This window comes from Durio zibethinus, chromosome 12 (assembly GCF_047325235.1).
Source record: "Durio zibethinus cultivar Kanyao isolate XHJ-2024 chromosome 12, ASM4732523v1, whole genome shotgun sequence".
In the NCBI taxonomy this organism is placed as follows: domain Eukaryota; kingdom Viridiplantae; phylum Streptophyta; class Magnoliopsida; order Malvales; family Malvaceae; genus Durio; species Durio zibethinus.
In genome coordinates this window covers 22,600,973-22,673,061 of record NC_143173.1, presented here as the reverse complement: position 1 = coordinate 22,673,061, position 72,089 = coordinate 22,600,973, and the positions used below count along the sequence as shown (strand labels likewise).

Here is a 72,089-nt window from a genome sequence, read left to right as displayed (position 1 = left end):
TTAAAAGTTTAAATTATTGTCAATGGCTTATTGTATTCCTATTTATTATGTTAGAAAAATGTCAGTGGGTTGAGTCAGATGATGATCTTGATTAACAAGCCTGGAATAATATTTTGAAGAATTGATTAAAAGACTTATTGTTTGACAAGAGAGACTTGGCAATGAAAGAACGTGAAGTTGATAACATCATAGAGTGTAGAGGTATGAAGCAGAGGTGAATCACAGCTCTGATTTGGGATGCTTTTATTGACAATTTATATAGCACTCCCTAATGGCAAAATATCTCCACCAAAGCCAAACAAAATCGTCTAACACAAAAAAAAAAAAAATTATGAAGCACATCGACGGCTCGGTTGCTTTTCCTATTTATAAAAAAAGAATAGTACTATTTTATTTCACGAGTTATTGTTATCATCAAATTTAGTAAATTATATAAATTGTATTGTTACATATTTCATTGAATATGTCTAAACAAATATAGTCACTTGAGTTGCTACAATAACTTATCTTTACAAAACTTTTCAATTGCACTCACAGACATTTAAGAGTTGACTTCGTTGACAACAAATTCAGAGTTGTCTAACGACTTTCAAATGACTGAATAATGATGCCTTACTTTATTAAAATGGATAATATCTTATGTGTTTTGTGTTGCAAAGACTCTGTGAAACTGTGAAAACTATTGCATAATTTGCTTTGTGCTTCTGGTTATATATTATGATGATAATGGTGTATTGTGATTGTTGATCAATTATTACGCTTTTTGCATTGTAATAATGGTTATGTATTGTGATTATTGATGAACTATATATGTTAATAGTATATTGCAATAACTACTTATTTGTGAAAAGTTTTTGCATATTATCTAGATGATATCACATTTGTGAAAGGTGAAAATTATTATGTATTTTTGTTTGTTGTGATATTTTATTGTTGATGAAGTATATAGTGAAATAATTGAAAGTAAAGACATTGTAAGAAATCATGTATTTAACTAGATAGTTTGGTGTATATTGAAATACAGTGAATTTGTAAAATATGAAAATTATGCTTGAACTTGTGAATTGTTTGAAGTTGTTAATTGTTTAAAGTTGTGATATTTTAGTGAACTATATAGATCCTATAGTGATGATTATTGTTTTAAACTTTTTGTAAGAAAACTATATTGCAGCATTATATTAGAAATACAATGAATATTGCTCCAATCATCCAAATTTTAATCTACAAACATGGATTTAAGCTATTGGAGAGGTTAAAGCTACATGTACTTATGTGTATGGCTTTGGATCATCAAATAGATCTAGGGGCCTCCTTCACTCAACTCAGTTTGTTGCTGTAGTAGCATTGTCTAACTCTGTTTGTGGTCCGTCATTTGTGCCTCCTCAATCTCATCAACCTCAGATAGAATAATGAATTGATGAGTTGAAAACTAAGCTGAGAACTGAGCTTAGGTCATTTATGGAGCAAATAATGCAGTTGATGGGGTCGAGATAGACTCCACCATTATAATATTCTAAACCTAATGATGGCACCAAAGATTATGGATCAGGAGGTACAGCAAAAGCATATTGACATTTTCTATTAGATTTGTATGAGGCATTGGATGGATGGATGCTATAAATGTTTTATAAATTGTTATTTTATGATGTTTTATAGATGTTATGAAAATTTGATGGATGTTTAATGATGTATTTGATAAATATTACTTGGATTTGATATTTTAATTAATAATAATAGCATATTTAAATAATTATACATGTTTAAATTGTAATTTACAGGATTTGAAAATAATTACAAGTTTTTTGAATAATTATAAATCTTTTTATTTAATTATTGATGAATTTGTATTTTTATTGATAGAATTTACCAATGAAATATTTATTGTTACCAATGGAAACAATTCTTTTGTGACCATTTTTATGGTTATTATTGATGCATTTAGCGACAGAATTTTACTATTATCGATGAAATTTTAATTAATATCGACAAATTTATTGATGAATTTTTTTTATTATCGACCAAAATTTAATTATTATTGGTAAATTTACCAACAAAAAAAATTCATTACCAAAGGATTTATCGACGAAAAAAAACCCATTACCAACGAATTTACATATGATTTTATCGATGGAAAAGTTTGTAAATAAAATCATAGCTAATAAATCCATCGGTAATTATTAATGGATTTTTCATCGGTAATTACTGATGGATTTTAAGTGTTACCTACGGAATGACATTATCAATATAGTTAACACTGATGAAATTTTTTATTGATAAATGTGTCGTTAAAAGTATTAATGACAAATTTTAAGCCTTTACCGACAAAAAATTTAATCGGTAAAGCCTATTTTTCTGGTAGTAAAGTGAGCCAAAATGCCTTTACCCTCGTACCTAAAATAGAATTACCTTTGTTTACAAAAGTGAACCTGAGGGGTTGGGTAAGGAAGTGTCAAAAAGTATTTTTCCCGATTTGCTGTAGCTAACGCTCGAAAACTAGAGATGGCAGCTATCTGCTTATCAGGAAAAGTAGAAGTTTCGATTGATGGGTATGTGTTACAAAAACCTAGGCTAACGTAGCAAGAGTTTGCTACTGATTTATGCCTAAGATTTTGTGATAGGAATTGTTCAGATATTATCAAAGAGTTTAATAAACTGTCCCAAAAGTCCATTGTAAAAGATTATCAAGAAAGATTTAAGGAGTTGAGATCCTTCATGCTACAAGATAATCTTTATCTGGATGGAACTTATTTTGTTTCTAGTTTTATTGGTAGGTTGAAGGATGACATCAAACCGAGGGTCAAGGCCAATGAGCTTTTGACCTTAGCTGCAGCATATAGACAAGCAAAACTTCATGAGCTGTTTTTGGAGATTGAACAGAAGAAGAATAAACCACCAGTCAAGCCTACCTTAGTCCCAAACAAAAATCCATCTACACCCTGGAATCCTATACAGAAAACCCCAATACCTATATCATCTCATACTTTACAAACAGCCTATCACAACACTAAAAAATGTACAGAATGCATGCTTCAAATGTGGAGATAAATATTTTCCTGGCAATATCAGTAAGAACAAATAGTTTAACTCATTTACAGTTGAGAAAATAATTGAAGACAATAAGGAAGAGCTGGAAGAGCATAATGAATTGGGATAGGATAGTACAAGTGAGCAGGATCCTGCTAGGGAAAACTTAGAGATTTTTATAAATGCTCCAACTGGGAATGCTGGAGATAGCACACTCAGAATTCTAGGGAGTGTCAAGAATAGACCTATTAGCATACTCATTGACAGTGGAAGTACACGCAGCTTTGTGATTTTCAGATGGGCTAAAGATGGAATTGAATTGCAACAAACTCATCCTCTGTTATAACAGTGGCAAATGGAAAAAAATTATATAGCACTGCTAAGTGCAAACAATTGGAATGGGTGATGCAAGGCCATCAATTTATCTATGATTTTAGAGTTCTTTCCATGTGGAGAAATGATATGGTGTTGCGGGTAGATTGGATGAGAAAATTCAACCCTTTAGTATTTAATTTTATTGAAATGAACGTATCTTTTCAGAAGGAAGCACAAAGGGTTATACTTAAAGGAGGTAGCCAATATGGTAGCTTAAGGCTTATTTTGGGGGAAAAGCTATAGAAATTAGCTTGTAAGGATTCTGATCTGTTGGGAGAATTTTGCATGATAAGCATGGACTGCAAGGAAACCGAGACACCACCAGAGCTGAAAACACTGCTTGAGTCATATCATAACATTTTTGAAGAACTCGAAGGGTTGCCACCTAAAAGGATTTATGATCATGGTATTCCTCTGAAGCCTAGAGCTTAACCTGTCAACTTGAGACCTTATAGGTTTACTCACCACCAGAAATCTGAAGTTGAAAAATAAATAGTAGAGATGCTGTCTTCTTCTGTTATTTGGACTAGTCAAAGCCATTTTGCTTCACCTTTTCTACTGGTAAAAGAATGATGGTAGTTTAAGACTGTGTTGACCATACACAATTGAATGCCATGACAGCTAAAAACAAATTTCCCATTCCTATAGTTGAAGATCTATTGGTTGAGTTGAAGGGGCCAACTACTTTTCCAAGATTGATCTGAGACGGGATATTGGAAGTTCAGAGTCTGAGAGGAGAACATATGAAAAATAGCCTTTAGAACTTATCATGGTCATTATTAGTTTAAGGTGATGCCATTTGGACTTACAAATGCTCATGCCACTTTCCAGTCTCTGAATGACTTTTGCTTCTTATTTAAGAAAATTTCTATTGGTTTTTTTTATGATATTCTTATATATAGTCCCAACCTAAAAGAACATGCTGTACATTTGCAAGTTGTCTTTGATATCTTAAGGCTTAATCAGCCAAAAGCAAAAAAGAGCAAGTCCGTTTTTAGACAAAAGCAAGTTGAATATCTCAGTCACATCATTTCCTCTAAAACGTGGCTACTAATCCATCTAAAACAGAGGTAATGCAAGAACGGTAGCAACCAAGGAACTTAAAGTCCTTAAGAGGATTCCTAGGCCTGACAGAATACTACAGGAAGTTTATTAGAGGCTATGGGGTTGTAAGTAAGCCTTTGACTGATATGTTAAAGAATGATGGATTTCAATGGACTCTAGAAGCAATTGCAGCTTTTCAGCTGCTTAAAGAGGCCATGAGTAAAGATCCTGTTCTATCCCTTCCAGATTTTGAAAAGTTATTTATTTGGAAACTGATGCAAGTAGTATAGGGATTGGGGCAATATTATCTGAAGATGGAAGGCTTATCGCATATTTAAATAAGGCTTTAAGTCCTAAACACCTTGGGTTATCCATTTCTGAAAAGGAGTACCTTGCCATCTTAATGGCAATCACTAAATGGCGGCATTACCTAGAAGAAAGACCTTTTATTATCTAAACATATCACAAGCCACTCAAGTATTTGTTGGAACAGAAACTCACTACTACCATACAAAAGAGGGGCTTAACTAAGTTCTGAGATTAGATTATTCCATTCAGTACAGAAAGGGGAGAATAAATGTTATAGCTGATGCACTATTTAGAAGGCATGAGGAAGAAGCATAGAACTATAGCTTGCACGCTACCACCATGATGCTTGAGTGGGTGAAAGAAGTTGAGAATAATTATATTAAGGATCCATTAGCTTAGGATCAGATGAAGGCTTTAGTTATTAAACCAATTGCTGATTCTTCATTCTCCTTCAGTAATGGTATACCTTTAAAGGTAGAGTTTATTGCATGATTCACCTCAAGGGGGACGCTCAGGTATTCAAGCAACATATTATGGATGTAAACTTCATTTTTATTGGCCAAAGATGAAAACTTAAGTTCAAGAACATGTGCAGCAGTTTGATACCTGTCAAAAAAACAAGGATGAACATATAGCATATCAAGGGTTGTTGCAGCCTATAACGATTCCATGACAGGCATGGGAAGTAATCTCGATGAATTTTGTTGAAGGCTTACCTCTATCCCATAAATTCAACTACATACACAAAATTGTAGACAAATTTACCAAGAATGCCCACTTTCTACCATTATCCCATCCTTACACGACTTTGGAAATTGCTAGACTACATTTGAGTCATGTCCACAAACTACATGGAATCCCTAAGACAACAATATTTGATAGGGACAACATTTTTACTAGTATGTTTTGGCAGGGGTTGATGAAGTTGCTGCGGACGAATGTTCAACTCAGCACAACTTATCACCCCGAGACAAATGGACAAACAGAAAGGGTCAACTAATGCCTAGAGCAGTATTTGAGGTGCTTGTGTTTTTTAAAACCAAAAAATTGGTCTTCTTAGTTACCCTTAGCTTAGTGGTGGTATAACACCAGTCACCATGCTTCTTTGGGAACGACACCATTTCAAGCCTTACATGCTTACAAACCTTCAAAGTTAGCTTGGGATGCTAGTACACATGTAAGGGTCTCAGTTGTGGAAAAACTTCTAAATAACAGAGAACAACTCAATAGGTTGATGATTGATCAATTGAAAAAGACTCAACAGAGGATGAAATACTATGCGGATAGAAAAAGGGCTGAGAGGGAGTTTCATGTGGGTTATAATGTTTATTTGAAGATTCAACCTTATAAACAGGCATCATTGGCTCTTAGGAAGAACCTAAAGCTCACTTCTAGGTATTATGGTCCATACCCTATAATGGCTAAAATAGGTTTTGTGGCTTACAAATTACTGTTGCCACCTAATTCCAAGATTCATCCTGTATTCCATGTGAGTTTACTGAAAAAGAAGGTTGGAACAAAAATGGTGCCCAGTATTGCTCTTCCAGAACTAAATGAGAATGGATAGCCTTTGGTTTATTTTGCTGTTGTTATTGACAAATGTATAGTCAAAAGGAATAACCAGGAAGTTACTTAACTTTTGATAGTATGGTCTAATTTAAGGCCCGAAAATGCAACATGGGAAGATTATACTGTACTAGTTTTTCAGTTTCCGGGCTTTGATCCTTCGGAACAAGGATCTTTTGGCGGAGAGAGTAATGTCATGATAGCAGCAAGCAAAGTTAATAGAAGGCCAATAAAAAAGTGAAACTATTACAAAAAAGCAAAAGTTGAGATGAAAGTGATGTTGGAAGTAGCTGTAATGGAGTCAAGTAAGAAAATAGATGATAAGGAGCTGTGAGCGGCCGATTAGAATGTGAATTTCAATATTATTATGGTTTGATTTCCAGCACATGTAAATTCTCCTTTCCCAATTTTCTTTAGCCTATGCTTCAAATAAGTGAAGGAAAAGGAAAGGAAAGAAATTGAAATAAGGAAACCTTCTATTATCTTTTCTTTGTTTAGATTTCACATAAATTAAAATAAAGGAAATGAAGGATGCTTAGCTCCTTTGCTTTTCCTCACATTTCCTATTTCTTAATTACACCAAATGAGAGGAAAAAGGAGAAAAAAAATAAAACTTTTAAAATTTAAAATAACTATTATACCCTTATTGTTTTTTTATATTCCAAATTAAATTTTTATTAATTTTCAAATTCAATTATTTCCAAATGTCCTAAAAAATATATATATTAAAAAAAAAGGATATTGCCTTGTTTTAAAGCAAGCTCTTAACAAAAAACAAAAACAAAAATGATTTAATTTTATATGATCATTTTAGTGCATAAATCAATATATATAACATAAAAAAATTAATGTGTCAATTAAAAAAGAATCAAATTGGTGTCTTAAGTCACATTATCAATATTGTTTGTCATTTGTCTAGTGAAGTAGTATATTCATAAAATTAATTTAAACATATGTATCATGTATATGAAGATATTTGATTTTTTACAATTAAAAAAATATTTATATTATTTTACATTTTAGTTTGACATTTTATTAAAAGATATATTAGTTTGATATTATATGTTATTTTATAAAAAAAAAGATTATAATTGAAAAAAAATTATAATTAATCGTTTTTTTTTCACTCTTTAATCAAATAATAGTTGTTAAGATTATTTTTCTTTCTTTTATTAATTTTAACTATTTAAATAAGAGATACTTACAACTTTTCTTTCCTCCAAAAACTTTCATTTCATTTCTTTTATTAATATTTATTTAAATATTGCGTTAAGCTTTAACCTCTTATATGCAAAAAAAGAATAAAAAATACTTTTCTTCTTTTATAAGATCGAGTTATATTAAATTAAACAACTCACTCATTAATCATCCATTCTTTTTTTTTTTATTCATCCTAATTTTTTCATAATTTTGATACACCAAATTAGACCTGTTTGTAACTTGGGCCAAGTTGGATTCGGATTGAGCCTAAACAATACTTGCTCAAACTCAATCAAATTTGAAATATAGCCTTATTTTGATGGCCAAGCTCAACCCATTTTTTAAAATAAACTGTTTAAGTTCGTTTAGGTCATCCCAAAATTTATTTTTTAATAAAAAATAAAAATAATTTTATAATAAATATTAATTATAATAAATTAAATAATCAACAAAATAAAACCTAAAAAATAATTTGTTAATTTAATTTGACATATGAATGGGATTGGTATATATAAACATAAGGTATTGATGTATACACATATTTTATAATTATTTATTTATTTTTATATAATATAATTATAAATATTAAAAATATATAATATTTATTTAGATCGGATCAAATCGAAATTAGAACTTAATTGTCATGTTCAAAGCATTTTTTAAACGAGCTTAAAAATTAAGTTAAAATCCCAACATATTTGATGCTTCAAACCTTCTTAAGTTTTGAGCAAGCTTTCGAATTCGTCAGCGTGCCCTTAAACAGTTCTACACCAAACACACCCCATCATTCTATAATCGTGATATTACATCGAAAAGTGAGTTATTATGTCTTTGTCCCGAGTGATTTAAATCATCACATTTGGTATGATTTTACTGATATTTTTTTAGCATTAAGATTTAGAGTTCATTATGTTTGGTATCATGTGAGAATCATGCATCATTGTCTATAAAATACGAAAAAAAATCACATTGTAGTAGTTGAAAAGAATTATTAATGAAGAAATTCTATCAATATCACAATTTGTAAAATAGTAATATTTTATTTGTTGGATAAGGTATAATTATTAAAATTTATTCAACCACCAGACATGAAAAGTATATTTGTCAATGATCAATCAACTAACTTTTCAGCATTCTACATTAAAATATATAATATTTAATTATAATTGTAACTTGTAATTTCAATTTAAAAAAAAAAAACTCAGATAGTGGGCTGTTGAAGAAAATTTGAAGAGAAAAGAAGAAAATATTTTAGACTTGAAACTTCACAAGCCTGAAAAAGTCCAAAGATTTGATCTTCTGGACTCTTGGGTTTTTTTTCATATGGATTTGGTTTGGTCAAGTGTTCTTACCCACCATCTCATATTATAATTAAACCAAACATTAATGTGGACAGGACCCAAAAACATTAAATTCCATCTCAATCTTTTTTTTTTTTTTTAATTTTCTATCAACTTCAATTTTTAATATAATTGGTCATCCAACTTAAAATAATATCGTAGATGTGTACAATTCCTTTTTAGAATAACGTTGAACTTCAGCCTTTCCTTCAATTCTACAATAGTTTCAAATGAACTTAAACTAAAACTCAAGGTATACATATTGCAGTCTCAGTCCAATGACTTCTTGTCTGGTCCGCTAATAATGACTGAGGCCACCATCTCGAATTTTGAATTGATTAAACAAGTTTTGGATTTAAAGTTTAAAAGTTTGGTTAATTAAATAATGATTAACTCTGTCACATTTTTTAATCGTTGGATTTTTGTGTCATCATTCTTATAAATTGATGCGAGTAATTATTTTTGGTCGATGATATAAGTGTAGTTAGGTTAATTTAATTGAATCCAAATGCTTAATTTGGACTTGAATCACTTATCGTAAGACTTCATTTGAGAACATGATTAGAATGCTCTCGTCGTATTAAAAATCGTGTTCTATGATTAGATCTTCGAATTTAAATAGATTAAGTGAACTTCAGCATTATTTTTTTGAATAAAAAAAATCTAAACCAAATTTTATACAATTATGTTATAATTGTGAAGAAGTATTTTTACTATGGCGGTTTATGTAAGCAAAAGCCACCTATTCTGAGAGGGGCAATGTGGGATTTAATGAAAACTAGAGCATGGGACGAAAAAGTTGGAATCCCTTGTCGTCAAGCTGAAACATTTATACAAGAATTAAAGCCTTTGATTTTAATGCGTTCGACGACCTAGAAAATTGATGTCATTCATTGGAGATCGGATCAATGTTTACGGTATTGGAATGGAATATTGGGACCAAGGCCGCCTCATTGCCGAAATCAGTTATTAATTTAATTTTGATCGGTAAAAAAAACGTATAACACTTAAATTAGTGTAAGTGAATCCTATTTTTATTTATAAGAATGGTGCTATACTGTTATGGGTAAAGTTAGTAATTTGTATATTCATTTCGTATAAAATAATAAAAATATTTGTATTAATTTTATATTTTATATGAAAATTATGTGTTGTTTTGTTAATATGTTTAAATAATATGTTTATATAATCATAAATAAAGATTAGTAAATATGTAAAATTATTCATGATTAATTAGCTTTCTATTTCAATTTTTATTTTTTGAATTAATGATCAAGTAATTATAACTAATTTATAAGAGGCAAGAATATTGGTATTTAAATATAATTAATTTAACCATAAAAAATTATTTTAAAATTAATTATATAATCAAATTCATTAATTATATAACACATGTGACATTCCACATGTCAAAAACATAACTTACCTACATGTGATTATTTCCTTTTATGCTAAAAATTTTGGCTTTTATATATTTATAGAAGAATTACAATAAATTCCATTTTAATTCTTTTTTAAGCTTAACAAAGCAAAATCCAATCTTCTTTTTGTCTAATTTTTTTCATGTAACCTCCTCTACAATGAAACGAGGATGCCAAGACATTAACAAGCAAAACTTTGTCCTTTTTTCTTTTATTTGGGAAAGCAAAACTTTGTTTATATATATATATGTATGTATATATATATATATGTGTATATATATATATACACATATATATACACATATATATACATACATATATACACATAAATATATATACATACATATATATACATATATATATATAATCCAATTCACATCTTATAGATATTGATAATATACTTGGGAAAATTTTCTCTAATAAAGTTCAAAAATTAATTTAGTTGATTTATATAATTATTTTTAAAATTGATATCTAAATATCCAACAAGGTTAGGTTCAAATCAAGACCATGAAACTTTAGAAGTCAAGTTTTGAGTGGTGTGATACTCAATTGAACTAAAGTATGAAATGGTAAGTGAAACAATTAAATATAATCTTTTTTTACAGTAATCAACAATTCTCTTAAAATTGTTTTCATAAAAGGTTTTTTTTTTTACAAAAAATATTTTTCAATCATAAAAAGAAATCATGTGAGCTTTTATTGTCAAACCATCTTAATTAAAAAAGATGAAGAAAATATATACAAAAACTTGTATTCAAAATATAATGGAAAACAAGAACTCATATTCCAAACTTATGTACCAAAACTGAAAAAAAAAAAAAAAAAAAAAAACCCAAACAAATGAAATAATACGTATACAAAAATGTTTACATGGATAAAATATATATATATATATATATATATATGCAAATACATATATTCAACACATAGTAAAAATAAGAATTTATATTCAAAATTATATACAAAACTAAAAAGGGCAAAGATTCTCCCAAACAAATAAAATAATTCACATAAAAAAATGTTTACATGGATAAAAATATATATGCAAATACATATTTACAATGTGTAATAAAATACGAATTAAATTCAAAACTATGTAAAAAACTAAAAAGGCAAAGATTGCCCCCAAACAAATGAAATACTATACATATAAAAATGTTTACATGGTTAAATATATATATATATATATATGTAAATACATGTATGCAATACATAGTAAATAACAAGAACTCATATTCACAACTATGTACAAAATTGAAATAAGTAAAGAAAATTACTCTTTAATTTACAATTAGGCATTTACATTTTTTTATATATGCAAAAATGAAATGAAATATTGCATGAATGAATGGATAACAAAAATATATGTACAAATATATGTATGTGATGGATATGATCCTAGATCATATAACAAGAAAATAATACATTCCAATTCAAAATCTCACATATTTTTCTTTCATTTTCCTTTTTTTTAAGAAGAAAGAAATTAAAAAGATTTTTGATTTTGTAGAAGTACAAAATATAAACAAATATAAGGTGAATGACAAAATACATCCCTTCATGTGTCTTTTTTTAGGGTTTTTTTATACAAAAGGGAATGGTAGAGCACTAGCTTAAGGTTGAATTCTTAAGGTCTATCTATATGTTAGGTTTAAAGGCCTTGACGATTTAAAAGTTTTTAAATTATTTTTCACATCATTGTCCATTATAAACTAATAAGGTACCCAAATTCTCGTCCCATATTTTAAAGATCTTGACAATTTAAAAAGTTTTTAAACTGTTTTTCACATCATTGTCCATTATAAACTAGTAAGGTACCCAAATCCTCGTCTCCTATTTAGGCTCAAACAAAAATTGTTCAATTTGAATGAGAGTTTTTATTAGCTCACACGAAAATTATCACCTCATGAGAATATAAGTATTTACTCTTTCCTAAGAAATGACAAAACTCGAATCTAGAACCTATACATGAATGTACACATATAGTGTGTGAAGGCATATACCAACCCCTTTATTTACAAATCCAATATCCCAAATTAAGTACTATACAAAAAACAAACAAATAAGTTAGTACATATGAAAAATCAAATGCTATACAAAATAAACAAATAGTTAATACACATAAATAATCATAAATAATCACATAAAAAAACCATCAAAATAAGACTTAAGATAACATATAACTAACTAATGGCTTGACTCTCTAATGTTTATAGGGGAATCGCCAAACTATCATAAAATTCAAGTCCGAAAACATACTTTTTAGACACAAAAAATATGAAGTTGCCACAAATCTTTTTTATTTAGGTGTGATTAGATACCTATGTAAAGCTATCATTTTTAAAGTTATTCTAAGTTTGACTAAAAGTCCCTAAAAAAAAAAAGTTTCGGTCTACATCAACAAAATTAAATTTGAGAGTAGGTTACATGTAAGAAAGGTTTTAACATCCTATAACACCTAAAATTGGTACCAAATTAATCTTATGTTATCTTTGTTTAAGCCTCAATTCAAATAGTTTTTATTCTTTATTATTATTAATTTTGATATTTAAATATTGAAAAAAATATCTTTAGATCTTCACCAAAAGAAATTTTTTTTATTTTAAGAGTATTCAAAATAAACTCGCTGTTTACTTGAAAAGGTTTCTTCATCAGATTTATTAAATATCTAATGACAAAGAAACCAATTTAGTTACATCATTTTTATTTATTTATAAAATATTAATTACAAATAATGATATAATCATATTTGCAACTTTGTAATCATAAAATAATATATTTGCACTTTTCTAAAAAATTTAATTCAATTTTTATTTTCATCAACTAAATCAATAAATCAATAGGTAAAAAACAATAATAAATAAATATATATAAAAATAATTAATTAATTAAAAAAAATAATTTCATAAAAGAATTTTTATCACAAATATTACCTTAAACCACACTAGACAATAAATAAATATAGCACCATAATAAATAAAAATAAAAGAAAATGTATCTAACCAATGCTCTTGGGCCAACCTAAAATAACGCTTACTTGCTAAAAAAATTTTGCTTGACTTTATTTACCTTTTATTTTTTATACAAAAAAATTCAAAAGTAAATAAGCTGCTCAATCCCCCATGTCATGACAAGATGTGCTATACCTAATAGCCTAAGACAGATGGCTACAGATCGTGCCACCGACAGGACTCGAACCCAATACCTTTTCGTCGAGGAGAATAACTTTAACCGATTGAACCAACCACTTGTTGGTTACTTTGTTTACTTTAATACTACATGTGTGGCTTTGTTTATTTTTATTTTTTTGCTTTGTGATTCTTCTTGATTGTTGTTGATTGCTTAATTACTTATTGTCTTTTTGAATTGCTGATTGTTCTTGTGATCTTCTCCTCCAATTGTTTATTGATTTTCCTTCTTCCTCTACCTAAGAACATCTCCCTCAAAACTCGAAGTTTTGTGTTGCTTGATAATTATTGATTGTGTTAACTTTTATATTTTTGAGTTTGGAATTGAGATTTTTATACATGGATTGAATCACTTTTTTAATTTGAAAAATTTTAATACCCGCCGAATCTATCAAAATCTTATCAAAAAATTTTATCTTCTTGTACAAACTTGATTATAAAGAATTATTAAAATCAAACTCGATTTTTAAATTTCAAATTTAAATAAAATAACAATCTTTTAATAAATCAAATTTTATGTTTATTTTGTACCATAAATAAAAATTAAAAAAAAAACTATTTTTGTGACTTTAACTTTAAACTTAAAAATAACTTTTAAAATTCGATATCAAAATATAATTTGAGATCCAATAATATAAAAAAAAATTTCAAACAAAATTGAGTGTCTACAATGTATTCTTACTATAAAGCAAGCAAGATTAGGCAAATCATGCCTCTTTTGATTCTGATTTTTTTAAACAGCTCTGAACTATTAAGATTTAACAATAATGTCATAAACAACCATAAAACAAAGACAAGTGATATTAAAGATATAAAATTTAAAGAAATTTAAGAAAGCGGAGGCCCTCTTAATTTGAAAGTTTTCGAGTTCAATATTTCCTTTAATTTTTTTATTGGGATTTACAACTAGGCTACATGAGTATGGTCGGTGCCCCTCCGTTAGTTTTTAATACAACTTTATTATCATTTATAATTACATATATATATATATATATAATGACACGTTAAATGCATTAAAAACAATAGATAAAAAAGTAATAAGAGGAAGACAAACATGTAGCCTATGTATTTTAGATTTGACAACTTATGCTGTAAATTACTCTTACATAGCCAATAATCGTATGATCTTCTTATAAAATGTAGAATTTTTTGTTCTAATGATAAAGATCAAATCTTAATGGTCTCAAATAAAAAAAAAAAAATACTTTCACTAAATTTTTTAAAGATTTGACTTCTGCTAAGGAGTGCTCAAGAGCAAGTCCTATATATTTGCTGTCCCTTCTGATTAGAACAAATTGTAAGCATGGGATATAGTGAAATGTCTAATAATATAATTAACATATATATAATATAAATTGTCATATTAGCCGTTAGTTTTATATTGTATATAATCGGAGCTCATAAGGTGCCCTAATTGGTTGACCAAAATAATAAATTCAAAAAGTCAACCAAAGAATAATGAACTATTTGGGGGTCGCATCAATAGGATAAATGATCAAACTAATAAATATAGATTATATAACATTTTAGTGAATAGAAGCTAAGATACATTGGATTTCAACAATATTTCGGTACTGTCATTGTTGTCATTATAAAGAATCTTATATAAATAAATAAATAAATAATTAATTAATTAAATATATTATCAGTGAAATTTTTTAACTTCACAAGTATGATTAATATAATGACACATATCTCTTTATATTTAAAAAGATTAATTTAAAGAAAAAAAAGATATATGTTATCACCTTAATCTCAATTGTAAAATTAAAAAACTCCACTATCAATATTTCAAATAATTTCTCGGTAAATAAATATATATAATTCTTTATTAATACATTTGTAGTGAAATTTTTAACTTTTCAAGAGAGATAAAAAGTTATCACTACTTTTTTTATTTTTTAATTTTTTACTATATCTTAAATATATGTGTTATCTTATTAATCCTACTTATAAAATATTTAAAAATTTCACTATCTATGTATGATAATTATATATATATATAAAGTAGGGAGAATTAAGAAAATTAAACAGTTAGAACAGTAAACCATTAGAATATTTGAGCTCCAAAATGATGAAAATCTGAATGTGAAGAACATGGAACTTCTAAAATAGTGGCTGCAAGGGGAAAAAGAATAGCTCATAAAAACTAGTGAATTCCTTGATCAAACTGAACCATAAGGGTTTCAGGGCTCTAGTTTCTGTCTTGAATTATAGAAAATAACAAGAGGTTGCCTTCTAAGGTCTAAAAAAAATAAAGAACGGCAAATATATAATATGTATTCATTCCACATTATTTCATGTTGAAAATCATGCTTTCTTTTAATAGCATCGATCATTTGGTTCAATATAAGTACATGTATCCCTCTGTTCAAAGAGTCATAATATTCCAACCTTACGTTCTCCAAATAAAGGGAAATTTTTTCTTTTAATCAAAAAAGAAATAATTTGAACTCTTTGCCAACTTTACTCTGGTCCAAATCTTTTTTTAACCCAATTTTTGGCTAATTAATATATTTAAATATCAATTTTGTTTTCTTCCGAAAGAAGAACAAAGCCTATTGCCAAGTGTGACTTTTCAGTTTTCATGCTTCAACTGCCTTCCTTTGGTATTAATCGATATTGATAAAAAAAAATTTCATCGGAAAATCTGCCAATAATATTCTTATTTACAACGAAATAAATTAATTGAGTTGGTAAAGATCAAATACTTTGCTTATAAAATTTAAGTTTCGATTCTTACTACCAACAGTCATATTCGATGGACAATCTGTAAATTTAATGTAAGTCATCTTTAAAGTTTTCATTTATTCTATCCCTCCACTCTCCTCACCTTAAATTTTGCTTTTACCAAAAAAAAATTAACCAACCTACTTTATTATTAAAGGTTCAGTCTCCTCATATTGGTTAACCTAATTTTGAACCAACATAGAAAATTAGTAATGGAAAATAGGAAACACCAAGCAACACTGCAAAAACAACCTTCCAAAACCCCCACGAGGAGTTAAAGGGCGGCATAAACTACTAGTTATATAATTATTAAATTAATATGAAAGTAAAACTTTAATGCCATTTTTTAAATCAACTTCAAATCCACATAAATGTCCAAAGAATACCCTGTATTCTCTTATAACCAATTAACATGCCAAATTTCAACAAATTTTTTAGTTTAACAAGGCATGCTTTGAAACAATTGAATAAAATATACATTTCTTGTACAAATTGGTAGGTTTCAGGATCACATTTGGACAATTTCAGGATCTATTGACAGGAATTTACAAAATTGAGATTCAACGACATATGCAAACATATTCTTACGTGTTATGTCAAAATAATTATTTTATTTTGTTACAACATTTTTCATTTCATCCACACACAAAATTGAGAATTTGCCCATTTTATATACGAATTTAAATCTCAATACTTGCAACTACTTTCTTAATCTTCATGTTGTAGTTTCTTTGTATAAAAAAATTAATTTTTTTATTGAGGAAATTAGGATTGAGTATTAGAATCAAGTTCTGCAAACATCAAAATACATGTATTTGTAGTTGAATTAAAATATTGGACTGTAATTTTTTAATCATATGATAATCAAATTGTCATTTTCAGGTTCGAAATGTCGACCTAGCCAATGAATGAGTTGGTGGAAACTCTAGCTACTTGATGACCTTAAGAAGGATCTAAATCATTTATTACTAATTATAAATTGAGTTTACTTTTTGAATCTTCTTATGACATACCTAATGCAATCATTTTAAATTTTTAGTATATATTCTATAATATCTACTACATAAATACATTTTGAGTACAAAATAAGTTAATGTATAATATACGTATTTGATAATGATTGTCCAAATAAGAAACAATCTTACTAACCAAATAGTTTTTATAATAATATATAATATACGTATGTTATATGTTGGAGGTTGTATAATTAAATGTATATATAGTCTAAACTCAAAACGCAAAGTTTCTGAATATATACATAGGCAATTACTTAATCAAAATTCCTTTACTATTATCCATAAAAGATAACTCATACATGTAGCTATTTACAGTAATAAGATCAAAATTGCGAATATTAAAATGCTAAATTCACTCTCAATATATATATATATATATATATATATATGTGTATGTATGTATCTTTTTTTATATATAAGAAGCTACAACCTGAAAATAAGAGCAAGAATTATAGGTGTTAGAATTTAAACCCTATTCCTACTATATGTTATCTCTTAAAAGCAACTGCATTAATCAATTGAATTATACTTCTTGTTATTTGTGCATTATATTTTCGTTAACATATTTTTTAGTAGATGTAGGGAAGAATGAAAGACTAATGGGAAGACTGCAAGACACAATGGCAGGCAGGTACTAGTTAATTAACTTGTTAAAAACTTGATTATTCTTGTTTTTAGTTCGGATTAAAACTTTGTAATTTGCAGATGAAGGCTAGTTTGGTTGGTTTAGAGATGGCTTGAGAGAATGGCTTAATACACATTTATCATGAAAGGGATTCTATGATGGCCGTTTAAGTAGGAAAAAATTACAACCAACCGAACCAAGTCAACATTTCGATGGATCCTCTTCTTAGCAAGCGAGTTAGCAAAATGATTGGCTTCTCTAAAATCATGAACAAAGAGATTTTCCCTAAACCCGAATATAGTGTACAGTTTTTTAAGAAGATTACTGTATTTCCATGAGTCTGGAAAGTATGATTTGTTATTTTATGCATGCAATATAGAAGGACAGCTAATAGTTTTGCTCATGAGTTAGCTAAATTAGATTGCCAATTAGGTGGACGGGTGGAGATCCATCCATCCCTGGATCCTTTTGTAATATTCCTTCTATATATACGAGTAAATTGAAGAAGTTGAAGACCATATATTATTTTCTTTTACATGTGATCGTCTACGGTGGGAGATAATCCTCTTTCATCTCATAATCCACATTATATTCATTTTTAAAATTCGGATTCGAAACTTTCAAAATAAAATTTTGGATTCTAATCATCGGGTGTCCTCTTCTCTTTTTTTTTTTTTTTTTTAAAGGCAAAAAAGGTTTATATCCAACAATCGAAAAATCTCAATACCAAACAATGGAAACTATCTAACCAAAAAAAAAAAACATCAACACCCATTCCAAGTTACCCAAACAAGTGAAAGACCATGATATAATATAGATTATTTTCTTATTATCCTATGATATGAGCATGTGGTAGGTGGTGAATTAACGAGCTTGATTTTTGGAAATACCTCAAGTCTTTGGAAGAAGATCGATGCCTACCTATAATATTTAATTATGTTTTCCCATTCTTAACACAACAATGCCATTCAACCTTAAGATCTCATTTACAGAATGAGGATTTTCTCAGAAAGTTGACTATTTATTATGTCCCATGTATCTGGGTCTGAGTGCTAATTCGGGCTAGTTAGGTTGCATAGGCTTGTCGTTTTAACAATGACATAAAGAAGACAAGACAAGCTCTTGAATTTTCAAAGCGATTGTAATTAAGTAATATAATTTATAGCTTTATCTTTACCCACAAAAGACATGTAATCATCTCAAACAAATTTGCTTCCCTTAATTTCAAATGCCATGAATAAATTGTTATTCTATACAAACATGGGATCATTTTACTATATATATATATATATATATATATATATAAGGTTCAATTTGAATATTTGATCAATTTTGTTTTGACTATTTGAACTGTCTTTCTTTGCTCAATGAAAATTAACCTTCTTCAATTTTAAAGATTTCACTCGTTTCATATTTTCAAGATTCAAATTCTGAGATTTTTTTTTTATTATAGTTTTTAATTTTATGTTTTGAAAAGCATTGTAGTTTAAATCATGCAAATTAGTGATTTTTTAAGATCATGCATGTTGTATCCAAATTACTTGAATATATATTATATTTAATTTCTTTATTTATCTTTGAAAAAAATTGTTCAAATAACTCTTAATTTTCTATTAACTTTGCCCACATCACGAAAATCTTAGCGCCATCGTCCATTCTTGTCCATGTAAGTACTACTAAACTACCCCGTCGCATAGAGTTCACACGTGAAATATGGCCAACGACGCCAACAAAATTTGGTTTCAAAGCATGTCATATTTTATTATTAATGTGCAACTTATAATAACAAATAGCATTATCTTACATTTCAAAATTTAAGAAACCTTATATATTAAGCAATCTGAGATTTATTTTTATCATTGTCACTTAAAATTATTAATGAAAAGAGTTTACTTACACATTTAATTTATTTGTGCAACTAGTTCACAATATACGCTTACGTAATTTATGTAAACATCAAAAAAAAAAAAAAAGCTTTGTAAATATTGGAATTTAAATAATTAAAGTCAAATAATTTTCAATTGATTGAAATTATTGGGATTAATGCTAATAAAAATATCTACTTAAAATAATTATATTATAAATGATAAATTACAAAACATTATTTTTTTTCCAGAACAAATGAGATTGGGAAAAGAATTATAAATATTGAAATATAATCTTAAATTCATTAAATATCATATTTTAAAAATAATTATATAAATTAATTGAGTTAAATAAGTGATAGAGAGATATGTCACATTTGAAGCTCATGAAGCATACCAAAAAATTCATACATAATATCACTTAAGTCTAAAAGCTTAAACTATTGGATTATTAGATTTTTCGTATATATATATATATATATATATATATATATGATATTTCATTCAAATTTTTTATTTACATATAAACTTTATCTCAATAATAAAATTATGAAAAAAACACAAGATCTTCAATGGAATTGATCGATTTAGAAAATTATCAGAAATGTTTCTTTCACACTTACATTCAGGAAAGCAAATTGTTTGACAGATTTCATTAACAAAGATAGGTGTGGAGAAGAAAGAATTATTCATGGCGTGGATGTAGTGTTTTAATAAGTTGGGATGCTGTTACTTTATTATGTTTCTTATGGTGTTGTAATGTCTGTACTCGATCCACCCGTTTGAATATCATTCTATTTTTGGACTGGTTTTATGAATAAAATAAAATTTATCTGAGCGAAAGAAAATTGAGCTAAGCTCCTCATAATTCTTTACAAATGTTTAACCCCTTTTCTTCGTACAAAAATGTGTTTTTATATGTTCAATTCAAAATCTCTAATTTAATCGTTTTTTAACTTGCAAAACTTTTTATTGTACACTTTATTACATGCAAAGCCTATTAAAACAAATATGTTTAATTGACACATTAAACAAATTTTTAATCATTTTATAAAGTTCCTCCTGAACTTTGGATAAAACAAATTTGTTTAATTGACACTTATTAAAAATCTTGATTTATATGGTTGATTTTAAAGATTTAAACCTTTATCAACAAATAAATAGAGTAATTAATAATTTTTAATTTTTAATTTTAATATTCATAATTTTTTTATATATATTAAATTGTGACTTCCTTGATTAAAATTAAAATATATAATGATCATTAAATATTTATTATTATTTTTCGTTTTATATGATATAGAAGGAAGTAATTTCTTACTAAATAAATAAATATTTTTACTATGGAAGAATAAAACAAAGAAGAGGGAGCAGAGAGTCATTGTATTCGGAGTAGTTGGAAACAAAGGAGTAGAAAAATTGAGGGAACGGTGAGGGCCGGTCATGGTGGGCCCCAACCAAACTAAGACAGCCGTTCATTTTTTAAGTTTTACTTTATGCCGTGGGTCCCACTTCCCGTCCTCCTTCCAACGCCACCCACTTTCCAAATATCAAATTGGGAACACTAATCTGACACGTGTTCAGATAACAGTGCCACCATTGTCCTCTCGTTGACATCTGCCTTATATTAGTGCTTCCTATTGTAATTCTATCAATTTTTGAAACTTTTTGTTGACAATTCTACCCTTTCATGATTCTGGAATCGGTTGGTGAATTCCGAAAATTCTTCACCTTTTTAATAGTAGTCAGTTTAAGGCGGTTTAATTGATTGGATTGATTTAACATTGATTGAATTCAGTCAAGTTAATTTATTTGCTTTGGATTATAATTGGTTGAATATAATAATTTAGTGAATTAGTTCTCTCAAGCCATATAATGATCATATAGTGATTTTTTTTTTCTCTTTCAATCTTCGATAGATAATAGAGATATTTTAATCATTTGGATTGATTTGATATTTTAATTGTTTTTTTTTTATCTTTTTCAGTTTATCTATAAATATAAAAATTTAAACACCTTAAAACAAGTTTCATTTAATTTATATCTTTTTTTATTTTTAATTTTTTCACTTTTTTTTATTTAATTCTTACTAATTTACTCGTCGAAATGCAAATATAAAAAATATCTCATACCTTTGTCTCTAATCGCCCATTTCTTTTGTATTCACAAGAATACATTCAGGTCAGAGCTTGATACTTACATTTGACGATCCAAGTAAAGACACATTTCACATTAGCTGAGCACATAATAATACCACAAAAAAAAAAAAAAAAGAATCCACCATAAAGGAGAGACAATCACCTCATCTAAAAACAAGCTGAAATAAAAACTCACCTAAACCAGCATTTTGTTCACCTAGCTCAACTGTAATAGGTCCAACCATTGAACAATTTCAAACCCTAAACGAACAAATACAAGCCTTTAAACAAATACTATAAACTATAACCTCATCATAAGTATCTAAAGTGTCAGACTTAATGACATCGGGCCAAAAAGTTGCGATCGAATAACTAAGGAAACGAAAGCCTCCTCAACCTTCAAAAAAAAAAAAAACACACAAACCCGACTCCTCATTGCCCAAACCACAATTTATTAAATATAATAATTTAGTGAATTAATTCGATCTATATTTGGTTTTAAAAACTAATTATGAAACAGAGGAATTAATAATTTTTAATAGATTATATAATATAAATATATAATTTTTTATTTATATTTTTAATAATATCAAATATGATATTAGTGATAGGGTTTTATTTTGTTAAAATTGTTATAAAATTATTATTAAATTCATGGCAAAAGAATGATGGAAAAAGGTAGTATTTTTTCTTTTAATCGAATTGAGTTATATCAATTCGGTTACTTTTGATTGTTAAAAATAGTTTAATCGATTTTGATTTTATTTTTTTAAAAAATCAATTGATTTATTTTTTGATTTTTCCAAATCGAACCAACAGTATTAATCAATTTTTCATCGCTACTTTTCAAAGTTTTTTCTTGCCATTCTCTCACTTTATTATTATTTTTTTTTGTACTGTACATTAATTTTGATTATATAATAGAGTTCTTTTATGCATTAAACGACATTTCTCTTTTTTCAAAATTAAAATTTTAGAAATTTAATTAAAATGCTAATTAAATTTTTTTTAAATACAGATGACTGTATATAGTAATTTAAAGACTATAATATCACACTCTTTGGCAAAATTTATTAACTAATTATTTACTTTTATTCAATTTTCATGTATAGTTCTGATAAAAGTTTCAAAAACTTGAATTGACCCATTAAATTATACTAGAAATTTATAGGATTTTAAAGTTGTAGGAACTTGACCACATGCTAGAGTGTGAAGCTTGAAATCTAACATGATAGAAGTGAACATATTGACAGAGAAAACATTATTGGTCAAGAAATTTATAAATGCTTAGTACCGATCGGAATTGTTGAAATTGAATAAGTTGGCAAAAGCATGAAAAATAAGGATTTTTCTTTGCATAAATTTGCATATATTATTACTCTTTGATTCAAAGAATTACAAACATCGAAAATTTCAAGATTTAAGATTTTTCTTTCAACATCTTGGAAACTTACCTCACGTCGTCAAATCCATGTTCAGGTTGAAATGCATAAACAGCTTCCACACATTATATATCATTTTCTTCTACACATAATAAAAATATTAAAAATAATTATATCTTACTCATTGAGCTAGCCTAGCCTAGCTAGAATTTTCTGACTCTTTTACATTTTTATTTGGTCGGGATAGAGCATTGACTTTGGATTCATTCAAGCTATCAATGTTTCAAACTCAATAAATTCTAACTAATGCAATTTAAGATAGAGAAAGACCATTACCATTTCAAAGGTTTAAGCTATAGTGTTAAGTTGTCCTTCTAAATCTTTAATTTTTTAAGTGTCAAATCGAAATTTCCACTTCAAACCAGGCCATTGGAGATTTAATTAGATTATTGAAAAATAAAAAACAGAAAAGACTTTGGGTAGTAAAAGATATAGTGTAATCTTAATTATAAATTAAGGGCCAATTATGTTATCGAAAATATTGTTTATTTCATGCCTTGATTTTTTTTTGAAGGGATTTCATGTCTTGATTTATTTATTATATCTGATGTTATAATAATTTAGTGATCCATCTTTAATCATCTTGTTTTCATAAGTTAATTAATTCACCCATAAATTATTAAACTTTATCCTATTTTAAATTTATGTAAATGAACTATGACCAGAGACAAATAGTTAAGACAAAATATGGGATAAATGAAATTTATATTATTACAAATACTATATATTTTTTGGTTGAGCAGCAAAGTGTTTCTAAGATTTATTCAATACATTTTTTTAAAGGTGTAAGCAAATTGAATATGAATAAATTTTATTACATTTGTAATTTATTTATTTATTTAATGAATACTAAAATATTATTCATGCTTGTTTATTTAGGCTAATAAATAAGCATAAATAAATAAAAATCGAATTTATTCACGAATTATTCATTTAACACTCTATTAGTTTACACTCTCGAATAAAAATAAATTGAATATAAAAATTTTTATTATATTCATGATTTACTTATTTAATTAATAAATTTAAAATATTATTTGTAATAATTTGTTAAGTTTAATAAATAAATAAAAATTGAATCTATTATGAACTATTCGTTAAATGTTAATTTGTTTATACCCTTATTCTTTTTAGATCGATCTGAATAGATTTATATATTTTTTTATTATTATTGCAATAATCAAGAATCAATTCTAAATCTTTAGACCTAGAAGTTTCCTATATGTAGAACATTTTATTTTTTGTATGATTAAAAATGTTTCATTACGCTAAAAAGAAATCAACTTCAAACAACTCTATGTCAATAGAAAATTTTTTTGGCCAATGTATCAATAGAAACTTAAGAGATGAATTTTATCTTTATAAAAAGAAAAAAGATTATAAAGGAGGAAAAACTGTAACGTAAAAATAGGACTAAAATGTAAAAAGGCCTGAATGGTAGTTGGTTGAACGAGAGCTGCCGCCACAATATCTACGTGTAAGTTTGCATGAAAATGTCAATAGTAAATATTGTTTTCCATAATGGCATTATCGGCATTTCAACATAAATCAATAGAAAACTCCATCAAGGAAGCTAGTCTTAAGCGGTTTCCAATAAAAAAAATTGTAATTTTTTTATTAAAAAAAAAAAAAAAGAAAGAAAACAATAGTCATAATGATTTAATTTATAGAGAGAGATAAAAAGGGTTTTGTCTTCTGTTTCTGTGCGTTCAACTCCAGTTTCTTTGTTTCTTGTTTTTCTTTCTTTCTCATTCTATCATAAAAAATCCTCTTCTCTCTTTCAAATTATAACCGACTCTATTTTGTTCTCTCTTTTTCTTTTTCACGACTATTTAGAAGATGGAGGTGGAAAAAATTATTTGCAAAGAAATAAAAGGAAAGTGGTTCTGCCATTAATGGTGAATTAAAGAGCTCTTCAAGAAGAAGAAGAAGAAGAAGCTTAGCTAGCTTGGTTGGGGTTGTTGTTTTCATGGCTACCAGTAGAGGCAACATGAACCACCCCATCCAACTAGACCACCATCAACATAATAATCAACATCATCATCATCATCATCATCAAAATCAGCAGCAACATCAACAACAACATCTGCACCGAATACAAGAGCATAATCAACATCATCAAAATCAGATTCCTTATGCAATGATGCAGTCATCATCATTATCATCTTCCATCCCTGGAAACTTCATGTAATTTTTCTTCACAGAACACACTATGCAAAGCAAAGCCAAGAACCACCCTTTTTTATCTTCTTTCTGCCTCTAGTTAATCTAGGTCTTACAACCCAAAAGTTTTCTTTTCTTTTTTGTTCATGAAAATGTTTTTTGAAATTTTTTTCCTGTTCGTTTTTTTGGGGTAAGCAGAGGCAAAGATACAGGAGTTTATGATTTGGGTGAATTAGATCAAGCACTTTTCCTCTATCTTGACGGTGGACAAGACGCTTCCACTGTTCAAGACCAAAGACGTGAGTGCTCTTTTTCTCTTTAGCTCTCTCCCTCTCTCAGTTTTTTTTTTTTTTTACTGTTGACTTTAAAGTCCAGGGTTTTTCTTTTTTTCTCTTCTTCTCTTTCCATTTTCTGGAGCTTCTGTTAAGAAGATTTTTTTCGGACAGGCCTGTTTGGTCACTGGAAAAGCATGTTCATCTATTCAACAGATTTAATCTGCCAGTACTTTCTTTGACCAGATCCTTGCAGAAACAAATCTCTGAAAGGAAAAAAAAAAATGAAACTAAAATTTTCAAAGAAAAAGAAACTCTTTTTTTCTCAACTTTTTGATATTATTTGTTAATATGTTGAGTAGCTTTGGGCCATAACATGTAACAACAAACAACTATATGATTATGAATTCCTTGGGAAAATTATTTATATGTACCTAAAAGTGTAAGGGTATGGGTTTCCATTTTTTTTTTTTTTCTGTTTTGATGGAACAAAGCTACAAATTATTGCATGACGATCCCTACTTTTTCTTTCATATTTCATACTTCTATTGCCTTTGTCTTCCTTCCCTTTCTTTGTGGTCCTTCTTTAATTCTCCTTTGCTCTCTTTCTTCTTTCTTTATTTCCATTGACTCGAAATTTTCCAGTAAAAGAAGTTTGAGTTAATGCTTGTGAGAATTTATGTATGCAGTTAATTCTGGAATGAGACCTCCGACTCTGAACATTTTCCCTTCACAGCCTATGCACGTTGAGCCACCAACATCAACAAAGGTAACTTATTATTTATATTGATGTAGAGTTTTATTTTATTATAATTATTTAAATACTAATTTTCTAAGTGGGTTTGTTTTGTATTTGGTAGACAAGTACAGGATTAGTTTCTCCAGCAACTAGTGGTTCAAAGAGACCATCATTGCCTTCCATGGAGTTGGCCAACGCCAGAAATGATGCTTCAGTTTCTGCACCAGATCAACCAGCAAAAGCTGTCAAGGTATGATTGGAGGCTCTGAATATAAAAAGATATATTTTTATATGATAAAATCAGGGAATAGAAGTCTGGTTCATTATCTTATTGAAAAAACTGAGATTCCCATGCTTTGATTTTTGTATTTCTAAAAGGTTGGAATCTTGTAACAATGCATGTTTTAATTTGGCAGCGTGAGGGGAATCGCAAAGGGCAAAGGTCAAGTTCGGAGCAGGAAGGACCTAAAACACCAGACCCAAAGGTGAATTCTTTGACTCTCTTTTTAAAGATTATCAATCACACTTTTTTTTTTTTTTGTAAAAAAAATGTTCAATGTATGTAATTTGTTTGAATCATTTCGAAGCAGACATTAAGAAGACTTGCTCAGAATAGAGAAGCAGCAAGGAAAAGCAGGCTAAGAAAAAAGGTCAGCCTGTTTCTTATTTCATTTAAACAAGCTTTAATAAAAAAAGTTTACTAAGCATTACTTCTGGGGTTCGTCTATTTTCCTTGTTTCATCACAGGCATATGTTCAGCAGTTAGAGTCAAGTAGGATTAGGCTTACCCAACTGGAACAAGAACTTCAAAGAGGCAGAGCTCAAGTGAGACATTTCCTTTTATATAATTAATCTGTGTATATATATTTCAGTAAATATTTGAAGATTTTGTTTTAATGTTTAGGGCATGTTTTTTGATGGTGGTATCCTAGAAGGAGAGCAAGGCCTTCCTGTTGGTATTAACAATATAAGCTCAGGTTTATATTCTCTCTCTTTCGCATCTTTTAACCTTTTTTTTTTTTTTAATTTATGGCTATATACCAACTGAATTTTTATGTTTCAGAAGCAGCTGTGTTTGACGTGGAGTATGAGAGATGGCTAGAAGAGCACCATCGACTCATGTGCGAGCTTCGAGCAGCGGTTCAAGCGCATATACCGGAGAACGAGCTTCGGATTTTCGTCAACAACTGTTTAGCACACCTCGACGAGATGATGAACCTAAAAGGCATGTTAGCCAAAACCGATGTATTTCATCTTGTGTCTGGCATTTGGAAGACTCCAGCTGAACGATGCTTCATGTGGATGGGTGGATTTCGGCCATCGAGGCTCATCAAGGTACTCTAATCCTATCCTTGGAATAGTTCAAAACTTGAAATAATAACTTGAAATCTAAATTATGTAAAAAAGGACTAAAAACTTTTGTTTTATTGGTCTAGATCATTCGGTATTCGATTTTGAATCTCAATTAATTTAAAATTAAGTTAAATCGAATCTCGAAAGTATATGTACTTTTTTAAATTTATTTTTTTTATTTATAATATTCAAAATCAAATTTTTTTAAAAAAAAATCGAATTCCTTGGCGTTCGAAACAGGCGTTAATGATTTAAAACTAATCATTACTATAGGTTTATAGTCAATAATCAAAAAACAATCCAACCAATCAGAATGGTACGTTTTAATCGCATGGGTGCAATTTGTTGGTGGCAGTGAGAAGGAAATATATAGGGATAACAAAAATAAAAAGAAAATCCATTGAATGACGAAAGGTATCGTGAAGCTTTTTCTCTAAAAGGATTTGGTTAATTAGTTGTCTTACTGATAACGCTATGTCTGTTACTACAATTTGTGGTAGTCGAAAATGGAGAACTACACGGATCTCTACTCTATGCTTTATCTTCTCCTTTATCTCCTTCACCTTCATGGAAATCAAGGATCTTGTTTTCATCTTCATCTCTTTGATTCTGGGTGTGATTTTTATTGCTCACTTCTTTTCTTTTTTTATCTTTTTTTTTTCAGGTTATACTGAATCAGATTGAGCCATTGACGGAGCAGCAGATGGTGGGCTTATGTGCATTGCAGCAATCGACACTGGAAGCTGAAGAAGCTCTATCACAGGGCTTGGAAGCTCTGAATCAGTCTCTTTCTGATATTATAACTTCTGATTCACTGAGCTGCCCTCCTAACATGACTAACTACATGGGCCAAATGGCCATCGCGATGAACAAGCTCTCCACCCTCGAAGGTTTTGTTAGACAGGTATGCCTTGATCCATGCATTAGTATATTATTATTTTTTGATGCATGTTTTTGTTCAGCCCCGGTCCCGACCGGCCCCATGGACGATGATGATGATGATGAATTCATCATCATCAACATAGGGTCATATATATAAAAAATTGAAATTTCTACAACTAAATCGAATGTCTCCGACACTTCTAGATAAAGAAATCAAGTTCTATTTTTGTTCTAGGAGAGGTATTAATTGTACTAATTAATTAAATATTAGCTTTGAGACAATGGGCTGATCTCTCTGTCAAATAATGATCTGTGCCTAAAACAAGCAAGGCAATTTTTGAAGTTGTGTCGATTTCCCAACTTGAAAATTAATCAAGTTGTCAGATGAGGAAAATAATACGAATGGCAACAACCAAGTCTAAGAATATTTGCATTTTCTCATGCTGATGGGCCCCCCTCATCTAATGCATATGATATATCGACATCCAAAGCTATCCGTCATGCCCATATGTTTGTGATGTCATGGTCGTAACCGTTTGACTTAAAGACATCTTTAAGGATCATCTCCCATAACTTCCTTCTGTGACCATTCTTTAACTTAGGCTAAGTCTTCACCCTTGCAGCCACTTCCATCCATCATTAATTTCCACTACTCACAGTGAGCTTATATTTATTGAATTAATAAGTTTTTGAATATTTCGTTTATGAGGTTTAGGTTTAAGTTTTACAATCAATAGTTTTTTAAGCTTGCAATTGTCCTAAAAAACGATTAAGCTTTACTTGATCAATAGATGATCATAATTAATCTTTGATTTGGGTCCATAAAGAGCTTAACTTCGTAATTTTGGGAATTAGGGTATATCTAGATCAAACTTGGAGGATTTGGTGTAGGTGGGGCCTAAGGTTTGGAATGAAGGTATTATCCTTTTGAAATTAATGATCCCACAGTAAGAAAAACCACGAGAGTTTCAATTATTTTGATATTTTGGTCAGTGGAATTGTTAAGTGAAATTCTAATCAAGATGTTTTGCCAATCAAATCAGAGAAAGTCAATAGTAAACCATCATACTGATAAGCCAACACTCACTAATTGGACAATGTTCATTGAAAGGCAAATTGACCAATTATAACTAGGCTGACTTAGGCCTATACTTGATTTTCAGGTTTTTGTAATTAAATTATCATCATTGAACTCAGAGGGATTGGTTGAAAATGAATTAGATTTTAGATAGGATCACCCTGGAATTTATCTTTTGTTTTCTGTCAAAACCCTCTAGACAAGGTAAGTAAAAGCCATACCCCGCAAGTAATTTTGAATTACCAAGAAAAGAAAAACACCCTCACATCTTTTTCAACTGCCCTTTATTCCTTTCCCATTTGACAATCAAAACACCTTGTGCCACAAAGTCATGGGTTGATATAGCCAGTGTAAAATTTAAGAAAGCAATTCATTCATCCTTATTTCTGCTCTCAAAGTCAAGTTTAATCCATTTTGTCTTAATGTTGCTTTCTAATGCACATATATTATAGTATTTATTAATGCTATACGCTAAAGCAAAGTTTTTAAATTCAACGAGTACAGATTACATATTTAACATGTATTTTCAATTTTTTAATTAGTATTGTTATTTATAATTATACCATGCTAATAATGTAAATTTGTGTGCAGTATTTTCCTTATTTTAGTATATATAATTTAAATTCAATATTTTGCTTTAAAAAAAAAAAAACTTACAGGCAGATAATCTGAGGCACCAAACCATACACCGGCTGCACCAAATCCTGACGACCCGTCAAGCTGCAAGGTGTTTGCTGGCGATTGCTGAGTACTTCCATCGCCTAAGAGCTCTCAGCTCTCTCTGGTTGGCTCGACCTCGGCAGGAATAATAGAAGAGCTAGGCCATAGTACTCTGAATTATAATTATTGTCTACTTTGACGTCTCCCCCTTTCTACACAGAGATGTATAGATAGACGAGTTCACAATAGATTAAAATTTAAATTAAAAACAGTACATCTGTAGCAGTTCTCTCATTGTACTGATTTTTCTTCTTTGGAAAAAGAAATCCTCCACAAAAAAGCAATGATTTCGCAGCCATTTCTGACTGATTAGAAAGAGATAGAAATGGCTAAGAAGAAGAAGACAAAAAGCATTGAGAATAGGGAAGAAGGTTTGATTCTTTATTTATTTATTTTGGGTGTATTTTTGTGCTTACGAAGAAAGCCAAAAAACTATCTGGTTTTAAGAAGAAAAGGAGATGCCAAGTGTTGAGGCAAAAAAGTCCATTTGGCTTAGGTGGCTTGGTGTGTTGTCGCATTCTTGCTTTTGCGCTGGGCTTATAAAACCTAAGATTTTTTTTTTCTTATAATAGGAAAAAAATTATAAATATTAAATTTTATATCTTAAATTTATTAAATATTTTATTTTAAAAAGTATCTTTTTTAATCCTGCATGAGATTTTTATTAAATTTTTCATAAATTTAAATTTATTTTTTTAATTAACTTTAATTTTTTATATTATCTTAATAAAAAATAATTTTTTATTGATTTAATATATAATCGTACATTTATAAATGTTAAGCTACAATTAAATGATAATCCACACACAATATATTATAAATAATATTATTAATTAAAAATAAAATTAATTTTTGTAAATTTTCAAAAATTATAAAAATCATTTTTTTTACATAAAAAATATTTTTTTCAATTCATTTGATAAACACTAAAAATTTTACTACAACTTCTTTTTTGTTTGATAAAAAATAATCAAATTTTGAATAGTTAAGATTAAAGGTGTTCATGAGTTGAGATGGACCGGATTGGATTCATACTTAATATTAATAATTTATACGTTTATTTAGACTCAACTCGTTTCGAATTTTCGAGTTTTAAAATTTTTTCAAACCCTACTCAAATTAAAAAAATAAATCTCAAACACACTCGTTAAATTTAATATATATAATAAATATTTTAAATATGTGATTAAATTAATTTTAATGGGATAATATTTAATTCACATATATATAAAAATTTAAAAAATTATATATATAAAAATTAAAAATTAAATTTAACTTTAATACATTATATATAATTTTTATTTTCAATTTTTATATATATATTTGAATTAATTTATATATAATTCAAATATATATAAAAATAAAAAAATTATATATATGAATTTAGGTAAGGACAGTCAAAGGTCAGACTTTAAAATTTTTATTCAAAATTTATCCCAAAATTTAAACGAATCAAAAAATTATGCCAAAATTCATTTAATAAATTTTAAATTTTTTATCTACATCCTCTCAAAATTTGGACAGGCCTTTGGACTTTGGCAAGTAGCTCAACTCTTGAATAAGTCTAGTTAAGATTAATAATTGTTTTTATGATAATATTGATATGATATATATATATATATATATTATTTGATTAAATTGTGAAAGGCATTTTATATTAGAAGAATATTCCTAAATTATTGAATCATAATATTTTATAATTTCTTATATATATATATTTCATTTAACAACAAATCACCATTATTAATTTGATCGTAACTATTTACTTTTTATTAATTCTTATTTTTGACATACTTCAAATAATTATTACACAAATATATTGGCCTAACAATTATTTCTATGTCAACAAAATAAAGTTATTTTTTTTAGATAAAAGGGAAACAATAATTTTTTATGTTATGCTTAAAGATATATCATATTTTTTTGAAATATTATTTACTTTTAATCGTTTTTAACGTAATTGATTGAGTAATCAAATATGGTAGTGATCATCATTCTTCTCATATAATCTATTGTAGAAAAAAATCAATAATAAAAAAGTGTTGTAAAAAAAATGGAAAATACAAGTTTACATAATAATTTATCGAGATTAAAAATATATAATAATAAGAGCAAATAACAAAATTAAAAAAAGTAATGGACTAAAGAGAAATAAATAAATTAACCAAATATTTAATATAAAAATATTTAAATTAGAACAAAAATAAAATATTATATTTATTCCTAAAAACAAAAATATATTTTTATCTAACTTTTTTAACAATATTCAAATATCTCATATTTTCATATAAAAATGCAAACTCTTATTATTTAGTAATATATGCTTTCTAATCAATAATTCATTAACTTAGAATTAACTACCATATAAGTTCTAAATAAGTCCTATTACTTGACCAATTCAAATTTCAATTTATTTTCTTTTGCTTAATTATTAAATTAAATATAAACCATATTTTGAGGGGGAATAAAATTAGAAAATTGACTTTCTTGTTCCTAAGTAAAACGTGGTTTTCATTTCTTTCTAACTTTTGTCAATTCCTATCAAAACCAATAAACTATAATTGTCTAATAAAAAAAATTTATCTTTTTCAGTTTCTAATTCTAATAATAACAAATAAAATAATCGTAGCTTGAATGGGATGGCCTCCCTTATACTTTTTTTTTTTCATTCTCAAATTTTAATTTTAGTAGATAAAAATTTATTTAGCGTGTATGTGCACACACACAGATATATATTTGAAACTATGATTAAATTGAAAATATGAAAAATTTAGATTTAATATATTTTAATTTAAATTTTATGCTATATTTTCAATCTTTGATAGATTTTAAATTGAATTTAATAATTATAAAAAAATATTAAATTGAAATAATTTATTAAATATAATTATTTGACAAAATAAAATTTTATTAAATTTTATATATTTGAAACTGTGATTAAATTTTTAAAAAATAAATTATGATTTAATATATTTGAATTCAAAATTTATGTAAAATTTTCAATTTCAAAAAGATTTTGATTTGAATTTAAATAATTATCCAAAATATTAAAGTTAAATAATTCATTAAAGAAATTTATTTGATAAATAAAATAATATAAGTATTATCCTATGTGTCATTAAAAGAGACTATCTACTTAAATATCCATATAAACAATTTTTATCATGTAATTTTATATGTTATAATATATATTAGACAACTAAACCAATTGAATTAAATTTCATATTTCATTAAATAAAATCAAAGATTAATATGATAAATTTGCCTTTTATTTTTAGAGTTGTTGGTCTGTCTTTTTCCCTATGGGACAAACCGCTAAAGGGACATAGGGTAATTTGTCAAAGATATTTATTATCTTACATGAATGATAAATCCATCCCAACTTCTTAGTCAAATAATAATTAGAATCGAACTATTTTAGTCAATATAGGTTAGTCCAAACAAAAGAACAAATGGTGAGTACGGAGAAGAAGGCCAAGAAATTCTTGGTCTTTACTCTTTAGTCGCTAATTTGTAAGTCAAAAGGGGAGAAGATATGGAAAGAAGAGAAGGAGCCATCCATTTTTTACGATTCCGTTTTTCTTAGTCTTTGAAAACCAGAGTTTGAAACATTTGATTTTTTTTTTCTTTTTTTGGATCTATTCTTCAAGTAATTGATGTTCGATGATGGCATCAGTCAATAGCTATGTTCTAAGATAAAATTTACCAGTCGAAAACATCAAATTCGGCGTATTCTTTCAATAATGTTATTTTTATAACCTTTTTTCATGTCGGTATTTTTTTTTTAATTTAAATGATTGAAATATTTTATAAAAAGTTAAAATAATAAAAATGTCATTAAATTTTATTATGTTATTTAAAAGAATTATATATATATATATATATATATATATTGGTTACATAAAGAGAGCAAAATCCTAATATAAGTAAGGAGAAGTGAGGAGATTTGACTCAAAACCAAGCTCTTTATGTTCCCTTAAACGTTTTTAGTTACTAGACCAAAGGTTCGAGGATAATTTTATATTTTTATTATATTTAAATAAAATCTTTAAATTTTAATTTACACCTAAATAAATTTGTAATATTTAATTCAAGAGTAAATAGCACCTATAGTCTTTAAAATTTGGAATAAATTTTATTTTGATTTTTAAACTTTAAAAAGTTTTAATTGAGTTCTCAATTGCTCAAACATATATCAATATAATGATTCTGTCTATAAAACTATCTAAATTGACGGCAAATGCTAGCTAGCATTATGTGATGACGTTAGCTAATATCTCATGTGCTAGATGGGGACCAAAATAAAATTTTTTCAAAGTTTAAGGATCAAAATAAAATTCTCTCAAAATTTATGGATCAAAGAAGAAACTATGTCAAAATTTTATATATTTCATATATATATTTTAAAATATTAAATTTAAAATTATATTTTTATATTTTATTGTAATATAATTTATTAATTATAATTTTATTTAAAATTTTTTTTAAAATTAAAATAAATTAAAAATATTAAATCGATAACAATTCATACAACCTAAATCTTCTAATCGATAATAGGACTAAAGAAAGAACTTTAATAAAATTAGCTTCCTTTTATCATTATCAAAATGTTTTTTGATTTAAAACTTAACCACAATTTTTTACATTATTAAAAAATACTGAATTTATTTAAATACCATTTTTATCTCTTGAATTGAAAAAAATTTGAATTCACAATTCTCTCTTGTGATTAGGAGATAAAATATTTTCAAAAATAAATAAATTATAATGATTTTTGTTTTTATTTTCAGTCATTTTCAGATGTCTTGTAATGAATTCATCAAAAAAAATTTTATCGCTATAGTTTTTTTATGGGTATCTTTGATTAATTTGATATATATTTTTATAAACCAATGAAATACTTATGGTTTAATGCATAATTAATTGTACATCATTTTTTACAAACAAACATATCATTATAAAAAAAAAATATTTTTATTAAAAATATTATTTGACTCATAAATTATAATAAAATATTATTTTAATACATAAAATATAATTTTTAAAATATTAAATATCTTTTATTTTCCTTTGTCAAATATATTTTATAAATAATAAATAAAGAAAATGATAAAAATAATTCAAGAAAATTTGATTTTTTATATATTTCAAATATATTTTATAAAATATTATAATTTAAAATATTTTTTTAATTTTTATTATGATATCATTTATCAATAAAATAATATTTTTAATAGAAAATAGATTTTTGAAAATTCAAATTAAGTTGAAATTTTCAAAATAATTTTGTTAAAATTACATATCATTTTAAACAATTAAGTAAAAAATTTTATATTGGTTTAAGAAATCAAATAAAAACTTTATATCATTTTAAAATATTATGTAAAATTTTTCAGATCATTTTAAAAAATAGATTTATTAATCTATTCAAAAATATAAAAACTTTATATTCATATAGAATAAAAATATAATTTAAAACATTTTTCTTTTTTCTTTTTTTTTTTATAAAACGTATTTTATAAAATATATTTAAAAGGAAAAAATAAAAGATATTTAATATTTAAAAATAGATTATTTGGATAGAAAATAATATTTTTTATTTTAACTTATGAGTAAAATAATGTTTTTCATAATTATTTTTCTTTTTAAAATGTATTAAATTAAAAAAAAGAATTAAAAAATTTTAACTTAATTTTAAGTTTTGAATATTTATTTTTTATTTAAAAAAACTATCTAATAAGTTAATTATAACAAAACTGTAATGCAAATATATTTTAAAATTATATACTTTTTTATAATATAACTTATTAGATAGATTTTTGTTTTAAATAGAAAATAAATATTTAAAACTTAAAATTAAGTTAAAATTAAGCGATAATTCTATTTTGATCCCTAAATTTAAAAAGAATTATATTCTGATCCTTCATTTTATCATGTTAGATCTTAGCTAATATTATCATGTGATATTAACTGGTATTTATCGTTAATTCAAACGGTTCCATAGACAAAATGACTATATTAATATACGTTTTGGTAATTGAGAACTCAATTAAACTTTTTAAAATTTAAAGACCAAAATAAAATTTAATCCAAAGTTTAAGGAACACGAGTGCTAATTAACCTTAATTCAAATAAATCATTAATTTGAATTTATACCTAAATAAGTTCTTAACATAAATTATTTTTTTTTTGGAATAAAAACTTATTTATATATAAATCAAATGATTAAATCTTATTTGGATACAATAAAAAAAGATAGAGATTTATTTAAGAAAAGTATGATATTCAAGGGCCTTTTTAGTATTTCAACCTTCATAAAAATATTTTGTTTGTATCAAATTAAAAAATAAAAAATAATGTGGAAAGGAAAAAATGTAAAATATTTTTTTATTAAATTAAAAAAATTCAAGCTTTAATTTTTTATAAAACAAAAAATCAAAGTCAGTTTTTTTTTTAATATTTGTCATTAATTAATTTATTATTGTTAAATTAAAAAGGAATATTTGGGAAGAGAATTTTTTTTAATCAAATTTTGTCCTAAAATCATCCAAGATCAAAGTTTAGTAGAAAAATTCAATGAAAAGAATTCAATCAAATTAAAATATATTGAGAAAAATCAATATTAAGGTAGAGTATAATGGGAAATTTACCTTTAATCTAAAAAATTTATGTAATGCACAAATAATTGTGATGAAAAATTATTTACAAAAACTTCATTAGATATATATATATATATATCTATATATATATCGTTCAAAAGTTACAATAAAAAATTAACTACTCCAAACACCTATTACATATGGATGGTAACAAGTTAGGTTGGGGTGTTTTATTGTTAGTAATGAATTCGATCCGATTCTATAAATTTAATATCAAAACTTGACTCGATCTAATATTAAAATATTATTTATTATTCTTAAATCTAATCCAACCCTCTTATGTTTAAATTCACAATCAATTTGATTTGATTCAAATTAATAAAATATAATTTTTTTTAATATAAAATATTATTTAATATTATTTTTAATATAAAATATTATTTTTAAATATAAATATAAAATTAAATATACAAAATTAAATAAATAATAAAATATATATTAGATTAAATCAGAGTAAATTTGCATAAAACCTAATCCTAATTATTTTTTTAAAATATTTGATTTGACTTGAAATCAAATTTAAAATATATATATATATATATATATCAATTTTATAAGATCATATCAAATCAAAATTTGTTTGGTACGGATTAAACTACCAACTCCACTATTGCAACGTAAGTCTTTTATGCGGCAAAAAATGCATGGATTACCGAAAGTATGTAGTAGTGTTACAAAAGTATTTCTAACAATTTTCTCTTTAAATTCTTGCTACGTAATGTAATTTATAACAGCTCATTGAAAAAAAAAAAACATTTTTTACGCTACCAAAAAAGTTTACATCATTATTTTAATTATCATTTAAACCATTTTTGCTGCTAAAAATAACTTCTTGTAGTGCGTTATTCCTCAACTCTCTTAGACTTAAGGCCTCAAACATCACATGGCCCATAAAGCCAGGCAAAGACTGATCTAATGACCTTGGAGTCAAACTAAAAACAAACCCAATACTAATCTAGTCGGCTATATTTGCATCTATCTGTTTATACTTGTGTGTGCCATATTTATATAACTACCTTACTTAGCATTAATTCCAAAAAATTTTAGACCAAAGACCTCAATTTCGTAATCCAATTATCATATGCCCTCTTCTTTTTAAACAATTTTCCTTTTATATATATATATATATATATATTTCCTATGGGGTTCAATCCTGAAACAGGCTTTTATTTCCAAGGTCACCTAATTGCACCTGTAAGTTGTAAGCAATTTAAAATCCTTTAAGCACCACAGATCTAATCCAATTTAATTATTGTCAATTTAAAAAAAAAATCTCATTTTGAAGATAAAAAATTATTAATATTATTATTTGAATTTTAAATTTAATAAATATTATCTTTTAAAAATAATTATATAAATCAATTAAATTAATTTTAAATTTTAAATTATTATTATTTTTGGTTTAAAGGAGACTATGTCCTATTATATGAAAAGAAAAAGGAAATGATTTGATTCGAACCTAAATTTTAATATTTTTTTAAGATTTTTTTATTATTAGATTAAAAAATGAAAGGCAATTATCATTTGATTTTATATTTGAATTTCTTTTTTAGTATTGAACTATAATGTTATGTAATTATATGAATTTTGTAAATTATCACACGATTTGACAATATTATGTATTTTATTTTTTCTAAAGTTTTCCATTAGTTTTTATTTTACCTCAAATTTTAATGAATTCAAAACCAAAAAATATTAAGTTTTGTTATATAAAATATGTAAACTAATCAATAACATACTATTAAAATTAAAGCAAATCGATCTCCTCGCAAAATTTGGACTTATTCCTAATTTAAAATTAAAGATCAAGACAAGTGGGTTTGCATAGAGAATAGAAAGAGATACATGGGATGTCATTGTTAAAAAAAAAGAAACGTAAAATGTTCAGAAGAAAATAGTTAAAAATGCCATCGGTATAATTTTTTTTTTAAGTAGTTATATTATTTTACCTGTCTTAACTCTTAACATATGTTCAATTCTTTATTTTAAAAATACAAATCGATAAAATTTTATATTTGATTATTTTTCTATGAATTATTTTAAATTATAAATCTTTCAAAAAATATTTAATAATAAAAAAATAAATATAGAAGAAAAAAACAAAAAATAATGCTTAAAAGATTTTATAATTTTTTTTATTACGAGTCCTTTAATATTGGATTTACCATAGCAAAACCTATTACCTTACTATAAAATACTTTGATAATTTTCACTGTACCTTACTTTTAATATACTTTAAATCAGACTATAAATATTTTAAAATGTTTGATGCAGTAAATAAATTTACATAGGAGAATATCGAAAAATTATATCTAAAAATTTTCTCTTACTATTTAGGTTGAACATGCTCTCAGCTCATGGTAGCAGGACTTTCTTGAGTTAAAGGATTTTCATGCTTTTTTTCAAATTCTTGCCAAAAGTTCGCAAAATTGCATTAATAGTGATTGTATTCCGCTGGCAATCGTTGTTTTTCTTGATCGACTATCAATTCTGAATCGATTGGGAGATTGGTGGATTATGAAATGAATCTATTGAAAACTCCCTCTGGTTCGCTGGAAGTTGGGGGATCTCGATTGAAACCTAATGGTACCTCCAAGATAGATTTACATCAAAGACGAGAGTGGAGTGTGGAAGAAGGAAATGAAATTAATTCTGATGATTGTGTAAGTAAGAAATCAGCAATGGACTGGGGACAATTATTTTTTGCTTCGACCCATCAGGCTTTGGAGTACTTTCTACCATTGAAGGAGGAAGGATGAGTAACTGTAAAACCGCCCACTGAAGTATTTGAGGAAGGGATCCTTCAATGACAGAACACTCTAATAGCTCAGTTCATTGGACGAATTCCAAATTTCAGTCTTTTTCAGAAGATGGTAAATACACTTTGGGAAAAGATAGTTTAATTGAGATAAAACAAACTGGAATAAATTTGTGTGTGATTCAGTTCTCGAATGCTGAAGCTAGGGACTGGGTATTGGAGCATGGGCCATGGCATATACAGAATAAACCATTGATCGTACGGAAGTGGAACCGGACATGAAATCTCTAGAGTTTAATATGAAAAAACTACTTGTTTGGGTTCATTTGGGCAACATTCCTCTGGAGTTTTATACAAAGAGGGGATTGAGCTATATTGCTAGTGCTCTAGGGAACCCGCTGTACATGGACACTATAACAGTGAGTTTATGCCAAAATTTGCATTGAGATGAAGGCCAGCCTGAAAGTTCCACGGTTTATTGATGTGGAATTAAGGGATGGATCTCATGTATCAGTCTCAGTGGAAGCGCCATGGATGCCTCAAAGGTGTCATCAATGTTGTATTTTTGGACATGCTGATAAATACTGCTCACAGAAACCTGTTAAGGAAGTTGGAAAAGTAGGGGTACTTAAGAAGAGAGAGGACAAGATTAGTGCCTCAGTCCAGGAAGTAATGAAGGCAGAGGAGGAAGTACAACCAGCTAGCATTGAAAGTAAGGCTAACCACCTTACTACTAAATTTGCCATTTTAGAATCAATTGCACATCTGGACAGGGTAGAAGGGGAAGTAAAGGATCAGAAGGTGGAGGACCTGATTCCTCATTCACCAAATAAACAGAGGGCAGCAGCAGCGGGAGTAGCAGATATGATGAAAGCTATGAAAAATAAAAAGAAAGGTGCTATCAATAAAGGGAAGAAACAGGTGAAGGCAGGTATTGTAGCATCAGGTAGTCAAACTTCTTGCTCTTCTTCATGAACATATTAGTATAGAATACTAGAGGATTTAGTGATCCTCAAAAGCAAAAGGAAGCAGTAGATAAAACAAAAAGGCTAAATGTAGATATTGTGAGCCTAATAGAGACTAGAGTTAAAAGGCATAAGATGCAGCCTATTCTTGACAAGCATTTTAATGGATGGGGTGTCGTTCATAATTATTCAGAAAACAATAATGGAAGGATCGGGTGATTTGGAAAGCTCATGTACAGGTTGATCTACTGGAAATCACAGACCAGTGCATCACTAGTAAAGTACTGGTTGAATCAAAGAAATTTTATTTCTCAGCCATATGTGGAAGCAACGATGGCATTCAAAGAAGAAGATTATGGTCGCACTTGTCTGCCCTCAATGGAATTATTTCAAATTGCCCTTGGATATTAGCTGGAGACTTCAATGTTATTAGATATCCTGCTGAGAGTTTAGACTATAATGGCACTCAAGTAGCTAGTCCAAAAATGAAAGAATTTCAAAGTTGTTTGAGTCAAGTGGCATTAACTGATCATGCTATAACAGGGCGTCGTTTTACTTGGTCTAATCATCAGCCTGAAGGACACTTGGCTAGAAAGTTGGATAGAATGCTTATAAATGAGGCTTGGCACATTAACTAGGCTTATTCACATGTGGAGTTTTTGGCGCTAGAAGTATCCGATCACTGTGCTGCAATCATTAGGCTTAATATCCTAGACCCTCACCCCCTAAGCCATTCAAGTTTTTCAACTATTGGACTGGTAATCCAAGGTTCAAGCAGATTGTAGAGAATTCATGGAAAGTGCCTGTAACAAGGAATCCAATGCTCAAATTGCATAAAAAGCTAAAAAGGTTGAAACCAGAGTTGAGGAAGTTTAACATGCTATAATATGGGGAACTGTCTGGAATAGTGCAAGCTAAAAGGTGGGAACTAGACTCGGTACAGAATGCATTATTATCTCAAACTCGAACAGCTGACATGATCAAGTTGGAAAGAACTTCGTTCTTAGAGCTTAAAGCGCTAAAGGAAGTGGAAGAGAGTTACTATAGGCAAAAGTCCAGAATAAGGTGGATACAAGAAGGCGATCAGAATACTAGGATGGTAGCGGCTAAGCAAAATAAGAATACTACCAAAGTTTTAATTGATGAATACGGGAATACGCTAGACTCCTACATACAAATCTCTCAACAAGCTGTCTCATTCTTCCAAAAGCTTATTGGTACAGCAGATCTAAATGTTAATGGCTGCCCACATGATCTGTTAACTGAGTTGCTTTCAGTTTCCTTAGCTTCTAAGGCACAGGAAAAGCCCCTAGACCAGATGGATATAAGGCTTACTTTTTCAAACAAACATGGTCCATTGTTAGTGAAGATGTATATGGAGCTATATTGCAAATTTTCTCGACTGGCGAGCTACGACCTCCATTCAACCCAACGATTGTTGCATTGGTGCCTAAAAGAGCAAATCCTAGTAACATTAAAGACTTAGCCTGTTTCTTGCTGTACTACAATATACAAATGCATCACTAGGATTTTAGCAAATAGGCTCAAGCAGTTTCTGCTAGAATAATCAGCAAAAACCAAAGTGCCTTCATTAAAGGAAGAAGCATTACAGATAATATTCTAATGGCTCAAGAGATGGTCAAGGGCTATGGCAGAACAACCTTATCACAAGATGCGTAATAAAGGTAGATCTTCAAAAGGCTTTTGACTCACTGGATTGGGGATTCATACTTGCTGTTTTACAAGCTATAGGACTGCCAACAGAGTTTATAGGTTGGATCAGGGGTTGTATTACCACACCTTGATTTTCGCTGTCCATTAACAGGCTATTTGCATGGAGCAAGACGAATAAGGCGAGGAGACCCTCTCTCACCTTATCTAGGCTAATTGATGCTGCTGCAAAATATGGAGTGTTTAACTACCACCCGAAATGTAACAAGGTCAACTTGACGCATCTTTGTTTCGCAGATGATTTACTAATATTTGCAAAGGGGAAGTTAGATTCTGTTATTGGTGTAAAGGAGGTGCTAAAGGTGTTTTACACCTTTTTTGGCCTACAGCTTAATTGTGAGACAAGGGAGTTATATTCAACAGGAATTAATAGAGAGGAGCTCGGTACAATACAACAGGTTTCTAGTTTTAAAATTGGATTGCTACCTGTTAGATACTTGGGGGTACCTTTGGTTACCAGGGGGTTCAATGAAAGAGATTGCGCGCCACCAGTGGAAAAGATCGCAGCCAGGATTAAAAGTTGGGCAGCTAGGCATTTGCCTCACGTTGGAAGGTTTCAACTAATCCAGTCCGGGCACATTAGCATACATATAAGGATGACAGTAGGTTTGGACAGGTTTTTGCTCGTCTCAAATTCGGATCCAATTTAATTTTATATTCATACTATTCAACTTAATGATTTTTTAATTTTTTTTTTATTGAACCTTACCCGATTTGACTTAATATTATAAAAAATCATATCCGATTCGAAATTAATAAAATATTATTTTTAAATATAAATATATATATTAAAATTAAATAAATAATTAAAAAATAATTATATATATATTTATATACCGGATCGGATAAGTGTGGGTTTGCTTAAAATTTAATCCGACCCAACTCAAAACCCAATTTAAAAAAAAAAAAGCAAAATGATTTTAAGAGGTCGGATCAATCCTAACATTGGTTGTACTGCCATCCCTAAGTATACAAAACTATTGGTGCAGGCATTTCATTATACCAAGGCATGGGCTTAAGAAGATAAATCAACTATGCTCCAGTTTATTCTGGAAAGGGAAAGAAGGGTCAGCAAGGGGAGCTAGAGTGAGCTGGCGAGCAATTTGTTTCCCTAAATCTGAGGGAGGACTTGGTCTCAAAGATATACTATCTTGGAACCAGGCTTGCCTCATGAATAATATATGGGACATTTTTGTTAAAGCTGGTTCAATATGGATAGCATGGCTTGAAGCTTATGTTTTGAAGGGGAGGGGCATCTGGCAAGTTTCAGAACAACAAAATAGTAGCTGGAACTGGACGACGCTACTTCGGCTTAGACAAATTGCACGGTAATTTATAAAAACAGAGAATGGCGTTGAGATCTGGCCTTTGCCAAGCAACAACTTCTCAGCTACTATAGTATGGAATGCAATCAGGCTTAAACAAGAGAAGGTTGAATGGCATAGACTCGTATGGTTTCAATACCATATTCCAAAGCACTCTATGATCTCTTGGGTGGATATATTAAATAGACTTCCAACAAAAGACAGGTTGACAACGTGGGAAATGAAGGTGGATGACAAATGTTGCCTATGCGAGAGGGAGGATGAAACCAGAGAACATTTGTTCTTTGGATGTGATTATTCGAAAAAGATTTGATAGAAGATATTATGGATGTGCAGGATCTATAGGGGAGTGAAGAACTGGTCAGAAGAGTTAAGATGAGCAGTGAGCAAGTTGAAGGGGAAAGTTTTGATCTCCATCATATTGCGATTAGCCTGGAATGCCAGTATATATCAGATATGGAAAGAAAGGAACAACAGGATGTTTCAACATAAAGAAGAGACAACTACACAGGTCCTTGAACACATAAAAGATGCTGTCAGACTCCGATTACATAGATTAAGTCGGATTGCCGCGGATCCAGTAAATAAAATTATGTGTGATATGTGGAATCTTAATGTTGCTATGACAGAGTAGGCTGCAATTAGAGATGCATATATTGATGGTTGTGAAAAACAGTTGAATTGTTGTATTGTAGCATAATTCTGCTGGCTTTATAAAATACAAATTATTCAAAAAAAAAAAAAAGGGTTTGGTCTCTAAAAGTTTTCAAATCAAAGTCTGCTCAAGAGTAATTGGGCCGTAAAAGGTAATTTTGGGGTCGATCATGACAACACGAATTCATTCTTCTTTTCACTTTCTTTCCTTCCATTTTTTTAAGCCCAAACTCACTCAACCGAAAGCCCAAAACCCAAAGCCGATTGGCACTTGACCCCAAAAACCCTAGAGCAGGAATCAATATATTTGTTAGATTGTTGGTTTTGTAGACGGCCAGCAGCAGAGCAAAGTGTTTACAGTGGAAATGGCGGCGAAACGGAAGACCCCTGTTAAGACCCGAAACCCAGATCTGATACGTGGTGTGGGCAAGTATTCCAGGTCTAAGATGTACCACAAGCGTGGCCTTTGGGCAATCAAGGCCAAAAACGGCGGCGTTTTTCCCCGCCATGACCCTAAGTCCAAGGCCCCAGCTGCCGCCGAGAAGGCTCCCAAGTTCTACCCGGCTGATGATGTCAAGAAGCCGCTTCCTAATAAGCGCAAGCCTAAACCCACCAAGCTCAGGTGTTTTTTTTTTTTTTTTAAATATGATTATTTGTTTATTTGTAGATCTCTTAAGATATGTTTCTTATTGTTGGATTTTTGTTTTATTTGTTTAGGGCGAGCATTACACCAGGGACGGTGTTGATTTTGTTGGCTGGGAGGTTTATGGGGAAGAGAGTTGTTTTCTTGAAGCAACTTACTTCTGGGCTTCTTTTGGTTACTGGTTAGTTTTCTTTTTCCTCCCTTGATTTTATTTCATAGTAATTTTGTTTGTTTAAAACATTTTTTGAAACATATTTTACTTCTGTCCCTTATTTGTTATTGATCCTGTTCTTTTTTGCTGAATATTTATTTGGAAATTTTCTTGATGAAATGAAATCGGTCACTGCTAGTGTAATTTTAAAGTAAGAGTTTTGTAATTCGAATACCAACTGGAGGTATGACAATGATGTTACATCCTTTGTTATTGATTTCTCCAGTATTGCTTCCGTAGTGTCAATGTGTAGTATGGATGCTTAAACTCATTTTGTCTTGTTTTTCAAGAAGCACAGTGTTTTATTTCTATTTCAGTGCTGCTTCTGCTTATAGGCTAGATGCTCTCATAACACAACCCATCTAACATTCAAATATTCTGGAGATTTAATGCTGCTATCATGAAATCATAACCTGGGATTTACTTTATGCTTTTACTGTGGACATTCAATTATTTTCGTTTGTGGACACAGGTTATTATTATTTGTTGGCTGTTCATCATAAACTAGTGGTTCTCATTTTATGTTGAATTTCTTTCATGGTTCAGTCTTGTGTTTTGCTTAAATTTGAGAATTACCTCTCGTTGCAGGACCATTCAAGATTAATGGTGTTCCTCTAAGGCGTGTGAACCAATCCTATGTCATTGCTACTTCCACCAAGGTTGACATCTCAGGAGTAAACGTAGAGAAGTTTGTTGACAAGTACTTTGCCAAGGAAGTACAAAAGAAGAAGAAGAAGGGAGAGGGAGAGTTTTTTGAGGCTGAAAAAGAGGTTAGTTGTTTTGCATTTATTATAATTTAAGCTGTTCTAATCTGGATAATCTAATTTGATTTGCTGCTTTTCTATTCTTTTACTTTTGCTCAAAAAATTGTAGGATAAGAAGAAATTGCCAGAAGACAAGAAAGAAGACCAGAAAGCTGTCGATGGGTCTTTAATAAAGTCCATTGAGGGAGTCCCAGACTTGAAGGCCTACCTAGCTGCACGATTTTCTCTGAAGTCTGGCATGAAACCTCATGAACTTGTCTTCTAGTGGGAATTTGCATGTAGCTAAAAGCTTTACTTTGTTATGCTTTTGGTTTAAAGAGTGTCAGTGGTTGTTTTATCGGATGCTATATGGGAAATCCTGAATTTTGGGATACTATCTTTTGCCATGCAAGAGTCTCAAATTTCCTTATTTCTTTGTGTTTTGTGCTAATCTCGATGGAGCTTGTTCTTTTTTGTTGTGTATTTTTATTTGATTGTTTTGATACCTTTTAGTTATGGAGTAGCTGGTAGGTTTTTAGTTCGTGGTCAACTGAGTTAACATTGATTCTTGGCCTTCATATGTGTTGAATTGGTACTTGTCACTGATTTAACAATGTATATGAAGATATGTGCTAGTTACGGGTCCTCTCAACACTATGCTGATATGAAAAACGTATAAGTAGAAATAACTGTCTTTTTTTTTTTTTTTTTTTCATATCATTAATGCTTGTGTTTGAAGTTATTAAGAGGCTGTTTTCTGATTGTGAGATATGATGCTTGATGCAAGTGTTTGTTGATTGTTCGAAAACTGTAATCATAACAGTAAGGTCAAGCTCATTGGCGCCGACATAATTTGCACTAAATAGACAAAGTGGTCAAACAGACGCATGGTTTTGTCGGTATTGGTCTATACAGCTTGAGAATAAAATTGAATTGGAGGTGAAACTAAGGGGTCTTTTGATATTATTGTATTTATGTGTTTTATGTTTTTGAAATTTTTGTTTTGTTTTATTTTTAATTTATTGAATTTGAAAATAAAATGTTTTTGTTTTAGAAATGTGAAAATAAAAATATATAAGAGAAAATAGATAAAGCTTTAGGTTTCATTGTTAATAATAATAATAATAATAATAATAATATTATTATATTATTTATTTATTAATGTATTAATATATTATTTATTAACATATTATTTAAAAAGTATAATATTAATAAATAATATATTATTTTAATAATATATTGTTAATATAATATATTAATATATTAATAATATAAGATATTATTTATTAATATAATATTTATATAATAAAAATATTATTTTATTCATATAATAATTGTAATGTCACTGTACTCGTTTAATTGTAATTTTTGTAAACAGTACCTGTGTGGTAATAGTATCAAATTGTTTTCAAAAAATTAAAAACATCAATTTTCTATTTTCAATAATTTTCAAAATTTTTTTAAAAAAAGTTTTTGTTTTCAAAAACAAAAATAACCTAACAAACATGTTTTTATTTTCAATTAAAAAAAAAACCAAAACAGAAAATAGAAAAATGAAATAAAACGACCCCTAAATTTTCATAGCATGTCATCAGCTCGAGAGGGCTATCTCCTGAGGAAATTGCTTGGTACAGAAGATAGCTTGCTTCGGAATCTGGGATGGCTTAGACAGAATAAGCCTGCAACCAAAGCCATGATCTTAAATGGTGTAACATATGGTGCCACTGTTGTAATTAGGCGGAATAGTAAGAAGAGGCTGGTTAGTCTAAGGTCTCTCCAACTGAGTAGAGCCAGAAATCTCTCTCCCTGAGTTTATATGTCTCCTACCAGTCTGAATTCTTCCTGTTACACTTCTAAGCCCGTCATATCTCATCTGCGCTACATCTTGAACCTTGGATGTTGAGAAAATATCGAATTCTTAATCCAGTTCCTCTGGGTGAACTACTTCTGCCCATGAAAGCTTGGTGTCCATGTGAGGAGGATGCCTCGGCCGAAACCGATAATTCCAAATCCGAATAAGAAACATGTATTAGAAGACGGTTGGCAAGATTAATTCTGGATAGCAAATCAATATGAAAAATAGAACATGTACTGGAATCGTAGTGTCAGGATTCTTCCGATGACAAACCTCAGCAAGCCACTTGCTCATAGTTATCACACCCGAAAACAACGAGACAATTTTGAAGAAGTTAGCTTTGCTTCTTCCAATGCTTCACATGTGGGAATCCACATCCAACATGTACTTCACAACCTTTTTCCTCATGGTGGCTCACCTGGACCAAGCCCACTCTCACAATGTTCTTGGCCTTATATGTCAGGCTATCCAATTGGTTTACAGTGAATGGATGCAAATAATGCATTTTTGGCAGTAAGGGATGCCAATATAGGTAAATCATATTTGCAAAAGAGAGGCATGTGAACCTTACTGCTAAGTGAAACTCCTCTATCTTCTTCAATCCAGATGTTTGTAGAACAAGAAGAGGGTAAGAGTTTGTATAAATTTTATCTGTTTCCAGGGTTGATAGTCGAATTCTTACCTTCCCCATTCTGGAATCATTTAACCTCTAATGCCTGAAGCTGGTTTTTGGCTTCCACTAAGGTGGCAGTTGTCAAAACCTCCCAATGTGATCACCTTGCAAGGGGTCATAGACCTTCCAAGTATATTGCTCATTCCCTTTAGGATTGACGCTTTCGATTATAGTTCTCGTGCGCACCCACTTCTGCCCATATTTAGCCACACAGTAAGCATTTGTTGTTTCCCTGCCCTCTTTGATCTTCATCGATTGAAGACCTTGAGCACTCAAGATGCCCACTTCCAGGATCCCAATTGGCTTCTTCCAAACTTGCCTGGCAGTTGGCCTCTGGTCACTTGTATACATGGTTGATTCATCCAGCACATGGTAAGCTCCTTCAAGACAGACTCTAAGGTGTATCCTGCTTGAAAATTTGAGTTCGTGCCTCGTCTCCTTCCAGAGAACCAAATCCAAAATTTTCAAGGTTGAGCCATTTAGAATGAATTGGTCGATGATCCAAACGGCTTTCAAAGATGTGGAGGGGCAAGATTATCCTCCCCATGACTTTATCTTTTGCTGAGGTCACTTTATTTTAACTGTTAGGTATAGTTGCTTCTCAAAAGGTTCAGTTGCTACGAGTACCAAATCTTCATTCCACATGGTATTTGTCGTCTTCTCGGGACAAAGCTTGGTTTTGAGTATTTTGTTTCCAACTTCAGCCTTAACAAAAGCCTGTGGTAATTGGCTTCTGCCATGTGGCTCCATGCCTCCACATCCTGAGCTTCAATATGTTCACTCTAAGGGACCACAGTTTTGGAGAGATATAAACCTTTGATCAGATATTGGAAACACCCTCTCCTTGAACTGAAGCAGCATCTGTGTGCCAGGCTTTTGGAAAAGCTTCATCGACTTGTGTTCCCATCCAGACCACAAGTATAACTTCTCCTTTGACCTTGCTATCCCCTCTACGGTCTTCTAATCTATACCATTATGGTGCCAAAGGGCCATCAGTGGAACGCTTGTAGGCACTTCATTCAATTCGAAGATCACTATTTCTATATAATCATCTCTGCCAGCCATCTCTTTGTCTCTGACAAAAACCTCTAGAATTGAAGACTGCATCTTCTCATTCGAGAATGCAAAGACTTGGTTCCATTCTGGGTTTGTTTTCTTCTCAAAATGCTTTGTTTTTCCTTTATAATTCCCCAGCTTCACTTCAATATAAGGATCAATGTTTCCAATAATAGGATTAGTGGGCAGATTTTTGGCTTTATTAACCTTGACATCCAGATAAAACAATGTTCAACAAGATCATAAGTGCTTGTTGCTTTTGTTGGTAGTTTAAAATGTAATACATTACATATTGGATAGAAAGAGTTAATTATTGATGAATAAAATTAATTTTTGTATTAATTTTATTCATATTTTAAATAATTATGTTTGAGCAAAAATAATTATCATATGACAAATAATCATAACTATTTGAATATAAATAGATTATTCATCATAAATATTATAATTATACAAAAGATCATAACCATCTGAATAAAAATTTATGTCTGTTCATTTATTATAAATAAATTTTTTAATATAATTATTTTCAGTACTTTTGATTGAAGAGTTTGGGGTTTTTTTATATCCTAAATACATAATTGCTTTCAAAAAAGTGTTTTTTGTGCCTCAAAGCCATTTTTTTTATTATTTCTCTTCTTTTATTTATTTTTTCTAACAATTTAAAGGTAATTATGAGAAATTTATATTTTGCATGAGGAAGATACAAGGAAAAGAATTTGACATGATTTGGAGATCAATATTAGAAAAGGCTTAAGGTGTCAAATGATTAATGTTTCTATGGACCAAAATGTTAATTTTCATAAAGATTTTTGTTAGTGATATGTATTTTATTTTTTGTATAATTGCTGGAAAAAGATTGACTGAATGAGATAAACACATAAACAATTTATTTTATTAGTGTGTAAAATCTAAACACAATATGTAAAATATTGATTACATTGAATAAGTTTATGCATATATTGAAATTGACTCTCCAATTGGGTTTAATGAATTGTATTATATTTATTTGAAAAATCGATACTTATAAAGACTAAGATGGAAAATAGCCTGAAAACATAAAAGAGAAAGACATGGATTGATTTATGATAAAAAAATTATCACTTGTTATCAAGTAACAAATTAAATTGATTCTAATGAAATGACCGATTGTTTAATTGTCATATCTTGATTATATATAGAATATGATGGATTGTTTAATTGTCATATCTTGGTTATATATAGAATAGGTAAATTATCCCATGATTTTTATGAAAACAATAAAAAATGGGTAAAAGAATTTACCATGAGAAATTAGATATAAGTATAGAATACATACAGAAAATACGATTAGCTTTATTGTTAAATCGTGGCACCAAAATTGAGATAATAAGTTGAGTCAAGTTATTTATATGGTTTTATCTTTGTTGGTCGTTTGTAAATCAAATGTTGATATATATATATATATATATTAACTTTATTATTGTTTCAAATTTTGACTAATGTTCAATTTTCATGAAAATCAATTAAAATTAAATTGATACATGTGAATAATTATTATTAATATATGGTGTTTTATGGATTAATTGGTGGATAATAAACCAAATAATGATTATTATAAAAAACATAGGTAGTGTGACAAGTATTTTGCCTGTTGGATGTATTACACTAGAAGTGATTTTACAAAATAAAATTTTATTGTGAACAATCACAAAGTGAAAATCATAAAAAGTCATCAAAGAGCTAATCATTAGTTACAAAAAGTATTGTTGCTTTTCACATATGAGATATTGATTAAAAGAAAAGGCATGTCATTAAAAAATATTGAAGCATTTGTTGGTTACTAACATTTTGAAGGATGCTTATCAATGTCTAATTAGGCATGTTTATAAACCAGAAAAGAACATGCAAATTCAATATTCCAAAGGCACCAATATATGCATGTGTTTAATTTTATTTTGTGATGGCATGGAGAATACTGGTATAGTTGGCCATATATCACGAAAATGAATGGAATAGGATTGAATTTTCTTTCTTATACATATAAGAAAGATATGGACTGTGGAGATAGAATGCCATCATCCAATTAATACATTATTGGTTAAAGACAATAAAGATATTTTTACTTCTCATACAAAAAAAAAATGGCCTTTTGTAGGCTGTTAAAATAAAAAGTGAATAAGTTTTCGAGGTTTTCAATAGTTTCATGACAATGGCAAGGATACAGCTAATTATATAACATATTAATATATGGGCTTAGATAATAATATTGGTTTGTGAAAGCAGTAAGCCTTAGAATTAGGTAATCAATGATTTAACCAATGCAAATTCATTACGAATTTTTGCATGAAATATGAATAGAACTCATTTATAATTATTAGTTATACTATTTTATAAAAATGATTCATTGGATTCATGTTTCATGACTTACATTGATATGGTGATCTAGATATAAACATATTGGTCACAAAATTATTGTGAAAGTATTTAAAATTGGAGTTAAATATATTATGGACTCTTATTGTACATAGGTATATTAGTCTTATAAGTAAAGTTTGAATTTATTATATATATGAAAATATTATGACTAATTAAAAGTGGTAAATAACAAATATATATAGACTTACAATGGTGGAGAAATAAAGTTCTCATAAAATTTTAAAATCAAGTTTAAAGGTTTCAATAGTCATGAACTTAGAATTGACCATTGGGCAATTAATATATGCCTTGAAAACTCATGATAACATTTGAGATAGTTGGTTTTCACTAAAAGCTATCATTATAAATAAGATAACTTCAATAGCCAAATCTACATGGTTTATAGGTATGATGTAGATTATTATGGTTGGCTTAGAATAGCAATAAGCCAAAATTAATGCCATAATCTTGATCATGTTATGATAATTTTTTGTTATATATATGGTCTAATTCATGAATTGTACAAATGATTTATCATCTATGGTTTTATATAATGAAAATTTCAAAGTATATTTACTTTGAAAGCCATAAGTGATTAAAAGATTTTGTGAATATGAAAACTTTCATTGTAGCAAAAGAAATGCTATTTGATCCATTTGGGTGATGGAAATGATTTTATTCATGATGATAAAAAATTATTAATAGTGTCCATAATGAAATAGATTTATATAAGTATTTATGAATTAACATAAAAAGTCTTAAAAGGAAACTATAGAAACATAATTATATTTGAAATCTACTTATTGATGTAAACTCTTATATTAAATTAAAATATAAAAGTTTTAGAACTTTTTGTTGAAATTTTAAGATATTTGCTAGTTTATCTTTCACTAAAGGTTGATTTGGAGGCCTCTTACTTTAGAAAAAAAAAATTCACCAAATAGTAAAAAGATAAATGGAATGACAACTTAATTAAGTATATATGATATCTTGAACAATTAAATGAGACATTCTTTAATAAAAGAATGCACACTTACACATAGTGGGGGTTGATAAGAATCAAATGAAATAAAAATTACCACTATAGTGTTGTAAGATTTTAGTATAATTTTATAAGCAAATTATATAAGCTAACAAGTTTAGATACTTATTAAAGTAAAATCATAAAAAAGTTCTTAAAAATCTTTAAAGGACTAAAATGGTTTGGTTTATTCATTGAGTTTATCCAATTGTATTAGAAATATAATTGTATTAAAAATATATAAAAGTATGAAAATAAAATGGTTGAAATTAATGAATATAGAGTTATGGCCATAACCAAAATCAATTATTTCTTAAAATGATAAAAATGAGGTAATAATGTTTGAAGCATATAAATTATATGCAAAATAAAAAGTTTGGACATATTAGCCTGATGTGATTATATTAGATATTCAATCTCAAGTAGGAGTAATTACCATAAAAGAAAATTAAATTCTAAGATATTTGGTTAGTAGTACTATAAGTATAATAGATTTAAATACTTACTATTAAACACCAATAATGAGAACCTAACTTTGAATTAGTAACCTTTAATTACAAAGTTTAATGGGTAAAAGCAAGTTATTATTATGTGTTTGTTAAGTAATAGTAAAATTTATTCAAATTTCAAAAACTAGTGTGATCCATTACGTGGGAAGAGTGAGTTTTTATACTCTTAATGGAGTTTTAAATGTTTAAAGTAATGAAGACATAATGAAAACTCTACTTATATAAATATAGAAGTGGTGTTATTTCAATAAGAAGAATTAGGGTTTCTCTTGTAAATGTTTATGAATAAGATAAGTACATGGCCATAATAGTGCTAAAAACGATTATAAACCTCTGACAGAAGAATAAATAAGTTTTATGTGTTATATCTTCAATTCTAACACTAGAAGTTGATGTTTAATCTGCGGATACCATTAACTTCATTAGAATTGTAAGATATATACATTAATTAAATGTTTAAATTGAGAGATATTTTCTTGTATTCATAATATTTATTTGTGTGAAAGATAAAAATTAAACACTAACATTCCAAACTAGTATGAGATTGTTGGTAGTTTAGAATGTAGTGTATCCTACATTGGATAGAAATATTTAATTATTGATCAATAAAATTAATTTTATTCATATTTTAAATATTTATGTTTGAACAGAAATACTTATCAAATGATAAATGATCATAACTATTTGGATATAAATAGATTATTATTCATAAAGATCATGATTATACAAAATATCATAACTATCTAAATAGAAGTTTATATTTGTTTATTCTTTATAAATAAATCTTTCAGTATAACTATTTTCATTACTTTTGATTGGAGAGTTTAAGGTTTTATTGTATCTTAAAGGCATAGTTATTTTTAAGAAAATATTTTTCATGCTTCAAAACCAAAATTCTTTTCTATTGTTTCTTTTCTCTTATTTATTTTTTATAACAGCTCTTTCATTACTAACCTAACCACATTCGCCTTGCATTCCTCCATGAGGCCATCGTTCTCCTAGCTAAGGCTTTGTGTCGTTCAATTTGAACTCTTTTTTCTGGTTAGCAACAATAACTGGATTCATTAGTGCAAGACTTCAAGTCACCTCTTATGCTAGTTTTGCCTAATGAAATTTTGTTTCTTGAAAGCATAAGAAGAGGTAAGTTTAAGGTTCTGAAGCCACTTTTATGTTTCTTTGATCTTTTTTGTCTTTGTATAAGAGCCATTAAAACTGCTAAATTAAGTATAATGATTGCTTTGTACCAATATACTTCTATTGTAGCTTTAATACTTAAAGCTGAAAGCAATAGGAATAATGACTCAAATATTTAGATATTATTTTATAGATAAAAAGACTTAGAGAAGAGGAATTTTAAGTAGAAAAGAATTTTTTATAGACAAATTTGTATACTTATAAATAGATAGAATCTTCATAAGGTTAGGTATGAGAAAAATATATAAGACAGTTATAAGATTTTATTAGATAGACACTTTATAAGATTGTAAGAAATTAACATCTTTATGGGTACATAGGTATGGTATATGGGTACATATAGCTATATATTTATTTATGTTGAGAATACTCTATAGAACTAGAAAAGAATGAGAGATTCTATTTGTGAGTGGTTGATTTGATTATATATTTATAATTTTCTACAACTATTAAATTTTTTCTCTCATCCATGAACGTAGGCTTGTTGGGCTGAATCACGTTAAATTGCTATCTCTTGTGTAATTGATTTGATCATTTGATTTTGCTTCTGTTGGTTTGGATGTTTAATTAGATTGACTTTTTTGCTTAACAAATAGTATCAAAGCTGTCGTGATATTAACAAGTGATATCAAAACATAGATTCAAGATGTGGGATGAGACAAACTTAAAGGAACTCAATTCAAAGGAGGAGTTTGAGCTCATGTTTTAGTAGATGGGTTTATATGAAATGTGAAGACACATAAAAAAAAAATTATTGCGAGACTTGCATTATAGGTATAGTCAAGCATGTTTAACTTAAAAACTGATGATTTGATGAAATTTAAGTCAAGATGAAAATTGTTGAGAATAATGACTCAAACACCATAATAGATTTATTTGAGATTGTTAGATATTATTTAATGGATAAAAAGACTTATAGAAGAAGAATTTTAAAATGAAAAATATTCTTAATAGACAAGTTTATATGTTTATAAATATATGGAATCTACATAATGTTAGATATAAGAAAAAGATATAAAAGAGTTATAAGATTTTATTGGGTAAACACTCCATATGATTAAGGTGATTAACATCTTCTTGGGTATTTATATTTGAGTGGACTAGAGGAGAATGAGATTGTCCATATAGATATGATGCATAAGTGCATATGGCTATATTTTTTAGGTTGAAAATACTCTATAAGATTAGACGAGAATGAGAGAGTTTAGGTGTATTAATTATGAGTGGTTGATTTGATTGTTTGTTTATAATTCTCTATAATTAGTAGATATTTTCTCTCATCTATGAATTTAAGTCGGTTTGACCAAATCACATTAAATTGTTATGTCTTGTGTGATTGATTTGATCATTTGTTTTTACTTATGCTAACTTGAATGTTTAATTAGATTAGAACTTTTTGTCTAACAGAAAGATTAACATAAAAAAAAAAAATGGAAAAAGGGATTTGTCCACTCTAAGGTCAGGAAGACAGTTATCAATGCTACAATGAGATATGGATTCTAAAGTTCTATAACTCTCGTCACACAAGAAAAAGAACACTTCTTTTCTAATTGGAATTGATCATAATTGTCTCTCCTTTATTGATTTGTATGGTTGTATTCAATCAATGGATTCTTATCTCCCCAAGAAACTTGCACACCAGATCTTTTTCTCTCTAACAGATATCAGTTTCATTTTTTGGAGGCATTTGGGATCCTTGCGGTTGATTTGGAGCTGCAGTTTTCAAAAGGGTGTCATTCATGTACTATGTTCTTTTTCTCTTGTTTTTGAATTAGAAGCCAATTTCTGGGAAAGAGGTCATACCATTAGTTTTCTCCATCCCTGGGATTCGACATTGTGAGCATCTATTACTCGTCAAACCTTTTATGTTGCATTGATGTTAAGAAAAAGAATCTCTATTTTTCAAAGAAAAAAAAAAGGTCAGCAAAAAAAAAAATGATCAAGGCTGATATTGAAGATTAATTGCTGGAAGGAAAAAGGATTACAAATCATGACCATCCATACTTAAATCTGAAAAACATAAAGCACGGTAGTGACTTAGTTCCTAGAATTCCATGTACCAGGAAAAGATAGTTGATACCCTACTTAGCTGGACAAAGATAACCTTTTCACATAGGGTTGAGACTAAGTGCATCCTCACTATCCTAGATTTTAAGCTTTCCATAACTTAGATAAAATGCTACCATCCTCTCTCACAAATTCCAGACTTGAACCCTTTCCCTTATATCCAGATGGCGACATCTTTTGTAAAACTAAAAAAAAAAAAAACCTAGTCTCCCTCCTATGCAACTTGGATGCTGTTAAGACAAAGGTATCCTAGTGATTTTAGCTTAGTTGCATCACTTTGCAGTTGGCCTCTGATTGTGGACAGTTTTCTTCTTTCTGAAACACAACTAATGGCGAAGTGAAGGTAGCAAAAACAGATAAAAGAAATTCAATGAGCTAAAAAAGCAGTGTGATTAGAGAGCTTAAAGCAAAGCAAGAAGCTTATGGGCATATGACCTTACAAAGAAAGATGCTTTTTCCGTTTATATTCATTTTCGTTATTCCAATCTTTAATTTAAAATTTTTTCCCACTGGCATGTTCAACTGAGAATTTGGTGTCACCTAATATAATTCAACCTGGGCATTTCTTAGTTGCTTATCATATGTAGTACGGTGAGCTAGTGAAGTCTTCAATGTGCTTTATTCGCTGACTTGCCAAGAGGAGAATAACCAACAAAAAAAAAAAAAAAGAATTATATTAATGAAATTATTATTAATTATAAATCATATTTAAAATATACAATATTATTATACATTTACTCTTATTGTCATATTAATCAATCAATACTCCTTTATCCATATCTTAACTTTGGTTAAGATATCTAAAAGATTTTAGATTAATTTAAAATAAACATAAAAAATTAATTGAGAATAAAACAATGGATGATCTAAACTGTGAAGTCCTTTTCCATATTCTTGCCATCAATGGGTATGGTGCAAGTGGTTGTATTTTTGTTCCCTTTTGGTAGGAGACCAAAAGAAGGTATATGTCTCACATAATTTTTCTACCAAACAATTTATAAAAAAAAAAAATTACAGTCTAATGATAAAAGATAAAATTATTATTATTGGGATTCGAATTTGAAATTGATTGAATATCATTGTTTTAAAAATGATTATATAAAACAATTAAATTAAATTTTAAATTTTAAAAATAGTAAGTTCTTAATAAAAAAAATTAAACATAATTTTTTTTGTTTATTTTGGTTTGAAATAGTGAAAATTTATATTTCATAAAAAAGAACATTTTAAGCCTTTTAAATTTTAATTATCTTTTTTTTTTTTTGACAAAAGAAGAAAAGCAAACAAAAAAAAAAAAAGAAACAAAAACAATTGGATTTGAACTTTGAGCCTAGATGGTCCTGTAAGGTTGGAAGCGAGGGGCAACTAGTGTGTTTTTGGGCCGAGCGAGTAGGGTTCTAAGTTTTTAGCTTGGGCAACAGGGTCAAGACTAGGGTGAAAATCGTCGAGGTTTGGGTATAGATTGAAGCTTCAAGCTTTAATATCTCATTTATGCAAAATTTCTCTCATGAAATCGTATGCTTCGCTTCGTTATTAGAAGTCTAAAACAAAAAAATAATAAACATCGGGTGAATGAAATAATTTTTCGTATTATATATAAAGAACGTTGAGTTGAAGTTGAATTTGTTAATATCCGTTTATTCTCTTCTGTATAAGTTGCTAAAGTTTAAAACACTATGGCTGATTGAATTGGTTAATTAATGGTCTGATGCAATTTCTATTTCTATTTTTAGAAGAATTTATGCAATAAGAATTTTTTTTTTTTTTTAACTTTTAAGTTGTAGTAGTAGTATTGTTGTGATATATCAATAGTATATAATATACTAATTTTGTAAAGAATTAAAAAGAAAAATGATAGGGTGTTCTCGTAGCATCTTATCCTTCCTCCATTCTTAATTTTTTTTTTTACTTTATTTTATATTAAATTTATTATTTAAATTTTTATTAGATAAATTTTATAAAAAATATTAATGAAAATAAAGATGATAAAATAACCTATAACTGATTGATTTTGATTCGTTTCGATTGAATATAAGTGTCTTTTTTTCAAAAATCAAGATTAAATAGAAAATTTTCTTTTTTTCTTTTGAAAATAGAATTGGATTGGAGATGGATTTAAAGTATTCTTTCTTAGGTATCCACATATCATCTCCTTTCTTTTTTTTTTTTGTCATTTTCATTTTTGAAAATTTTTGCTTTTTTAGGTTTCTTTTATCTTTTATTAGATAAATTTTATTAAAAAAATCAATTAAAATAAAATTGACAAAATAATACATATCCGAAAGGTTTCAATATGATTCAATTCAATTGATTCGTTTTTATTATTTCAAAATAATTTGGTGGAGTTTAAATTAAGCTCGAGCTAAAGTAAAATTTTGGATATTACTTCTCAACCTTAATATATATATGAAAATTATATTTTTTATTAGTTACTAAACTTTATATTTATATATTTTTATTAAAAATTATTCAATATCTTAATTTAATAAATTTATATACCACCCTTTTGGTTTTTTTATTGTTTTCTTTGTTTTTTAAAATTTTATTCATTAGATAAATTTTGTAAAGAAAAAGATAATGAATGTATAAATGACAAAACAATTTATATCTAATTAATTTCGATTCATCATAATTTGATTGTTTTTTAAAATAAGGATTAGATAAAGTTTTACATTTTTGAACAATTTGGATTAAGATGAAATCAGATTTAGGATGTTCTGTCCCTATCTTCCTTAGGCTATATAAAAGAATATATTTTATTATTTTATTATACATATAATATATATGTATGATATTAATAACAACGTTATTTAATACATTAATTTAACAAAAAGCTACATTTATATATAATTAAATTAAAATTTATATTAAAAAAATAAATACACATATTTATCTATATGTCATTTATTAAAGTTTGATATAAAAATTTTATTTATCTCATATTTAAAATATAATTTAAAAAAAATAAAAAATAATCCCATGATGAAACACGGGTCTAAATCTAATTGATATAAAAATTGTTAAACTAGTCCCATATTCTAAAATTTGTCTTTTTTTTTTAGAAAATATGATTTGATAAAGAAACAAATTAATCTTTTACTTATAAAATCACGATCCAATCTATAATTGTTAAATAAGAGATAATTTCCCCTCAATAAGTAATTTTAGATTTGAGACACTAACAAGTATTGAAAACAAAATGAGGTTTATAAATATTATAATTGTTACTAATCCAAAATGTAATACTATAAGTAAGCACTTTGATTTCTATATTGCCGATTTGGCACTTTGATTTACCCACTTGTTTCATAGTTGCCCTCCTCTATTGCATTTTTTCGGCTTTTGTAGTAGCCTTTTACTATATGTCATTGGGCAATAAGGAAGGTGGGGAAGCTTTTATGTGGTGGAGGACCAATCGAGAAGATTGTTGAATGTTTGGACGATGGGATTTGCGAGTTCCCTTTGAAAACTGAGAAATAATAATAATAATAATAATAAAAGCTGGATCAATTCGCATATCAAAATGGGATCTGGGAGCCTCCATTGTTGACTAGTTCCACTTCTCTTATTTATTTAATAATAATAAAAAGCAAGTTTAAAACTGCCTCCGTTATCTCTTCAATTGGAATTTACTTAAGCGAGTGCCCGGAGTTCCAAGCAAGAAAAGCAGCTCGATGACACTTGTGAAAGGGCACATGGCAGCCGATTCAACTAATAACAGCGTGGACTTTGACTAGCTATTATATGAATCCAGTTCATACCCAATAAGAAGAAGCCATCGCTGTTGAGCCGATCATGTGCCGTTTCTCCGCATTGTAAAGCGGCGAGAATGATTAATACGTCATCAAAGTCTTAACAGATATATAATTTTTATTTATAAAGTCAAATGGTACAAATTTACGTGATGATCGATGGGGCTTGATCATATACATTTTCCTTTTCAGCACATCATATAGGTTTAGTCTGTGATCCTGCTTGGACTGGAAACCAAGTTTTTCAACTCCATTGAGCTGTATAAAGCTTCTATCGGTGCCAATATTTTTACATGGACAAATCAGGCCCACCACTCCATCCTGCCTGCCTCCTCTATAAATCAGAACTTTTTCACGACGACTTTTGCCATCAACCAAACAACCAGAAACATGAAGATCGTGCCAGTTTTTCTGTGTTTCCTCCTCTTCTTGACCTTCTTCTTATCTTCTCTGTCAGAACACTGCAACCCTCAAGACAAGAAGGTCCTACTGCAAATCAAAAAAGCCCTAAACAACCCTTACCTCTTGGCCTCGTGGGACCCAAAAACTGATTGCTGTGATTGGTATTGTCTTGAATGTGATCTCAACACCCACCGTGTGATAGCCCTCACCATGTTCTCCGATGACCGTCTCACAGGCCAAATCCCAGCTGAAGTTGGCGACCTTCCATACCTTGAAACTCTTATATTCAGACACCTGCCTAACCTCAATGGCACCATACAGCCTTCCATTGTCAATCTCAAGAACCTCAAGATGCTTCGCTTGAGCTGGACAAACCTGTCTGGTTCAGTACCAGACTTTCTTAGCCAACTTAAGAATTTGACTGACTTGGACCTTTCATTTAATAACCTGTCAGGCTCTATTCCAAGCTCACTCTCTTCACTTCCAAATCTTGATGCTTTGCATTTGGATAGAAACAAGTTGTCAGGTTCAATACCAGAATCTTTTGGTATGTTTCATGGCAAAGTACCAGATTTGTTCTTATCTCATAATAAACTTTCTGGTACAATTCCGGCCTCTTTAGGCAACATGGACTTCAACACCATTGACTTGTCGAGGAATATGCTTGAAGGTGATGCCTCGATGTTATTTGGATCGAACAAAACGACATGGGAAATTGATCTTTCAAGGAATATGTTCCAGTTTAATCTGTCTAAAGTTGAGTTTCCCAAGAGTTTGGCAAGGCTGGATCTGAATCATAACAAGATTATGGGAAGTATTCCTGCAGGGTTGACTGGAGTGGATTTACAGTTCTTGAATGTGAGTTACAATAGGTTGTGCGGGCGGATCCCAGTAGGAGGGCGGTTACAGAGCTTCGATTACTCCACGTATTTTCACAACCGTTGCTTGTGCGGTGCTCCACTAGAAGCCTGCAAGTAAGGGTGCAACACCAAGGCTTTTCGGCAAACGGATTTGCCAGGGAAGGGAACCAATGATGGGAGAGTTGTAATAAGCACATCGCGGCAAATGATCTGACATTCAATTTGCATTTATGCTAGCGAGTCTGCTTGTAATTTTATAGGTTAGAAGCCAGAAAAAGCACATAATCAAGGCGCATCTTTGCAAAAGTTATCTGCTTTTACATTGCAACGCGGGCATTAATTTTTAAAGGATCAGAGAACAAGTAGAAACAGAGAGTAATATAAATGCAACATGGTAACACAACAACACACTAATCCATATATCCCATGGCAGCATAGTAACACAAATAACAGAAATTTGGTCCCCTTATAGAACATGAAAGGTTGGAAAATCTCTCATCTCCTACAGCTAATATAAAGGGAGAATCATTCAACGCGCAATCCATTCAGGATGGCTGCTCTAAATCAAGTTGTGATAGCACAAATTCCCTAACTCAAGATCAAAATGGAACAAAAACTTTTATCGGCAATCTGACCCTTAATTATGTATTCCAAATAACTCAACATTATTTTTCCCCTCAAATTTCTGAAATAAATTATTCACAAAGCACTTGCCCTTCTCTTTTCCTTTAAGGAGTGCTGTCAAATATCAGTTGCTATAATCCATTTTACAATTCGTTTGATGAAAGAAAACAAATGCAGTCATTTCTTTACAGGGAATGACTGATGCACCGTCACAAGGAAGATTCCTTCCACTCTAATCTGTTAAGCCCATCAACAATTGCCTTCCGAAACTCACCATTATGAAGAAGAAAGGATGAGACATGCCCGCCAGTAACCCATCTCACCTCTGAACCAGGCCAAGCCTTTTGAAGCTCCAGCACAGAGTGCTTTGGTATGTAACCGTCATCCTAAAACACATAATTGCAATTGAAGATATAGATGGTGAGACTAAATAACAAGCAGTGACTCTAACAGACCAGTATAAAGACAGCATTAAGCATGAGAAGAGATAATTTTGGGATCTAGGTAGCACCATAGACATTTTATGAAATATATAAAACCTAAGAATGGTAAAGATAGAGGTGTTCAATCGCCCTGCTATTACAATATGTGGAGTTACCCATGCCTCATCCCCCTTCTTCTAGGGGAAAGGAACTCCTTAGTGGGCCTTAAAATAAGAAAACATAGATGATTCCAACAATCAACACAGACTGCAGGATAAAGACAACCGCATCAACTAAGTTGATTGCAAATTGAAATTTTGAATCTTAAAGAAATTAATTGTTGAATCTTTTGTATTAAATCTTTTAAGTATAAAAATTGCACTGTAATAAATGTAAAGAGTAACCAAACATGTTGGGAAATAAAAAAGCTTAAAATATCAAAATTAAAATTTCAATGAATTCAAGGTCTTCAACATGTTAACAAATATCACCTAAAAAATTGACATGTATATATTAACACAAATGACTGACAAAATACATTGTAATTCATAGGGCCAAAAAACCACTAGACATGGTAAACTTTGAAATAATCAAACTGCCCACACATCTCATCCATTCAAACACTGATAGGCTTGATCACTGCAAAATTCAACAGTAAGAACTTTTGAAAGGAAGCACGACAAGTAGTTGAGAAAAAGGAAAGAATGAATAAGAAGATAAAAATGTTTAACTGCAAGGATGCTTCATTTCCATATGATAGAGTGGATAACATGCAAACAAAAGGAAAAAAACAGTTCCCTAATAAAATAAAAATGACTATCAATATTCTTAAGCAACATCCATTTTGTCAGACAGAGATATGGTACTTACAGTTGCAGCAACAAATATTATTGCATTAGGGTTTTTGGGAATTGGAAAGCGTGTGACATCTGTGAGAGACAGTACATTTCGCATTCGTTCTCTCACCTCCTCGAGAGTCATTGCAGCCTTTTTTGCTGCAAGATCCTCTCTCAGTGCCTCCCACGCAGTGCCATGCTTCAATATACCCTCACAGAATGCCACAACAGCAGAATGTGGGGAGAGAAAAGGAAGAGTTGCAACAGGTGCGGGGTGCAGTGATCCAACCATTGCAGCATGCACTCCCCCTAATTCCATAAAAGCATCAACTTTAAAAAAGGATATGATGATTCAGGGTGTGAGCAACCTAGGTTTCAGGAAGAATGTTGGCCATATATTTCATAACCATGAACCAAGTAATTGCATAAAAGCATGCACTCCCCCTAACTCCATAAAAGCATCAAACTTTAAAAAAGGATATGATGATCAAGGAAGTCAGCAACCCAGGCTTCAGGAAGAATGTTAGCCAGATATTTCACAACCATGAACCAAGTAATTTAGTTTTTAGCAAAAAGTAGGCAATATATGTTTTAACCCCCCCCCCCCCCCCCCCAAAAAAAAAAAAAGAAAGAAAAAGAAAAAACAAATAGACTAAAAGCACCACAAGAACAATATTTCTTACCCATGCTAAGTCCACACACACCCATCTTGCCGAAACCTGCCTCAGAGTCTAACCAGTATAAAAGGCTGCGTGCCTCTTCAATGGTTGCTCTCCCTAATAGAAGCAAGTCACTAACACACAATAGTTTTGCACCACGCTGCAGCATAGGACGCCTTTGACCATAGAAAGGGCTACAAAAATAGTTATATTGATTAGAAAGCCTAAATGCATAAGTAAAAGAAGACAAGCTTTCCTTTCAGCTTCTAAAACTAGTTGATGACACTAAAAGGACTCTAACCTCTCAAGAACCATAGTTGCGATGTTTTCCTTCAATAATGGTCCACCGAGACGCAATCTCCGTTCAAATGTATGGTCTCCAGTGCCTAGCAAAGAAGGTTCAATTTTGTATCAATAAAGACGAGGTCTAAAGATAAAATTCACAACCCAAATGATTTTCAATTTTATGTTTAATCTAAACTGAAATATTCTGACAAATTCACAACTCAAATGATTTTCAATTTTATGTTTAATCTAAACTGAAATATTCTGACATGATTAATCTGGGAACTACAGCTAACAAATTTATACAGGTATAGCAAACAAACAAAGGTTTATACATGCATGTTTAACCTGAATGATTTGAGTAGTTGGAATGCATACACACACACGCACACGGCAATAAAATCAAATGTCTTGTTTGGATGACTGCACAATCATTTTGATATGAACTAATACTCACAAAAGTGACAGAACATTTCAGGGTGTCAATGTAAACTTTGGACAGACTTATGCTTGGAAATTTACCATCCACTGCTTATTGCTTGAGCATTTGCTTCTTTTCTTTAAGATCTTAGATTTTTTAACATTGGGCATAGCAAATAGGCTTGGCCTTCTTTTTGTACATTTATTTTCTTTATTTGGTTTTATCCTCTTTTCAATGTGGCATATTTCTTGTAAACCTGTCATGTGATGGCTGCAAGGTTTTTGAATAAATTATTATTAATTGAAAAGAAGACTGAGCATCAAAATTTTCATAGGCTAATAAGTGCATCCACATATAACAAGGCAAACCTTATGCAGACTTAACCATTAAAAAAAAATCCAGAAAAGTTCCAATTTTTCCCCATTTTTAATCGAAATGAATGTCATCAAGTGCATAATTGATTAATCAATCTGTCAGACAGAAGAAAAGTGGTTTAGATATCAACTTAGATGGGTTGTCTTGCTTAAATGCAAGCCTAAAATAAACAGTAGTTAGGCATAAACAGTTTAAAGAAAAAAAGAAAGAAAGAACATTAAAATCTTTAATCACAAATGAGAGTAAGTATGCTAAAACTTGAAATATATACAGCTGGTCACAAATCACCATCATAAGACCTGATTAACAAACAGCAGGAAGCTGGTGACTTTCTCATATAACAATCAAAGGTTGTTGATCACTGTGACATAATAGAAATATCTCTTTCAAATTAAATCCCGAATAAAGCAGAAATAAACTAAGCCCAATTTTCAATTTCCACCATTTAGAAGATGATTCATTCCAAGCTCACACCAAGAATAAAAAGCAATCAACTAGCATTATCCTGGTATAAAAGTAAACATAAATAAACAATTAAAGTGCACCTCCTAATTGTGATAATGCAATCACTTATCAAATTAAACTACAGGCAAACAACAAAACCATATCGAGGGCTTAAAATACAAGGGGCCACCAATTCAATTCTATTCAACAGCAAACAAAATCTCCAAAACCAACTTAATTAATAAAGCAAAGAAAACTAAAAGTGCATGATTTATCTAAAGGCTAAAAAGATATACCTGCAAGGTGAACCACACATGCCATCTTTTGAGGTGGCACAAATTTTGGGACAAGGAAAGCAACCCTTGCATTATGACTTTCAGGAGGCAATGCACTAAGCAACTGCTTATCACAAGGGGTCCTAAACACACCTTCTCTCAAGCATGCACTTTTAGTCTCCCAAACTGTTCTCCAGATGGGTTGGATCAAGCTTGGAGGCCAGTTTTGGCCTTCAACTTCACTGAATAGCTGGCTTATCAATCCCTCCAGTAGCTCAAGCTTGGTTCCGCCCCACCCTCTTGAGAAAAATGGTGGACTTATCTTTGTTCTATGCATAAATGCACCATATACATGGTCTAGAATGTAATGAAGCATCCCCAGATTAACCGTAACCATTTTTTTTTTTTGAGGAAAACCCACGTTTCAAAATCGATTAAAACAATGAAAAGTTGTATCCTTTTTATTGTTTTTAAAGATACCCAGAAAAGTTATTCACAATCTGGGTTAATTAAAACAACCTAGTAATCAAAACTCTAACAAGATAAGATTTTTGATAGAAAGAAGCTTATATTTTGAAGAAAAGCTCGGTTAAATTAAATCTGATAAAGTAACCATACATTCCCTGTAAAAAATTGAGAAAAAGCAAGAAATGATTGGATTCAAATCCAGTGAAGTAATAGGGTTGAAAAAACAAAGGAATTTAAAAAAGAAAAGGAGAATGGAAGATCTGTAGAGTATTCAGGGTAAGAAATTAATAAGAAAAAAAGATTGAGATAAAGAATTGGCTCAGACCCAAAAAGATAGAAAAGGACTGATTATGAGGGAACAGAAAGATCCAAAAATTACGATATTCTGTTTGAACCTAAGAGAAACCATGGGCTGAGAAAGAATCTAAACCTGCCAATTGATTGACTCGTGGAAAATGGTCCTACTGCCATGTCATCCAATACCACTTGCCACGTCATAAAAAATCTATTGCCATTTTTTTTTTTTGTTTGTTAATTCGGTGAGTACCATATGGTTGTTGAGGCAGTAAGGAACAGAAGGGAAACTGATAAGGCTGCCTTCTAAAATTTTAAATAATAAAAAGTATATATATACTATTTTACCCGTCCTAAAATACTTGTGTTCAATTTTTTTTAAGTTAAATTCCATTCTTTTTTTTTTAAATATTACATTGAATTAAAATTTTAAAATATACTTTGAAATTCCATTCTTTTTTTTTAAAATATTACATTGAATTAAAATTTTAAAATATACTTTGAAATTTTTGAATTTTGAAATTCAAAATTTAAAATTCTTATTTTTAATTTTTTTTAATTTCATAATTTAATTAAAAATAATGGTCAAAATTGCATATATTGATTTAGTGATAAAGATGAGAAAAAGTTTAAAAAAATTGATTTAAAATTATAGTATTTTGTTTAGTTAATTTTAAATTAATTTTTTATTTGGTTTAAATTAAACATGTATATTAAATATATATATTAAATTTGAATTGACTTTCAAATCAAAGAGTAAAAAATTCAAAAAAATTCAACGAAATCAAATTATATATTTTTATTAGTTTTTATGTATATTCTCAATTTTTATAAAATAAAATAATTATCTTATATCTAAATTTATTTAAATATATTAAGAGTCATATTAGCATAATATATAAATTTAAAATTTTAAAAATCAATGAGATAAACTGAATTTATAAAATTTAATTTAAATTGATTTCAAAAAAATTAGTTTGAGTTTATATCAAAATTTAAAATTTATAATATTATGTATTATATAAAAAATTAAATCGTTATCACTTTTACTTAATGATAAAAAAAGATCTTATAATCTTTAACTGTTTGAACTAGTGATCAAGATAATCTTAAAAAAGATATTAAGATTAATGTTCGAATCTCAACCTTTTTTCTTTCTCTTAATGTAAAGCTCTATCCCCCTTAAATAATAATAAAAAAAAGATCTTATAATCTTGAAATACTAAATTCAAGTTTCATTATACATAAATTTAATTATTTAATTGTATTTTAATTTATTAATTGATTACTGAGTAATATATTATCTATGGATGTAATACTTAATTATTATTGTAACTTTTTATATATATAATTTTAAAAAATAATAATCAAAATTGAATTAATTTGATAAAAATTTAATAAAGACAATAATTTAAAGATGGAACAGTAGTTTATTAAAGTATTTTTTAAGATGTTGCCTAACAGGGTATGGCTTACCTGCTAAATAAATAAATAAAATAATAAAATAAAACAAAGACGGTTGGTGGCCATGATGATCATGATTGTTCAGTGTAATTATGGAAAAAAGTACTATGGCTAGAAAGATACAACCAATTGACCAACAAAACAAAAAAGTACCACCAATAACTGCTTTGTACAATCTACAGCGAATTAATATTCAAATGGTTACGCAACTCACAATCCAGAAAAATCAAAATACACACGATTTTGTATTAAATTTTAACTTGCATACGAGTATTTATTCAGTGATGGGTGCATAATTTTCTATTTCAATTCATTTTTTTTTCAAACAAAAAAATAATTTTTTTGAATGAACATTCAACTTAAAATTAATTAATAATAAATAAAAAGTCTTTATTATCATGCAAGAAATTTTTTACTATTTAATTTGATGTTTTCCTAATTATACTTAATTTGTTTAAATTAAATTTTAAAATGACTAGCCTGAACTATCTTAAAACAGTAGTAATTCCAAGAAGAAACAGAGACAAGCCTAAATACTGGAAAGCCACCACACAGGCACAGGCCCTGCCAATTTGCCTAGTCATCAGCGATTATACATACAGTTTACGAGAACATAAAACATGGACAGAACAGCGGCCTACATCCATAATTCTACTAATATTGCACTTTATAAAGCATATTTAGATGAAGCTAGTAATATTTGAGGCTCGGTCACCAATGGTTTCTGAGCCTGGAAGTACTAGAATGCTTCATCCATGGTAGTGGAAAACTTTAATAACATTCATTTCTGCTAGGAGACAACGAACAGTATCACAATATTCATACTGATGGAAATGGAGAAAGCCTAGCCACAGGGTGACTAACCAAGGGATGAGCTCTAAGAAGAGTCATTCCAGCTTTTTCTTCCATATTAACAGTTCCATTTGCTCCATCCCCAACTTTCCAATCAAAGCATTGTATTAATATGCCAAGGACTGTTGGGACAACCTGAAGTGCCAGTGAAGCTCCTGGGCAGCTTCTTCTTCCACTCCCAAATGGCAACAGGCTGAAGTGCTGTCCCCTCACGTCCAAAAACTGGTTCTTCCCTTGCCTCCATTCTTCTCCAAGAAATCGCTCTGGTATGAACTCAAGGGGGTTTTCCCATTGCTTTGGGTCCCTACCAAGAGCCCACACATTGACGAACAGCCTGGTTCCTTGTGGAATCTCATAACCACCGATGATACAATCTTCTGTCGACTCTCTCACAACTAAAGGACCACCAGGATGAAGCCTTAGAGTTTCCTTTACTATTGCCTGGAGATATGGGAGGTTTGCTATGTCAGATTCCTCCAGTATTCTGTTCCTTCCGACCACAGTGTCAATCTCTTTTCGTGCTTTCTCCATCGCATGTGGGTGATTAATAAGCTCTGCTACTCCCCATCCTATAGTAACTGAAGATGTATCTGTTCCAGCCCCAAAAAAATTCTGCAAAATTCATATCTTACATGTTAGTCTTCTATCCTCTACTATTAGCAGTTGATAATGCTAAAATATTACTGCATTTAGTTTGTTTCTTACCGTATGGTTAATGTTAACATGGTTTCGTAATCAAACTAAAATATGCATGTGTGCACTCTTGTTCAAGTATGTGTTTGTACATGTAAAACATTTAGCAGATATATGGAAGACTCATTACCATAACGAAGGCTTTTATGTTTTCTCTGCTCAGTTTCATCTCGGCATTTTCATCTTCTGATATGTCGATCAAAATATCAAGCACATCTTTGACTGTGTCACCCCCACCTCCATTCTTCTTTCTGGCCTCTTTGTGCTCCAGTATGATTTTCTCCATCAGAATATCATATCTGTCCCGAACGTCCTTAAGCCTTTTCCTAAACCCCTGGAGGTCTAAATTTTTACAAAACCAAAGTAAATCTGACAAATTAAACTTTGTGCCAAGGTTATTCATCTCTTTCACTAGCGTCTGCACTTCATTGGCTTCATCTTCTTTGTCTGAACACCTCTTGCTTAGTAGCATTCTTGATATTATGTTATTTGTCAGCCTCATTAGTTCCACTCCAATGTCAACCGCCTCTCCTGCCTCAGCTTTCTCTTGTACTATTTTTACAAACCGCTTCATCTCCTCACGCCTAACTGGAAGGAGCTGGTCTAATGTTCGAGTCCCCAGAAGTTCAGACATGCAAAGTTTCTTCATGTACTTCCAAAGGGGTCCATAAGGTGCCATGGCCATATCAGCAGTACCATATGTAAGGTAATCAAGATTGGCCATTTTTGGCCGGTTTAAGAAAGTAGTTTCATGATTTTTGAATACTTCTTTTGCCAGTTCTTGGGAGGAAACAAGCACGCTAGGTTTTGATCCGATGTAGAAGTAAATCAAAGGTCCATAGCGGTTTGAGAGCTTGTTAAGAGCTTGGTGAGGTATAGGGCCAAGAAGGTGCATGTGTCCGATAACTGGAAGGGCAGGTGGGCTTGGTGGAAGATGAGTTTTGCCTCGTTTTTTCTTGAGGATGGCTTGGAGCAAGATGATGGTTATCAGCCAGATAAGGAAGACAATGATGTAGTCTTGTGAACCAACCATGGTTGAATGCAAAGAAATTATGTGAGTTGCAGAATATGGTTTCATAGATGTTCTTATATAAGGGCCAAAGCAGTGTTCTTTCAAAATATTTTTGCAGCAAGAGGTAAAGGGGACCACGAAATTTATGTCAAACATCATTTCACAAAGCCATATACTTGAATGATTAAGTCATGGAACTGTTACATGAATGGTGGTTGGGGAATGAATTGAATTGTTCCATAGAATTCCTGTGAGGCACCACCATACGTGAGATTTTCTGTTGTTATGGATAAATTAACAAGTTTGATCAGTTACTCCTTTTGCATAGAGTGAATAAAACTAGAAAAAAAAAAAAAAAAAGGTTTCAAACTCTGATGATCTTGCAACATTTACCATTAGAAACTATATGAAGTTCTCTCTGTAGTGCTTATTGTTGTAAGTTTGTAACACTGCAGCTATTACATGTGCATTTCGTCTGCTTCAATCAAATTAAAATTACATTAGATCTAAGCCATGAATGGGTAGGAAATCAATACTATTGTACTAAAGGTACACGCTCGGATGCAGAATTTGGGGAAATGAAATTCTTGGAAAAGTTAGGAGGAACAAAACAGGAGATTTTTGCATTATGACTATTTTGATCATGACATGTATAATAAAAGCTTTGGAGTGATGATGTATTTCTTCTACCACTTTTCTTGCCTTGTAATGGTCCCCATATTACGATTTCTTACTCTCACCCTACCTTAATTATTGTACTTATATCTTAAATTTTTCATCAAATCTGCAATGGAAAATAGATCAAATATGTAAACAAGGCGGCCGGACATCAGCTGATGCTTTCTTTTTTCATTTTTAAAAGGTTTCTTGATGTAAATAGAGATGTGAAAACTTCCATTACATTTGGCAAGATTTGTTATAAATTTCTGCTTTGGACCTTCTCATTCTGATTCAAAGGCTGTCACACTAGAACCAAATTGACTAGTTTTGCAAAAGC

At 29.3% G+C, this 72,089-nt stretch overlaps 6 protein-coding genes and 2 pseudogenes across 8 annotated transcripts; 5 read left to right on the top strand and 3 right to left on the bottom strand.

The window, feature by feature from the left end:
- Nucleotides 1–24,991: 24,991 nt before the first annotated feature.
- LOC111296203 (bZIP transcription factor TGA10-like) lies at nt 24,992–30,732 on the top strand. Of its 3 annotated transcripts, none has more exons than XM_022890364.2 (11): nt 24,992–25,473; nt 25,648–25,748; nt 26,411–26,490; nt 26,582–26,710; nt 26,877–26,945; nt 27,051–27,110; nt 27,208–27,285; nt 27,365–27,437; nt 27,524–27,795; nt 28,478–28,717; nt 30,433–30,732. In XM_022890364.2, the coding sequence occupies exons 1-11, from the start codon at nt 25,256–25,258 to the stop codon at nt 30,580–30,582; spliced, it is 1,470 nt and encodes a 489-aa protein (XP_022746099.2). In that variant the 5' UTR covers nt 24,992–25,255; the 3' UTR covers nt 30,583–30,732. The 3 variants fall into 3 exon arrangements, with proteins under 3 accessions (XP_022746099.2, XP_089597359.1, XP_089597360.1); XM_089741233.1 differs by having other exon boundaries at nt 25,110–25,473; nt 25,645–25,748; XM_089741234.1 differs by lacking the exon at nt 25,648–25,748 and having other exon boundaries at nt 25,344–25,473.
- Nucleotides 30,733–39,674: 8,942 nt separating this feature from the next.
- Nucleotides 39,675–40,989, top strand: LOC149515893 (uncharacterized; annotated as a pseudogene).
- A 10-nt stretch (nt 40,990–40,999) lies between these two features.
- Nucleotides 41,000–43,938, top strand: LOC149515892 (uncharacterized). The gene is made up of 4 exons (XM_089741813.1): nt 41,000–42,092; nt 42,176–42,374; nt 42,701–43,222; nt 43,596–43,938. The coding sequence occupies exons 1-4, from the start codon at nt 41,852–41,854 to the stop codon at nt 43,936–43,938; spliced, it is 1,305 nt and encodes a 434-aa protein (XP_089597939.1). The 5' UTR covers nt 41,000–41,851.
- Nucleotides 43,939–44,917: 979 nt separating this feature from the next.
- Nucleotides 44,918–46,612, top strand: LOC111296139 (large ribosomal subunit protein eL6-like). The gene is made up of 4 exons (XM_022890220.2): nt 44,918–45,207; nt 45,303–45,409; nt 46,028–46,209; nt 46,313–46,612. The coding sequence occupies exons 1-4, from the start codon at nt 44,951–44,953 to the stop codon at nt 46,466–46,468; spliced, it is 702 nt and encodes a 233-aa protein (XP_022745955.1). The 5' UTR covers nt 44,918–44,950; the 3' UTR covers nt 46,469–46,612.
- A 1,148-nt stretch (nt 46,613–47,760) lies between these two features.
- On the bottom strand, nt 47,761–50,027 carry LOC111296949 (FT-interacting protein 1 pseudogene; annotated as a pseudogene).
- A 10,925-nt stretch (nt 50,028–60,952) lies between these two features.
- PGIP1 (polygalacturonase inhibiting protein 1) lies at nt 60,953–62,316 on the top strand. The gene has a single exon (XM_022890685.2). It carries the CDS (start codon nt 61,097–61,099, stop codon nt 62,084–62,086), a length of 990 nt encoding a protein of 329 aa, XP_022746420.2. The 5' UTR covers nt 60,953–61,096; the 3' UTR covers nt 62,087–62,316.
- Nucleotides 62,317–62,585: 269 nt separating this feature from the next.
- On the bottom strand, nt 62,586–67,174 carry LOC111296396 (uncharacterized). The gene is made up of 5 exons (XM_022890684.2): nt 66,331–67,174; nt 64,811–64,895; nt 64,534–64,703; nt 63,885–64,159; nt 62,586–62,978 (listed from the first exon to the last, which is right to left on the bottom strand). The coding sequence occupies exons 1-5, from the start codon at nt 66,704–66,706 to the stop codon at nt 62,802–62,804; spliced, it is 1,083 nt and encodes a 360-aa protein (XP_022746419.1). The 5' UTR covers nt 66,707–67,174; the 3' UTR covers nt 62,586–62,801.
- A 1,848-nt stretch (nt 67,175–69,022) lies between these two features.
- Nucleotides 69,023–71,347, bottom strand: LOC111297190 (3,9-dihydroxypterocarpan 6A-monooxygenase-like). The gene is made up of 2 exons (XM_022891827.2): nt 70,211–71,347; nt 69,023–69,999 (listed from the first exon to the last, which is right to left on the bottom strand). Exons 1-2 carry the CDS (start codon nt 71,249–71,251, stop codon nt 69,355–69,357), a joined length of 1,686 nt encoding a protein of 561 aa, XP_022747562.2. The 5' UTR covers nt 71,252–71,347; the 3' UTR covers nt 69,023–69,354.
- Nucleotides 71,348–72,089: the final 742 nt, after the last annotated feature.

Bases quoted from the DNA above. Each gene is read 5' to 3' on its own strand.
- LOC111296396 (XM_022890684.2), bottom strand. From the start codon at position 66,706: ATGGTTACGGTTAATCTGGGGATGCTTCATTACATTCTAGACCATGTA. The intron at 64,896-66,330 runs GTATATCTTTTT...CTTCTTTGCTAG, and splicing joins ATGTGTGGTTCACCTTGCAG to GCACTGGAGACCATACATTT. The intron at 64,160-64,533 runs GTAAGAAATATT...TTATGGAATTAG, and splicing joins TGTGTGTGGACTTAGCATGG to GGGGAGTGCATGCTGCAATG.
- LOC111296139 (XM_022890220.2), top strand. From the start codon at position 44,951: ATGGCGGCGAAACGGAAGACCCCTGTTAAGACCCGAAACCCAGATCTG. The intron at 45,208-45,302 runs GTGTTTTTTTTT...TTATTTGTTTAG, and splicing joins CCTAAACCCACCAAGCTCAG to GGCGAGCATTACACCAGGGA. The intron at 45,410-46,027 runs GTTAGTTTTCTT...CTCTCGTTGCAG, and splicing joins TGGGCTTCTTTTGGTTACTG to GACCATTCAAGATTAATGGT.
- PGIP1 (XM_022890685.2), top strand. From the start codon at position 61,097: ATGAAGATCGTGCCAGTTTTTCTGTGTTTCCTCCTCTTCTTGACCTTC.
- LOC149515892 (XM_089741813.1), top strand. From the start codon at position 41,852: ATGATCAAGTTGGAAAGAACTTCGTTCTTAGAGCTTAAAGCGCTAAAG. The intron at 42,093-42,175 runs GTACAGCAGATC...TCTAAGGCACAG, and splicing joins ATTCTTCCAAAAGCTTATTG to GAAAAGCCCCTAGACCAGAT. The intron at 43,223-43,595 runs GTTTTTGCTCGT...CTATTGGTGCAG, and splicing joins ATGACAGTAGGTTTGGACAG to GCATTTCATTATACCAAGGC.
- LOC111297190 (XM_022891827.2), bottom strand. From the start codon at position 71,251: ATGATGTTTGACATAAATTTCGTGGTCCCCTTTACCTCTTGCTGCAAA. The intron at 70,000-70,210 runs GTAATGAGTCTT...TGAATTTTGCAG, and splicing joins ACATAAAAGCCTTCGTTATG to AATTTTTTTGGGGCTGGAAC.
- LOC111296203 (XM_089741233.1), top strand. From the start codon at position 25,256: ATGGCTACCAGTAGAGGCAACATGAACCACCCCATCCAACTAGACCAC. The intron at 25,474-25,644 runs GTAATTTTTCTT...TTTTGGGGTAAG, and splicing joins TCCATCCCTGGAAACTTCAT to CAGAGGCAAAGATACAGGAG. The intron at 26,491-26,581 runs GTAACTTATTAT...TGTATTTGGTAG, and splicing joins AGCCACCAACATCAACAAAG to ACAAGTACAGGATTAGTTTC.